This window comes from Heterocephalus glaber, unplaced genomic scaffold (genome assembly GCF_053883595.1).
Source record: "Heterocephalus glaber isolate CG9 unplaced genomic scaffold, H.glaber_assembly_v1.0 deba00001613, whole genome shotgun sequence".
Lineage (NCBI taxonomy): Eukaryota > Metazoa > Chordata > Mammalia > Rodentia > Bathyergidae > Heterocephalus > Heterocephalus glaber.
The window spans coordinates 28,594,643-28,666,731 of NW_028258384.1; the positions used below are offsets into that span (position 1 = coordinate 28,594,643).

A 72,089-nucleotide genomic window follows, 5' to 3' on the forward strand; every position below is an offset into this window, starting at 1 on the left:
ATTCTTCTGTATCAGACTTCTCAGTAACAAAAATTGTATATTTATCTCTCATTTGCCTTCCTTTTTTTTCAGTTTGTTCAGAAGTTGGGTGGTGAATGAGACATTTGGTGCCCTAAACCTCAACTTATACAATATGTTAATTCTTTCTGACTTCAAAAGATTGATCATTACAAATAAAGTTAAAGGCTCTTTCAAATACCAGTCTCAGTCCAGGTCTCTTTCCTTAGAGGTGACACGTACTGTCATTTTTTATAACTTTTCTAAATATAACCTACATACAAGTATATCCAAATGTCCTGAGGATTGTTTGAAATATTAATTTTATCATAGTGAATGTATGATTATGTGGCTTTTTTCTTAAACATATTTCTTAAACATATGTCTTAAACATATTTAAACATATTTCCATATCAGTATGTATTTATCTTATTAGTGCTATGCAGCATAGCCATATTATGCTTGTTTTTCTGGGTACTTCTGAGAAATAGACATTAGAAAATGTGCACTTTTGAAATTAGTAGACACTAGAAATCGCCTTAATGTGGTATTATACCTCTTACATTTGTTCAGTGTATCAGAGTCCTTTGTTCCACATGCATCAGCAGTTCTCTGTGCCTATTTAAACATATCTGCTAGTCTGATACATAAAAATATTTACATTTTACTAATATTGATGAAAATATGTAAGCTCTCTTTACTCACAGATAAAAATTACATCAAAGACATGAATTTCCCCTTGAAGAATAAAAGTCAGTTATTTAATCAGCAAAATGCTCATTAGTAAGATATTGGGGGCTAAGGAAAAGGGTGAGAAAGGCATTTTTTTTCTGAATTTAATATTCATAATTTCTGATATGTAAAGATAATTTAAGAATTCTCATAGTGCTAACAGATTTCAGAATTTACTATTATAAGTTACATGACTTTATATTCTTCTAAGTGATTCAAATATGTTGATATCCCATTCAGGTAATTCATTGATGATTAGTGTGATAAGAAATGAGGATTTAAAATTGCAGTACATGATGTAATTGAACAGTAATATTACTAAGATATTCTTAAGGGAAGACTATATTAAAAACATAAGCAGTTTAGCTAGGTGCGGTGAGGACCTCCAGCATTAGGGAAGCTGAGGCAGGAAGATTGCTATCAGTTTGAGGCCAGCCTGGACTACATAGTGAGTTCAAGCCCAATCTGAATGACACAATGTGTCAAAAAAAAAAAAGAAAGAAAGAAAGAAAAAAGAATGAAAAGCTTAAATTATCTTGGTGATGTTAAAAAAATTTAGTCAATCATCTTCATTTTTAGGATAATTCTGTAGTAAAATGTAATCTATTAGTTTCTTTTCTAAAATATGCTTAACACATTTTTGTTAATGTTTTACTCACAGTTAATGGTATCTTATCCTTACAAACCCAGTTGAGAGCCTACAGTTGTGAGAATAGGCTCTTTAAGAAGGAAATTCCATTTTCTTAGCTAAGACCAGTTTGAATAATTGAAATTTGAAGGTTTTCAGGTACATCCAGACCTGACTAGTGTTAATTTGTTTTAGGGAATTCACTTATACACAAAAGAATAAAGTCATACAGAAATCAATGATCCAGAATAAAAAGTGAGAAAATAGCTGTGAGTGGCTCTGATTAGCTCTCCCAATATTAGAACTCCATTTTGTGGTACTGGAAATTCTAAAATCTGATTGCATTTACCTAAGCAATATATATGTTAAATCAAGAATTCTATACCAATGTCTTTCGTTCTGAAGCAGGGATTTATTTCATTGAGATACCATGGCTAAAGGAACTTCATGTGCTCCAAAGCTCCTTAGATAAGAAATCCTTAAAGATTCAGCCCTCAATAAGCCATAGACCAAACAAAAATAACTTATGGTTCTAGAGCAGGGTGCCTCATCATCCTTCAGTTCCCTAAACAATAATAATTTCTTCTGAGTCAAAATTGGTATAAAAAATATGGTATAAAAAAACTTAAGTGAATGGCATCCTTTTGTGTATAAATCTCAAGTGAATAAGAAGACAAAATGACACCAAAGTTGTGTCTTTTCTATTTTAAACTCTTATTAAAATAACATGATTTTTCTGGTATATCAAAAATAATGATTGGGATTTGAAGGATTTATAAAAGCTCATAAATGTTACTTGGGAAGGTATACAAATTTTAAAGACTTAAAGTAAAACTTTAAAATTTCCAAAGATAGCTTAGATGAATAATTCACTTTTATTATACATATTAACTTGTATTAATTGTACAGATTAATGTGTTTCTCATGACATTTCCCTACATGTGTGTATCTTTCTTTGTTCAAATTCATTCTCCCTAACGCTATCTCATCCTCCCTTCTCTCCTCTCTCTCCCAGGCTTTTTCCCCTTCCTAATTTGCCCCTCTTCTACTTTCAGGTCATTCTTTTTGGTTTTTTAAGTTACCACATATGAGAGAAAACATGTGATACTTGTCTTTTTGTGTCTGGCTTATTTCACTTAACATGATAACCTCTAGTTACATCAGTTTTCCGCAAATGACATGATTTCATTCTTTTTTTTGGCTGAATAATATTCCATTATGTATGTGTGTCAGATTTTCTTTAGCCATTTGCCTATAGCCATAATATAAGGAGAAGTTATAAGCTAGTCCATGTGTGTGTTAGAAATAAGAACCCTTGCACATTATTAGTAGAAATGCAAAATAGTACAACCAGTGTGCAAAACAACTTGGTGGTTTCTCTAGTGTACTATTTTCACTAGAGTGGAAATGAAAAGAGAGTCAATCTGAAAAGCTATCAGTAATTAAACATCAAAAGATAGAGTCATTCTCTGTATTACAAGTACTATAAAATATCTTCCCCATTTGCTAGTAACACACAGATACAGAGAGATTCCATTTTGATTGAAGCAACACACTGATTTTGCTTAAACAGTAAATATGCCCTAAAATCTACTTTTTTAAACTTTTTTTTCTTTTCAGTGGTTTATTTATTAGTACACATTTGCCGTACATAATGATTGCATTAATTGTACAGAGTTGGTACATGAGCATTACATATCTTAATTCTTTCTTTGTCCCCTTCCCCTCCATCCTTGCTTTCTCCAACTCTCGTTTCCCTTCCCATGTGTAAAAACTATTTCCATTTTGTCTTCAATTTTCTTTTTTTTTTCCTTAAATTCTTTTATTGGTACATTTTAGGTATACAATACATTTACGTTTCTCATTGGGAACTTGTACCTTTACATGATGTATCTTACTTCTTACTTTTTCCCCATTCCCTGCCCTCCCTTCACCCCCTCCACCCTTCCCTATTTACAAAGACTTTCCATTTTTTCCATTTCTCATCATTTTTCCTTTCCCTTCTTTCCTTTCCCCTGCCCCTCCCACTTCCCCTACCCCATTTGGACCTTTTCTTCCTATTTCGCATTATCAATTATTCATTTTAATCATTGGTACATTTTAGGTATGCAATATAATGACATTCATGATTGGAAATTTGCACTTTTACATAGTCTCTCTTGGTTCTTACTTTTCCCCCTTTCCTTGCCTTTCCTTCAACCCCTCCATCCCTCCCTATTTACAAAGACTTTGTTTGTATTTTTCTACTTTCTCATATTAATTTTGTCTTCAGTTTTCTCTTTAAAATCCCTTTTCCTTTCCTTCACTCTCACCTCCCTCCACCTCTTGTTCCTGTTCCCATCTGAATATTTTCCTATTATCTAATCTTTTTTGTTCTGGCATCTTTATTCCTAAAACTGAATGTACTAGACTATCCCAAAGTTGCAAGGGTTCAATAAACCAGTGGCATGGGTATCTTGAGAAACTGAAGTCTTTGCTCCTTTATATTAATAATATGGTTTGAAGATTAGTACAGTCAATAACAAGTACTTTCATTTAATACTTCTGAGATCAAAAATATTAGGCTTATTTGATTTGACTTTACAAAGAGAAACATGTTAGAAATAGTATCCTTATGAAAGTAAAAAGACAATTCACAGAATCAGAGAAAATATTGACAAATGATATACACATGATATGAGTCATATATAGAATAAATAACCCTTATCAATCAATAAAAAGATGCATATCACCATCAAAACCTAGGTAAAGTACTTTAATAGGCATTTCTCTAAAAAATATATAGCTGTAACCAAGAAGTGCATGAAAAGATGTTCAACATCATTAATCTTCAGGGAGTAAATAAAAAGCACAATGAGATCACTGCACACCCACTGATAAACACACACACACACACATATTACCAAATATGTGGAAAAATTAGAACCCTTACACATTACTAGTCGGAAGGTAAGATGGTACAACCAATGTGCAAAACAGCTTGGCAGTTCTCAGTATACTATTTTCATTCACTTATTTCTTTTTCTGTTTTTTAGTTTTGTCATTAGTGGTTCCCCTAGGGATTACAGTTAATATCTTAGCTATATAACACTCAAGTTTGAATTATTAATTTAGTTTCAGTTGTTATGCAGGATTCTGCTCCTTTACAACTCAATCCCCTTCTTTATGATGCTATCTTTTTATCACATCTCACAATTTCATTTCTTTTTAAGACCCAATAATATTACATTGTGCCTGTATATGTATACCATATTTTATGTATCCATTTCTTCATGGATGGATATTTCTATTACTATCTTTTAGGTATTGTGAATAATGATGTTAAGAACATTGGTTGTGCAAACATCTGAGTTTCAATTGAGGTATACTTAGAAGTAGAATTATTATATCATATAATAATTCTGAGTATAGTTTAGGAACCATAGATAATTTTCTATAACAGCTGCACTATTTTGTGTTCCTATCAGTAACGCACAAGTCTTCTAATTTCTCCACATTCTTGTCTGCACTTGTTATTTTCTGTGTTTTTGAAAAATTCCCATTCTGATCTGTGTGAAAAGATATCTCATTGTGGTTTTAATTTTCACTTTTCTAATGGTTAGTGGTGCTGAGCAACTTTGCTTGTGCTTATCTTCTTTAGGGAGGTGTTCAAGTCCTCTTTTAAAAAATAGGGCTTTTTTGTAGTTTATCGATTTTTATTATTTATATATTCTTGATATTAGTCTTTTATCATATATATGATTTATAATTATTTCTCCCATTCTGGGTATTGACTTTTTACTCTCTTGATAATGTGGCTTAATACACATTTAAATTTTTTGACGAATTCTAATTCATATATTTTTTCACAGAATTTTAGAGCTTTGGATTTAAATCTTTGATGTGTTTTGAGTTAATTTTTGTATCATGTGTAAGATAAGAATCTCAATTGTTTTTTGCATGTGGACATTTAGTTTTCTCAACACCCCTTTTTCCCACTAATGCTTTTGGTAAATTATTTGAACATGTATTCAAAGGCTTATTTATGGACTTTCCATTGTATTCCATTGTTTTATATATCTGCCTTTATGACAGTACCATATTGTTTAGATTATTGTAGTTATGTAGTTAGCTTTCTAATTAGGAAATGTGACTCCTCCTTTGGTATTTTTTAAAATTTCCTTACAAGATTGTGCATTGTTAGTATATGGAAATAACATAGTTTTATGTGTCAATTCTTTGTACTGCAAATTTTATGAAATTGTTTATTAAATCTCACAAATTTTTTCTGAAATCTTTGGAGTTATTAACTTATATAATAATGTCATCTGCAGATAATTTTATTTCTTCCCTTCCAGTTTAGATGTCTTCTTTTTCTTGCCTAATTTCTCTAAGAATTGCAATACTATGTTGAATAGAAAAAGGAAAAACTGGACACCCTGGTCCTATGCCTGATAATTAGGGAAAAGTTTTTAGTTTTTCATAATTGAGTGTGATATTTGGTATGGGCTTTTCACATGTGGTGTACGTTATACTGAGGAAGTTTCTTTCTATTTCTAGTTTGTTTAATATTTTTTATTTTCATGAAAGGATGCTGAATTTTGTAAAAGGATCTTTTTACATGATAATGTTTTTTCCTTTCATTCTGTTAATGGGATATATTGCATAGTTTGATTTTTGTATTTCTTTTTTCTTTGGTACCGAGGATCAAACTCGGGAACTTGTGCTTGCGAGACTGGTGGCAGAACCACTGAGCTAAATCCCTGGTCCCTAATTTTTGTATTTTGAATCACCCTTACATTCCAAGAATAATTCCCTCTTGGCCATGTAGTATAATTCTTTAAATATCTGCTGAATTTGGTTTGCGAGTATTTTGTAGAACCTATACATTAGCATTCAAGGCTGGGGATTTGATCTCCAAGTTCGATCCCCAGGACCAAAAAAATAAAAAAAAAATTTAAAAAAGCATTCAAAAAGGACATTGGTGTGTAATTTTCTTTTGTTTTAATACCTTGGTCTGACTTTGGTATCACACTAATGCTGACCTGATTAAATGAGTTATAAAGTGCTGCCCCCTCTTCTATTTTTGAAAGATTTTGAGAAGGGCTACTGCTAAAGTTTATATTAAATGCTTGGTATAGTTAACTAGTGAAACAGTCCAGTCCACTATTTTTCTTTCTTGAGAAGTTTTTGGATATGATTTGATATCCTTACTATGTTATAGTTCTATTTACTTTTTCTATTACATCATTATTCAGTCTTGGGAGGTTGTGTGTGATAGGTCTCCCACTACCTCAGCAGCTATTATGTATAGTAGCTGCCCTCTTCCTATGGTGCCTTGCCCCTTCCCCTGTGTGACGTCATGCCAAGATGGTTGCTCCCACCAAAGAACAAACCCTTCTTCCCAGCATGCCCCTGGTCCCACCTAGAGAGTAACCTAATAGTCGCTCACCTCCTACCACCTAGTGACGTCACCAGCTCCTCCACTCCCTAATCACTACCTCACTCAACCCCACCTCAGCCCCTACAAGCCTCACCCCCGTCTGTATAAAAGACTCTCCCTGCCCCGGCATTGCTTTTGTCTCTCCTTTGTTCAGAGACAGCCCAGCAGATCTGTTCCCTAATAAAGGCTTGTTGTGGCCTGGTCTGGTCTTGGTTTTCGGCCCTTTTACCTGACAGTGTGTTTCTATGAATTTGTCTATTTCATCCACATTATCCAGATTGTTATCATGCAGTGGTTTATGGTGCATTCTTAGGATCCTTTTTATTTCTGTGAAACTGGTTGTTATTGTTTCAATGTGAAATATCCCTCAAAGACACATGAATTGAGGGCTGGATCCCAAGTGCAGCAGTGTTAAGAAGTGGAGCCCAGAAAAGTGATTGGATCCTAAATGTGCTGATTAATCCACTGATCAAGTTCAGAGTTAAATAAGGTTATTAGGAAATGAGGCCACATTGGAGGAAGTAGGTCTCCTGGCTCATTTTTACTGCTAATTTTCACTAATTTTTACTGCTGAATAAGATTTCATTTTATAGATGTACCACAATTTATCCATTGACCTACTGAGAGATATTTTGGTTCCTTGTAGGTATTTAGCAGTTATGAATAAAACTGTTACACACATACATGTACTTGTTTGGGGGTATACATAAGTTTTAACTTGCTTTTATAAATACCAAGGAGCGATCTTGCTGGATTTTATGCTAAATGTGTTTAGTTATTTCTAGTTTGTTTTTTTTTTTTTGCTTAAATTCTTTTATTGGTACATTTTAGATATGCAATATGTTTACATTTATCATTGGGTGCTTGTACCCATACATGATGATGATTCTTATTTTTTCCCCATTACCTGTGCACCCTTCACCCCATCCACCCTTCCCTATTTACATAGACATTGTTTCCAGTTTTTCCCTTTCCCTTCCTCCTGTTCCCCTTCCCCTCCCACTTCCCCTACCCCTTTAAACCTTTTCTTCCTATTTCAAATTATCAATTATTCGTTTTAATCCTTATTTACACTTTCAGTTTCTCACACTAAAGGAACTATTCGGTATTTACACGAGTGTCCTATTTATTTCACTTAATAGTATCACCTCAATGTGCATCCCTTTAGCTATAAATGTCTCTAATTTCTCATTTTTTAACAGCATGTCCTATGAACTAGCATGTGGTCTCTTTTGGAGAATGACCCATGTGCAGCTGAAAAGAATGTGTATTCTAATTTTGTGGGGTGGAACACTCTGTAAACATCTATTAAGTCCATTTATTCAATAGCTTGTTTCAGTTCTAGACTTTCATTTTTAATTTTTTGTCCAGATGATCTATTTGTGATAGTGAGGTATTGAGGTCCCCCACTACAATTGAATTGTGCTTATTTTGTTTTTTCATGTCCATTAAAATTTGTTTTGTATACTTGGTGGCATTCATATTTGGTGCATATATATTTAGGATTGTCATCTCTTCCTCTTGGATTGTTCCCTTCACAAGGATGTAGTGACCATCTTTGTCTCTCTTAATTAGTTGTGGTTTGAAATCTTCTTTGTCTGCAAATAAGATTGGTACCCCTGGTTTTTTCTGGGTTGCTTTCACATGGACAACTCTTTTCCATCCTGTTACTTTTAGTCTATGAATTTCTTTTTGAGTTAGGTGTGTTTCTTGTATACAGCATATTGCTGGATTTTGCTTCTTAATCCATTCTGCCAGTCTATTTCCTTTGATTGATGAATTGAGGCCAGTAACATTAATGGTTATAATTGATAGATATTGACTTATCCTTGTCATGATGTTTTACTGTTGTTGGCTCTTTTATTTCTTATTTTTTCCCTCTTTCCCTTTAGTATCTTACCTTGCCCGGTGGCTTCCCTCTGTTGGGCCTCATGGAGTTGTGACCTTCATTGTCTTTTTCTAGGATATTGCTTAGAATTGTTTGGAGTGCTGGTTTGGTGTTCATGAAATTTCTCAGGTGTTCTTTGTTGTGGAAGTATCTAATTTCCCCATCTTCTTGATTCAGCTTTGGTAATTTATATGTATCAAGGAATCTGTCAATTTATTCTGTGTTTTCCATCTTATTAGCATACATGTTCTTTAAGTAGGTATTGATGATCTTCTGGATTTCCACAGGATCCATTGTGATTTCACCTTTTTCATCTCTAATTGTATGAATTTGAGTCTTTTCTATCCTTTTATGATAGTGTTGGCTAAGGGTTTATCAATTTAATTTAATCTTTCAAAGAACTAACTCTTCAATTCATCAATTCTTTGTATTGTTTTCTTTGTATTGTTAGTCTCCATTGTATTAATTTCTGCTCTGATCTTTACAATTTCTTCCTTGAGTTTTGTGCTTGACTTGTTCTTCTTTTTCTAGACATTTGAGGTTCAACATTAGGTTATTTGAGTTGGTTTTTTTTTCCTTATGTGAGAATTCACCACTATAAATTTCCTTTTTAGGACTGCTTTACTTGTATGGTATAAGTTGTGATATGTTGTATTGGCATTGTCATTTCATGGTAGATACTATATAATTTCTTCTTTAATTTCATTTGTGACCCATTGTTCATTCCAGGATGGTGTTATTTAATTTCTATGTGTTTATGGAGTGTTTGCGGTTTCTTTTGCCATTGATTTCCAATTTCATTGCACTATGATCTGGTAATGTGCATGGGATAATTTCATTTCCTTTGCATTTACTTGAGTGTATTCTATGGGCTAGTATGTGGTTCATTTTGGAAAACTTCCGATGTGTAAGTGACAAGAATATGTATTCTAATGTTGTTGGGTGGAACATTCTAGACATCCACTAAGTCCATTTGTTCACAGGTTTGGTTCAGTTCTGGTATTACTTTGTTAATTTTTTTGTCTACTTGATCTATTTAGGATAGTAAGGTATTAAGTTCTGCCATTACAATTGTATTAGTGCTTATTAGATTTTTTATATCTGTTAATATTCATTTTATATAGTTGGGTCACCAGTATTTGGTGCATATACATTTATGATTGTCATTGCTTCTTCTTGGAGTTTTCCCTTTACAAGTATGTAGTGACCTTCTTTGTCTCTTTTGATCAGTCTTGTCTGAAGTTCACATTGTTTCCAAATAGAAATGCTACTTCTGTTTTTGTTCAGGTTCCAATCACATGGAGTATTATTTTCCTCCATTTGACTTTCAGTCTATGAATTTCTTTTTGAGATAAATGTGTTCCTTGTATGTAACTTATTGTAGGATCTTGGTTTTTAATTAATTTTATAGGTACATTTTAGGTATGCAATATGATGACATTCATCATTGGAAATTTGAACCTTTACATAATCTCTCTTGGTTCATAGTTTTTCACTATTCCCCTGCCCTCCCTTCAACCCCTCCATCCCTGCCTATTTACAAAGACTGTCTTTCCATTTCTTCTCATGTTAATTCCATTCCCTTCTTTCTTTCCCCTACCTCTCCCACTTCCCCTTTGCCCCTTTTCTTCCTATTTCACATTATCTATTATACGTTTTAGTCCTCACTTACACTTTCAGTTTCTCACACTAGAGAAGCTATTTGGTATTTACACATGTGTGTCCTATTTATTTCACTTAAGAGTATCACCTCAATGTGCATCCCTTTAGCTATAAAAGTCTCTAATGTCTCATTTTTATGGCTGAGTAGTGCTCCATTTTATTAAAAAAAAAACCCACATTTTCTTTATCCAGTCTCCAGTTGGTGGGCAATTGGGATGCTTCCAAGTTTTAGCTATTACAAATTGTGCTGCTATGAACACAGGTGCATATAAATTACTGTGGTGTGATACTTTTAATTCTTTGGGGAAGATACCCATCAGGGGAATAACTGGGTCACATGGGACTTCCAGTCCTAGTTTGTTGAGGTATCTCCATGCTGATTTCCATGGTGGTTGCACCAGTCTACACTCTCACCAGCAGTGGAGCAGGGTTCCTCTTTCCCCACAGCCCTGTCAGCATTTGTTATTGGTTGATTTCATGAGAGCAGACATTCTTTAAGTGTTGAGGTGAAATCTCAGCATTGTTTTCATTTGCATCTCTAGAATGATCAGTGATGTTGAACATTTTTTCATGTATTTATTTGCTATTTCTACTTCTTTGTCTAAGAAATGTCTGTTCATTTCAGATGCCCATCTTCAGATTTGGGTCTTTAAATGTAGGAGGTCTGATCTTTTTAAGTTCTGTATAGATTTGAGATAGTAGACCTTTGTCTGAGGAAGAGCAGGTGAAGATTTTTTCCCACACTGTGGGTTGTCTCTTCACCCTGCTGCTGGTTTCTCTTGCTGTGCAGAAAATTTTTAATAAGAAGAGATATCACTTGTTGATTGTTTTTGCTAGTTCATGGGTAACTGACGTTTCTGTTCATGAAATCGTTTCCTACACTGAGGTCTTCAAGAGTTCTACCTAACCTCTGTTCCAACTGGTTCAGGTTCTATTTTAATATTTAAATCTTAAATCCATTTTGATTTTAGTTTAGTGCATGGTGAGAGATAAAAGTCTACTTTTAATCTTTGGCAAGTTGAAGCCCAATTTTTCCAGCACCATTTATTAAACAGGCTATCTTTCCTCCAGTGAGAGTGATTGGCACCTTTATTGAAGATGAGATGGCTGAGTGTGTCTGGCACTGTTTCTGCATCTTCTAATCTGTTTCCCTGGTCCTCAGGTCTGTTTCTTTGCCAGTACCATGCTGTTTTTATCACAGTAGCTTTGTAGTAAAGTTGCAGGTTGGGGATTGTGATACCCCCAGCCATGTCTCTGTTCCCTAGAATTGCTTTTGCTATTCTGGGTCTCTTCTTGCTCCAAATGAATTTTTGGATATTTTCCTCAAGGTCTATGAAGTATGCTGCTGAGATCTCAACTGGAATTGCATTAAATCTATATAGCAGTTTTGGAAGTATGGCCATTTTCACTATATTAATCCTTCCTACCCAGGAGCAGGGGATGTTTGTCCATTTTCTGATATCATCTTCAATCTCTCTTTTCAGAGTGCCATAGTTTTCAAAGAGGTCTTTGATTTCTTTCATTAGGTTGATTCTTAGGTATTTTGGTTTTTTGGATGCTATTGTGAAAGGAATTATTTGCCCTATTTCTCTCTCAGTGAGTCTGTCATTCATGTACAGGAAAGCTCTTGATTATTGTGTGTTGACCTTGTAACCAGCTACTTGACTGACTTTGGTTATTAAGCCTAGAAGACTTTTGGTGGAGTTCTTGGGGTCTTCTATATAGAGTATCATGTCATCTGCAAATAACGACAATTTGACTTCTTCATTTCCTATCTTTATTCCTTTTATTTCCTTCTCTTGTCTAATTGCCGTGGCTAATGTTTCCAGAACTATATTGAACAAGAGTGGTGATAGTGGTCATCTTTGTCTTGTTCCTGATTTGAGTGTGAAGGATTTCAGTTTTTGACCATTTAGTATGATATTGGCTGTTGGTTTTTCATAGATGTCTTTTATCATTTTGAGGTAGAGACCATCTATTCCAATTTTTTGTAGGGTTTTTATCATAAATGCATGTTGGATGTTGTCAAATGCTTTTTCTGTCTCTAAGGAAATAACCATATGGTTTTTGTCCTTGGCTCTATTGATATAGTGTATTACATTGATTGATTTTCGTGTATTGAACCATCCCTGCATCCCTGGGATGAATCCCACTTGATCAGGGTTTATGATCTTCTTGATGATCTTTTGCAATCTGTTTGCCAGTCTCTTATTAAGGATTTTTGCATCTATGTTCATTAGTGAGATTGGCCTATAGTTCTCTTTTTCAGTTGGGTCTTTCTCTGCTTTGGGGATAACGGTGATGCTTGCTTCCAGTAATGAATTTGGGAGTATTGCTTCCCTTTCAATTTCATTGAAGAGTTTAAACAGTAGTGGCAGCAGTTCCTCTCTAAATGTCTTGTAGAATTCAGCAGTGAAGCCATCAGGGCCTGGGCTTTTCTTAGTTGATAAGTTTTTAATTACATTTTCAATTTCATTGGTTGATATTGGGTTGTTTAGAATTTTTAGGTCTTCTTCATTCAACTTTGTTAATTCATATGTAGCTAGGAATCTTTCCATTTCTTCTGTGTTGTCCATCTTATTGGCGTATAGGTTCTGGAAGTAGGTCTTGATGATCCTCTGGATTTCTGCTGGGTCTGTTGTAATTTCACCCTTTTCATTTCTAATTGCATGGATTTGGGCCTTTTCTTTCCTTTTTCTGATAAGGTTGGCTAAGGGTTTGTCAATTTTGTTGATTCTGTCGAAGAACCAACTCTTGGCTTCATTGATTTTCTATATCGTTCTCTTAGTCTCCATTGCATTGATTTCTCCTCTGATCTTTATAATTTCCTCCCTCGTATGAGCTCTAGGGTTGTCCTACTCTTCTTTTCCTAGAAGCTTGAGGTTCAGCATCAGGTTGTTTAATTGGGCTCATTCTGTTTTCCTCATATGCGTATTCACTGCTATGAATTTCCCTCATAAGACAGCTTTCATTGTGTCCCATAGATTCTGACATATTGTATTGTCATTGTCATTTAATTGAAGGAACTGTCTGATTTCTTCTTTAATTTCCTCTGTGACCCATTGGTTATTCAGAAGTGTGTTGTACAATTTCCATGTGTTTATGAAATTTTTTGAGTTTCTTTTGCTATGGATCTCCAATTTTATGGCACTATGGTCTGATAATATACAGGGGATAACTGCAATTCCTGTGCACTTACTTAAACATGTTCTATGTGTGAGTATGTGGTCTAGTTTGGAGAATGACCCATGTGCAGCTGAGAAGAATGTGTATTCTGATTTGGTGGGGTGGAAGACTCTGTAAACATCTGTTAAGTTCATTTGTTCAAGAGTTCGATTGAGTTCTAGTATTTCGTTACTTATTTTTAGTCTAGTTGATCTATCTATTTGTGACAGTGGGGTGTTGAGGTCCCCCACTACAATTGTATTAGTGCATATGTGGCTTTTCATGTCCGTTAGTATTTGTTTTATATAGTTGGGTGCACTAGTGTTTGGTGCATAGATATTTATGATTGTCATCTCTTCCTCTTGGATTCTTCCCTTTACAAGGATGTAGTGTCCTTCTTCATCTCTCTTAATTAGTGTTGGTTTGAAATCTACTTGATCTGCCAAGAGGATAGTTACTCCTGCTTTTTTTCAGGTTCCTGTCGCATGCAGTATTGTTTTCCACCCTTTAACTTTCAGTCTATGAGTTTCCTTTTGAATGAAGTGTGTTTCTTGTATGCAGCATATTGTTGGTTTTTGCTTCTTGACCCATTCTGCCAGTCTATTTCTTTTGATTGGTAAATTGAGACCATTAACGTTGATGGTTATAACAGAAATGTATTGACTTGTCATTGCCATAACTTTTTCTTTTTGTTGGGTTCTCCCCCTTTACATTTAATTTCTTGTCATGCCAGATGGGTTCATTCTGCTTTGCTTCCTGGGGTTGTGATCCTCAATGTCCTTTCCTAGGATATTGTGTAAAATTCTTTGGAGTGGTAGTTTGATATTCATGAAGTTCCTAAGGTACTCTTTGCCATGAAAGTATCTTATTTCTCCATCCATTTTGAAAGATAGTTTTGTAGGGTACATCAATCTGGGTTGGAGGCTGTTTTCTTTTAGGGCTTGGAATATGTCACTCCAAGCTCTTCTTGCCTTGATGGTTTGTGTTGAGAAGTCTGCTGTGATTCTGATGGTCTTTCCTTTGTCTGTGATTTGTTTCTTTTCTCTGACTGCTTGGAGAACTTTGTTCCTCTGTTGTGTTTCTGGAATCTTAACAATTATATGTCTATGTGTAGATTTTTTTTTGATCAAGGCTATTTGGATTCCTATATGCCTCACTTATCTGCATGTCAAGCTCTTTTCCCATGCTTGGGAAGTTTTCTGCCATTATTTCTGTGAAGAGATTTTTTATGTCATCTCCACTCTCTCCTGTTTCTTCATTGAGCCCAATCAGTCTTATGTTCTTCTTCTTTGTATCATCTAGCAGCTGCTGGATTGATTTCTCATGTTCCCTTATACTTTTGAAGCAATTTTTCTTTTCCTGGTCACTAATGGCAATCTTATCTTCTATATCTGAAATTCTGTCCTTGCATTGGCTCATTCTGCTGTGTAGACTTTCAATGGAGTTTTTCATGTCTTGCAAATCTATTTGCATCTGTTTTATGGATTCCATTTGTTTCTTATGTTGGGATTCCAGCATGTTCCTGAGCTCCTCTCTAGATTTATTAATCATGTCTTACAGTAGAAGCACAATTTCTCCTGTTATCTGAGAAATTATTTCTGATTTCATTTTTTCCAGACCCCCTTTTGTTGCCAGTTCGGTGGGTCCAGGTGGTTGAGTATCAGAGTGTATCCATCTCATTTCCCTTTGGGGTTGTTGTAGGTGATCTGGAAGTCTGGTTTTGAGACTTATTTACGTGTTTTCTCTTTTCGACTGGGGGGGGGGGCGGCTGTTAGCACCTGCACGGATTACCTCCTCTGAGCTGGCAGAGGTGGGACAGGGGCTGGGAGTAGTGGTTGGGATGGTGACTCAAAAGCACTTTCCTGTGGGCTGAGAGCAGTGGGAGGGATGGTGCCCAACAAGCCCCTTCCTCTGGACCAGTGGCAGTGGGTTGGAGGCTCAGAAGCTCCTACCTCTGGGCCGGGAGCGGTGGGAGGGATGGTGGCCCTGAAACCCCTTCCAAAAATGAATAATTGGCAATGCGAAATAGGAAGAAAAGATCCAAAAGGGTAGGGGAAGAGGGAGCGATAGGGGAAAGTAAAGAAGGAAAGGAAAAAATTATGAGTAATGGAAAAATTGGAAACAAAGTCTTTGTAAATAGGGAAAGGTGGAGGGGGTGAAGGGAGGGCAGGGCATGGGGAAAAAATAAGAACCAAGATACATCATGTAAAGGTACAGGTTCCCCATGAGAAATGTAGATGTATTGTACATCTAAAATGTGCCAATAAAAGAATTTAAGGGAAAACACCCCCCAAAATTTAGAACTCATGAAAGAAAAGCAAACTCTTACCTCTGTTCAATGATCTCCATGGAAGACCTCCAAATCATATAGGACATCAAGTAATCCAAATAAGCAAAAATAATCCAAACAAGGGAAATATTATATCTCCCAACCTGATAGATATTTGAAATGCAAGTTTGTGTTCTCTAAAAATCTAAGAATCAATTCTAGGAACAACAGAGTTTAAGAGTAAGAAATATTACTGAGGCTCAGACAGCTACTGCCTGAGAGTGACAGGTGGGGACATCAGAAAAGTGGGATTACCTGGAGGCCTGTTTTCCAGAGAATTTTTATGGAGCAAAGCGAAAAGTTGTGGTGGGTACAAAGTAGGACAAAACTATAGCCAAGTAACAAGATCCAGTGGGAAATCACAAGATGGGCATAAAGTGGGACAAGACTATGATCAACCAATAAGATTATAAGTAAAGGCACCCAGGTAATATTGATTAAATTGGGATCAAATGGATAAACAAGTCACATAGCCAGCATATAAAGAATGAACAAGGAATTTCCAGAAAGGAAAGGGGTTAGGGAGATTGATGCCTATTTAGAATATCAATCACTGCTATTCATCTGTAGGGGAAGTATGTGAGTATAGAACTTTTTCTCTTCTTATAATGCTGACCTTCAGTGGATGTGTCTGGATTGTCTTTCCTATTGATGCCTGGAGGGTTGCCGCTAACTACCTAGAAGATATCTAGTTAACTTAGTTGTTTACAATAAATGAATTGACAGAAACTTATCCAAAACAATCAGGCTTAAACAGGTAAATATGTCAGCCTTATGTAGAACTATTCCTTTGTCAGTAAATAACCTTGATATGAAGATGCTCGAAGCTTCAAAATTATTAGAGAATTTATGATGGTGTAGTGCTAGACATACCTGTGAAACAGAAGGTTGGTGGCCATAGTGGTGAGAAACAAAACAAATACTTGGTGGCTCAAAATGACAAACATTTATTTCTTTACAGTTCTGAAGGTTGGCAATCTGAAAGGAAATCTCTCACTGCAATAAAGCCAAAGAGTTGGCAGAGCTGTTTTCCTTCCCGGGTTTCTGGGGGAGAATCTGTGTCTTTTCCAGCTTCTGTGGCTCCGAGATTCCCCTCTATCTTCAAAGCCAACAACGGCTTGTCTAGTTTTTCTAAGGCTGCTTCACTGGGACACTGTATCTTTGGCCTCCCTCCACACAGAGATTCTACAGAACCCTTGCAATTACATTGGCAAGGATAATCCAGCATAATTTTATGTTAAATGCAACTGACCAGCGACCTTCATTCCATCTGCAACCTTAATTGTCCTTTGCCAGGTAACATATGTTTTCATGTTCTAGGGGATAGTATGTGGATATCTTTCGAGCCACATTATTCTGACAAACATGATGAGGGAGGCATTTCAATGAGTTTTTGAATGGACAGCAGCTACCGAATCAATTTTGTTGTGCCCCATTTGTCTCATGCAGCAAGCAGAGAAAAGAAGGGCTCAAGAGTAGAAGAATGGGGGGTAAAGGAAAGGATTTAGAAACACTCAGAATTCCGACTTGAGAAAGGGAGTCCTTCACCTGGGAATGACTGGTGAGCCTAGACAGGTGGCTATGGCTGAGATCCAAGCTGCTTCCAGTCTGCCTCACATTTCCACACTGCCAAATGTCATAAAGGCCTGGTCAGAATGGAAAGAGGAAACTTCAAAGAACAGTGGGTTGGGAGCCAGGACTGAGGTCCCACCTGGTGCCTGACACCTGGCCCTTGGGCAGCAAAGGAAGAGGACTGTATGACCCCTGCATGTCCTGACAGAGGAAGGCCTTCTTTCTTGGGTAACTGTGGGGACAGCAAAATGACTAAATGAATTCCCATTTGGAATGGAGAAACGATCAGGATGGCAGAAAAAATGACTCTTGGAGCAGACCAGTGGTTGGTTTCCTAGGGCTAGAGGTCTAGGTCAGCCTTCCTCTGAAAGAGGAGCAGGCACAGGCACGAGGTGCGCCCACTTCAGTTCCCCAAAGAGCAGAAGGGCCTTCCTCACCTTTCTGGAGAGGAGGCTGGAGAAGCAGTGAAAGACAAACATGGAAGAGCCTTCTCCTCTGTGTGTTGCGCAGTTATCGCCTCTCCCCCTCCAGCCCCCGCCAGGCCTGCAGTCCTTGGCAACCCCCCCTCCCACTAGCGCCCAGAATGGAGGGGGTGTGGAGAGGAGGAGCCAAGCACTGGGCAGACTGCAATGCAGCTCACAGAGGGGCGCTTTGGTATCCATCCGCTGCTGCCTCCAGCTCTGCTGCTGTCAACCTGCCGACATTGCTGTCCCCCTCCCCGCGCAGCCCCGCAGCCCAGAGCCGCCCGCCAGTCCCACATGGTGTAGTAGCGTGGGTGGCAGACACCTTAGTGATCGGCACGTTAGGGCGCGCCAGGGACTACTGAGGCAGGCCGGCTCTAAGCCTCGCGTCAGACTGCGGCTGGCCCTGGCCCCGCCCACTTCCCTGTCGGAACTAAGGTGGGCCTGGGAGGGGGCGTGGAGCCCTTGCCCGCAGTATTCCTCCGCCCCCCTTCCCGACACCCTCGGGGCGAAGCGAGTGGTTTTTGCTGCAGCGCATCCTGCGCAGCAAGGGCGGGTTTGGTGCGGAGGTTTGGGAGCGGGACGCTCCTTTGCAATTCTGGTCGCGCGGAAAGCGGAAAGCAGAAAGCAGAAAGCGGAAAGCAGAAAGCAGAAAGCAGAAAGCGGTGGGAGCCGAGTGCGGAGCTGCCAGAGGAGAGGAGAGAACAGGTGAGGAGGGCTAGCCCGACATCCTGCGCTCTGAGCCCATAAAGGCAAGTGGGGGTGTGCTGGGGCGCGGGCTGGCCTTCCACCGTGCACTGGCAGCCCGGCAGGGAGGAGGCGAGCCGGCCGTAGCCGGTCCCGGAGAGAGGTGCGCAATATCTCTGGACCCCTGGCGGTGAGGAGGCGGTGAGCGGCGCGGGTCGGCCCTGGGCAGAGGGAGGCCAGAGAGGCTGTGTGGGGTCGTCCTGAGGCCAGCCGCTGGGACTGCTCTCCGGCCCGCTCCCCAGGCGCCCGCGCCCAGCCCTCCACGGTGTCTGCCTGGAGAGGGCCGTGGCGGGGGGGGGGGGGGCGCTGCGGGAGAAATGGCGGCGCTGCAGATGGGGCCGGGGGCATCCGTGTAGGCCGCCGGGAAGACTTGGGGCTGGCGTGCGAACTCTGTGTCCAGCCCGGAGGGCGGAAGGTGAGTCACCTTTGCTGTCAGGCCCTGATTCCAGAACGGGGCCTGTTGGACCCCCGTGTCCAGGGTACTGTCCCTTCCCACAGGCTCCTGTTGATGTCAGAGACTCCTGTCTGCGCGGTAGGTCTGGTGAATTCAGACAGGCCACGGTGCGCATCTGTAGAGGAGAGGCTTGAGAAAGAGCAGGAGCAGGAGCAGGAAAATGGCCTGGAGCTTTGGAGGTGTGTGGGGTTGGGGGGTGGGCACCAGTCACTGAATGGAGACCCAGATAAGGGTGGGGTGACCGGGACCAGGGCAAATCAGACTTCCGGTGGTGCCTCCTAATCTCATCTTTTCTAACAACGACCCAGGTATTTTCCTCACCTCCCCACACATACCTCGTGTGCCGCAAATTGGGGGCCTGAAAAGATTGGCTTGTGGAGGGGGTTGATGAGGGAACGGTAAATAGAACTTCACAGCTTGCTTTCTGGAATATGCTATGCCCCTCCCCTGTTTTATGCTGCGCAGGGTAAGGGAATGTGGTACACCTAGTGGTGGATCATCAGAATTGGAGGTGGAAGTAAAGGGAAGAGTGATGAAGTCAAGAGAAGGCTTCTTACCTGTGGAACACTGCAACAGGGACCAGATAAAACAAGAATATTAAAGCAGCAGGTCCCCAAATCCTGAAAGAGATAACGTGGAGATTCCTGTCGTTGATGTTGGTCTGCCCACCAAGCTCAGCTGCTATCACTGTTTCCTGACTTGTCTTAACCTTTTCATCTGTTTGCCCATAGGCCTGCTTTAAGGCTGATCAGTTCTTCAGCAAAACAAAAGAGGAGGAGACGGGCTCAAATCTCTGGAGGCTGGTGAGAAGGGGGGCCAATGCAGGGGACAGCTACTGACAAAGAGCTGCGGGTGGCTTTGATCCAAGTGGGCGTAGGACCACATACACTTTTACTTTCTGCTGCATTTTCACATTGCCACAGCATTCCTTGTCCTTTTCCTGCTAGATATAGGAATGTTGAGGTAGGTGTAGGTTGGACTGTGACTGGGAGAAGACCTGACAGCAAGAGATAGGACCCTTTAGAGAGATTAGACCCTTAAACTGAGAAAGAGAGAGATTTTCCTTGGGCCAGGGTACATGGTTATCTCCTAAGCACTCAGACTCCATTCTCTCCTGTATGTTTGTCTGTAGGACCCCTGCAGTTGGCTGTGGGGCTTAACATCACTTGAACAAAGAAAAGAGGTGGAAATTGCACCATACCCGTGCAGGTTTGTATGGGTGAGGGTTCACTTTTGGGTGGAGTAGTGGAGACCAGCCACTTGTGGTGGGGTCCAGGGGTGATTAGGGTCCCATCACGGGGCTTCTCTGCCTCTCCATTGTCAACACACTCCCCGACCATCTCCATACCTGTTTTGTAGCAGGCAAGAGGGACAGAGAGACTTTCTCATAGTTTAATTTTTCCACCTGGCATTCACCACCAATCTGTCCATGTAAGTCTCTGCGTGAGGCAGCACAATTGGATGAGGGACTCAATTCCCCATTTTGTTCTCTCTCCGTAGATCCACCTCCAGTGACAGCTCTGGTGGTGCTGGAGTTGCTGCTGGCCATCACCCTCAACGGGTCTGCACCCAGCAAGGAACCATCCAGCAATCCCCTTCTCACCTTCTTGTATTTCTGCCTTGTGTATGCATAATTGAGTGAGACCATGCTTTAGTAGGAGGCTCAGTGAATGCTGAATTGGTGATCAAGCCTCAGTTTTGCTTTTCAGTTTATAGTCTAAATTTTGAAATGATCAGAGTGTAAGGATACAGTGCTCTGACTGCTCTTTGGCTGCAATTACTCCTGTGGTTTGAGGAGGGGAATATAACTTTTTCTAATTTGTATCATGACTCGTACAGAGTTTGAGCTTTATACCGAGGATAAACATGAAAAGAAGCCTGAGGAAAAGGTTGTTAGTGCAGCTGGGATAGAGAATGAAGTCCCTCTGGTGGTCAGACCTAAGGTTAGGACCCAGGCCCAGATAATGACTGGAGCGAGGCCTAAAACCAAGACCAAGGTTGTTCCTGGAACATGGCCGAAAACTGAAGCAAGAGCAATGGGTAGTGTATATACTAAGTATAAAATTAAAAAGATCCATGAGTCAAGATCCAAAGATGATGCCCAGACCTGGGCCCTGAGTGAATTTGGGCCTGAATCAATATCAAAGATGGAGCAAGAGTCCCAAATCAATGTCATAATCTCTCCAGGGGTCAGTAGTGATTCTGGGTCAGTTGCTAATACTAAATGCCTGTTTATGGATAGAGAATCGATTAATATAGACAATGAAAGCTTTCCTGGAAAGAAGGTTCATTCTCAAGTGGGATTCCCATCTTCATTTGTGTCAGGAAAAGTGACTGATAGTGAGCCCTGGAGTTATCCCAGGCATATATCCAAACAGAAGCCTTCTCAGAATTCTGATTTCAATTGGGTAGACAAATCTGTGAATTCCTGGTTCTGGAGTCAAGAAGAGGTCAATGGAAGATTTCATCCTAGAAACAGGATAAAAGCCAGTACCAGATCCAAGTACATGTCCAAACAAGAGGCAACTAACTATTCTAGGCACAAAAACAAACAGGATCTCTATATTGTGTCTAGTAGTTCTGGTTCTGAGGATGAGTCTCTTAAGACGTCCTGGTTTTGTGGTAAACAGAAGACCAATCCCTTGTCCAAATCCAGGGAAGAGGTTAATAGCAGATCCTGGTTTAGGTCTGAGAAAGAAGTCAATATCGAATTCAGTCCTCGGTCTGAGTATGAAAATGCTATGAAGTCCTGGTTCTGGGATAGAGAAGAGACCAAATATAGTACCTTACCTAGAACCAGGAAAGAGACCAATGAGAGGGCCCGTTACAGTCCCAAGCAAGAAGCTTGCATTGAAACCATGACTGAGTCTACAGATGTAAATCAAAAAGAGTCCTGGTTCTGGCCTGAGGAAAAGGGTAATACATTTTTAAGGTGTAACACCAAAAAAGAGTCCAGGGCCCAAGCAATGGAAAAGGAAGAAGCCAGAACCAGGGACAAACGAGAAGAAAGACCACAGGAAGAGACCTTCATTGAGACCTGGTTCTGGGCTACAGAAGAGTCCAGCCTGATGGATGTTCCCAGCATAAAGTCCAGTCCACAATTAAAGGATGAGTCCATTATTGGTAGTTGGTTCTGGACTGAAGAAGAGGTCAGTATGGAGACCAGGTCCAGCAGCAAATCCAGACTGGAGGTCAAGGAGCTTATTGACAATTCCTGTTTAGGAGATGGGGAGAAAACTAGTATAGAAATGGGGGCTGAGGCCACCTCTCAATCTATACTAGCAGCTAATGATGAAGAGGTCATTGTTGGTTCCTGGTTCTGGGCTGGTGAAGAAGTCAATCCCGAGCCCAAAGAAGAGACGATATTTGGGGCCTGGTTCTGGAGCACTGATGAGGCCAGTGGAGAATCTGATGTTGGGATCAGCTGTGAATCAAGGCCAAGGTCTGCGGAAGAAGTCATAGGTCCCTGGTTATGGGCTGGAGAAGTCAGTATTGGGGCTGGGGTTGGAGAAGAATTTAGCCAAGAATCTGAAGAAGAGACAATGTATTTGTCCTGGTTTTGGTCTGAAAACCAGACTTCTATGGATTCTGCAACGGAAGCTAGCAGTGATGTGCCAGGAGCTGAGGAGGAGGAAGATCCCATGTTTGGGTCCTGGTTCTGGGCCAGAGTAGATGCATGTGAGGAGTCTACAGTCAACAGCAAGTCTAGCCTGGAGGATGAAGAGGCCATTATATCGTCTTCGTTTGTGGCCAGAGAAGAGGCCAATATGAAGTATGGAGCTGGTGCTAGATGCAAATTTATGGCGGAAACTGAAGATACTAATAAGTCTTGCTTCTGGGCAGAAGAGGAACCCTGTATGTATCATGCCAGTAGAAGAAACTGGAAATTTAGAGCAGAGGAGGAAGAGGACATTGCTGATTCAAGGTTCTGGTCTAGAAAATACACACGACCAGAGGCCCTAGTGGGGTCGTGGTTATGGGCTGCTGAAGAGGGCAGTACAGATTATAAGATTAGACAAGAGGCCATGTTACCAACTAAAGAGAAGACTATGACCAAGTCTCAGTTCTGGAAAGAAGATAAAGACACCACTATAGAGGTTACTGATAGAAAGGAGTCCTGGCCAGAAGCTGAAGAGGAGGACATTATTGGTTCTTGGTTCTGGTCTGAGGAAGAGGACAGACTTGAGGCACAAAGAGAGGGTAGAGAAGAGAACAGTTTAGGAGTTGAGGAGGAGGAATCTGTTTTTAGGTCCTGTGGTAAGCAAGAGGCTGTTACAGAGTCTGGGTTTTCCAGCAAATACAGTTCCAAAGCTGATGCAGAGGAAGTCATTGTTGGGTCCTGGTTCTGGGAACAAGAAACTAGTCTGGAGGCAGTTACAGCAGATACCTTTGAGTCCAAAACTGGGACTGAGGAGGAAGAAATCATTGTTGGATCCTGGTTCTGGCCTAAAGAAGCTAACATAGAAGCTGGATCTCAGGCAGTAGAGGAAACCAGGTCAAAAACTGAAGAAAAAACAATTTTGGAGTCCTGCTGTGCTAAAAAAGAAGTCAATATAGAAGCAGGGATGTGCTGTGTATCGAAGCCAGAGTATGATGAAGAAATGATTGTTGAGGCCTGGTTCTGGTCTACAGACAAGACCATTAAGGAAACTGGAACTGTAGCTACCTGTGAGTGCAGGTCACAAGATGATGAAGAAGAAGTTGTTGAGACTTGGTGTAGAGCTACAGATGAGGTGAATAATGGGACTGATGATGGAACCAACTGTGAGTCTAGGATATTAGTTGATGAGGAGGACATAGTGGGGTCCTGGTTCTGGATAGGAGATGAGGCCCATTTTGAATCAAATCCTAGCCCTGTGTTCAGGGCTACTTGTGAGTCTTGGGGCTCAGTTAAGGAGGAACCTGACCTTTCACACAGACCCCAGAGCTGGGAGGAGGTCACTATTCAGTTCAAACCCGGTCCATGGGGTAGAGTTGGCTTCCCATCTCTAAGCTCTTTTATATTTCCAAGAGAAGCGGCCCCTCTGTTCTCTGAACTGTTTGGGGAAAACAGGCATGTGGAGCGTATTGCAGAAGATGAAGAGCAAGAGTCTTTCCTTCATGTTGAACCTGAGTTCTCATTTCAGTATGACCCATCCTACCGGTCAGTCCAAGAAGTTCGAGAGCATCTTAGGGCCAAAGAGAGTGCAGAGTCTGAGAGCTGGTCCTGCAACTGCATACAGTGTGAACTTAGAATTGATTCTGAAGAGTTTGAAGAGCTCCTTTTATTAATGGACAGAATTCAGGATCCTTTTATTCATGAAATATCTAAAATTGCAATGGGTATGAGAAGGGCTTCTCAATTTACCAGAGATTTTATTCGGGAGTCAGGTGTTGTCTCACTTATTGAAACCTTGCTGAATTATCCATCCTCCAGAGATAAGACAAGGTTTTTGAAAGAGATGATTCTTACGGCTCCATCTTATCCAAATCTAAACATGATTCAGACATACGTATGTCAAGTGTGTGAGGAAACCCTTGCTTACAGTGTGGATTCCCCTGAGCAGCTGTCTGGATTAAGGATGATTAGATATCTCACTACTACTACTGACTACCACACACTGGTTGCCAATTATATGTCTGGCTTTCTCACCTTACTAGCTACTGGCAATAACAAAACGAGGTTTCATGTTCTGGAAATGCTGCTGAATTTGTCTGAAAATTTTATCATGATGAAAGAGCTACTCAGTACTGAAGCAGTGTCAGAATTTATGGGCTTGTTTTACAGGGAAGAGACAAATGACAATATTCAAATTGTTCTTGCAATATTTGAGAATATTGGTACCAATATCAGAAAAGATACAGTGTTCATTGATGATGATGATGATGATTTCAGTCTTGAGCCCCTTATTTCTATATATCATGAGGTTGAGAAATTTGCCAAGCAACTGCAAAGCAAAATAGACAATCAGAATGATCCTGAAGCAGACCAAGAAAATTAGTATGATTAGTTGCTTGCGTATGATTGTCATTATGTTCCTGAGTTATGATTGTTGAATAATGCTTTGGTTTTCATAGATAGTTGTGTATTGCAGTGTACCTATTTAATGCTGACGCTTTTTATCCAAATCTTTGTGCAAGCTAGATCATTTTTCTGATGCCAAGTGAATATTATAATTGAAAACACACTTGATATTTGTCTTGCCCAGATTATAATATTTAGTATTTGAGCTTACAGTGAACTGAGGCATCATAAATAAGCTATCCCTCTGATTGTTGTTCTAATGAGTAGGTATCCTATTCTTGTTTGTGTTTCAATAAAGTTCTGTGAAATTTAGCAGAAATCACCTTTTTTTCTTGAACTTAAAATACAAGCTGGGTATGGTGGTGCATGCCTGTAAACCCCATCATTCTGAGAGGCTGAGATAAGAGGATCAAAAGTTTAAGCCTGTCCTGGGCAATTTAGTGATTTAGCGAGACTATTTTAAAAAAAAAGTCTGGGCTTGTAGCTCAGTGTGAAATTGTAGCTCAGTGTGAAGGCTCTGGATTCAATCCCAATACTGCAAAACAAACAAACAAAATGTAAAGATAATGCGAATAGTCAGTGATAATCATATGTGCAATATATTATAAAAGTTTCTCATCTTTAATCTTAAAGGTTACAGTTGACATTTATGCTTCAGAGAAAAGGACTCACTTAATTTGGACTCTAAAGTGTAGGAAAGAACTTGGCAATACAAAGAAAAGCATGGAGTTGGGAAAAGTGTTCTGTGAGAGAGAGGTATCCATCTGCCTGGATTGAGTGGAAGGAGTAATTGAGGGATATAGACGATGGTGTAAATTTTGAAGAGCTGAGAAGTTGGATTTTGCTGTTACCTTACAGGTATTTCCTCAGTGTTACCTAAAAGGATAAGAGTAAGACAGGCAAGCACCAAAAATTCAGTCAGGAAAGTGGTTCAGTCATGTTGATCCTCATTGCAAGTGTTAAGGCAATATCATACAACTATTAAAAGGGATGATGTATAGGTTTTTAAATGAACTAGGATAACTCATGCTTTTCATAATTTTTAAAGAAGGCTGGCATCATACATGGAAAGAGTGGTCCCATTTAAAAAAAGTGGAAGAGATCAGGCAAGTTATATGTTATTTGATTATAGAAAATTCTACAAATATTCAAAAAATGGCGAAGGAATAAAGTACAAAAGACTAATTTGAAAACTAGCTTACCAAATAAAACTACAAGGTTATCTAAAGAAAATATGCTATAAAATTACCCAAGTTTCTGAGTCCATCTCATACAATGTTTCTTACATTCACAACAGTTAATGTGTGTTCAGACAGGAGCAAAAATCAGGGATAGATTTGGTTGGAGAGAGAATCTACTTTAAGAGGAAATACACAAAGATTTTTTTCACTCAGTAAAAGAACCAGACATAGTGACTTATTTTTGGTTTGTCTCAGGGCACAGAGATTTTTTTCCACCTGGTTCTAGTATATAAACAATAGAATTAGGACAAAGTCTCTATACAAAATACAGATGTTATCAGAGATCATTCTGGTTTTGAAAATTGGAATTTGAATGATTTGCTTACTAATAATGTTCAAGACAAATCCTGTGTGTGTGTTCTTTTGTATGTCATACAAGCATTGTACAAAATACTAAAAATTAGTTCATCTCCAAAATCATTAAGAAAAGCTCCTAGCAGGCTGAGTGTGCCGAAAGAGCAAAGCCCAGGCCTAGGGCCAGAAGCTTTGGTTCCTACACTAGCCTTCTTTCAGCTGTCTTCACCAGAGATAGAAGATTCTGCCATCCAAGCTGCAGTGCTGCTGCAGACAAGCTGTGGTCATATAAAGCTGACAGTGTTTCCTGTGACCAGGCTCTTGTTTTAACCAACAGAGAAATATGTCTACTTGTGTGGAGAAAGGACAGTAAGAACATGCATGTGAAGATTAAGACAGATGGTATGAGTGGTAGAATGTTCAAGTGGGTAGGTGTATAGGGAGGTGTTGCCCCATGCTGTGTTAGCTTGAAAACTAATTTCTCAGGTGACCACAATTTCAGCATCTGTTGGTAGAGGAAAGAATCCTTTAAAAATTATGAGTGTCTTAGGCCTATATTTTGTTCACAAGCTCAAGAGGTGGGGAGCCATCCTGAAGGAAGCATTCAGGCAAAGAAACAACTCTTGACTATTGGAGGAGGTGGGCACAAGGCTGGGAAATACGTGTGAGAAATGCCTTGGATCCACCTACTCCATCCTGCCCTCTGAACATCTTTCCTACACCTTTCTTTGTGACTCTTGGTGGGGGGTGGGGATAGCATGTAGACTGAATTGGCTTCAGGAGCCCAGAGTGGAGAAACTAACATTAAAGTGACAATTTGAAAACACCTGTGGCTCTAGATCTGAAAAGGCAGGAGTGGGGATGAGAATCATGGGCTGCAGTAAGTCTCCTCCCATCCTGTCAGAACGGTCTACCATCTGTCTGTCTCACATAGTGACAGCAGTAGAGATGGCTGAGGCCAGCTCAAACATAGGGGTGGTGGTGGTAAGAGGAACACATCTGGCTTTCACTCTGGCTAGAACACACATCTGGAGTAACAGGAGACATACAATACATCATCACAAATATGGTGGACGCTTAAATTTTAAAAAAATTTATTAAATTAAAAAATACCACCATCAATCCCTCTCAGAATACTCCTTCTTGGTTCAAAAAACATCCCATCATTCTTGCCACTTTCTGAAGCAGTTCTGGAAGTCCTTCATGATGACTTTACTAGTGCTGTCATGGTTGCCTTGATGTCCTGAATCAATTGAAAACATTTATCTTTTATTGTTATTTTGAGCCAGAAGTCACATGGTGCCAGATTCGGTGATTAACATGGGTGATTAACCCCACAATGTTGTTTCAAGCCTGCTTTTCTGCTAGAAGGCACTGAGGAGTAGCGTCACCATATTTTTTAATCATACATCATAATGACACTCATGAAAGGAATTCCAGAACTGCTAAAGTAGCAAGAGTGATAGGATAAGATTGTTTGAAGCAAGGGGAGTATTTGAGAAGGATTAATGGCATTCTGTCTTTTACTGTATTTTATAGTTTGGATGTCCTCCAAAGTCTCATGCACTCAGAGGTGGGAGCTTATGGATGGGGTCTAGATTATTGGGATGCTCCAGTTGGCTTTGTGTTGGGACATGGGGTCTGGTTGGAAGAGGTGGGGTTGACTTGGAAGGACGTATCTCCCTCCCCCTCCTCCCTTTGCTCTCTCCTTCTGGCTGCCATGATGTGGGCACTTTTTCCTCTGCTACCATGATGTGGGCACTTTTTCCTCTGCTACCATATGCCCCTCTGCCATGCTACCCTGCCTTGGAGCCAGCAAACTATGGAGTAAAAATGTGAGTCAAAATACACCTCTCCTCCTTTAAGTTGTGGGTATGGGGTATTGTGTCTCAGTGACAAGGAAAGTGACTAAGACACTAATAAATTTTAAAAATTTAAATATTAACTGTATTTCAACCACCACTTGTGGATTCAAGGGGAGGGAACCCAAGTGCTTTGGGCTTTTTACGTAGGATTTTTCAGTGGAGTAGTCTGAAGTTTTCAATACTTAAGAAGATTTCTTGATCTCAGCCACAGGGTCCATCATTCTGAGAGTCTACCTTGGATGTCAGGTTTGGAAAGGGCCCCATCCCACTGTGCTCTCAACAACTTTCCATCGATCTGATGCTCTCTTCCCCTAAAAAAAATAAACTTCTGAGGAGGGTCTTTCTGAAAACCACCTATACAAACTGCTTTGTGGATTGTCTCACAGATTCTCCTTTATGAATGCTTTGATATCATTTGTTTTATGGTCAGTACTTTAGACTTAGTCATTTACACTTAATCTTGGTGGCACTCCCTTGTTTGTGCTAATCACTTAGGGTTTGGCTTTATAAGACAGCCTCAGAGTATCAGTTCTTTGGGACAATATATTTAGGAAAAATAAGTCTTAATACATCAACCTCTCTATTTACTGGCACTTGTAGTTTTGAAATTAAAGAATCCATACAGATCTTTCCAGTTCCTTTTTATAACTGTATAGTATTCCATTGTGTCGCTATCTTAAATGATACTCCTATGCAAAGGAATTTTTTTCTATTATTTTGTTATTGTATACAATTCTAAAGACATAACTTTATGCAAATGTATTTTTGTGTGGCTGCAGGGGTATCTTCATAGATTCCTAGAATTGGAGCTTGTGGGTCAAATGATAAGTCCATGTGTACTATTAGTTATTCTCAAATTTACCTCCAAAGGGGTACTACAGATTTTCATTTACAGAAGCAATATATTGCATTGCCTGTTTCCCCACAGCCTTGACATTCTAGTACTTACCATTCTTATATTTGTTGATTACCTGATCATTTCACCTCTTCTATTTCTTATCTTAATAATTGAGTCTTCTCTCTTTCTTCTTTACATTTCTGGCTGGAGGCTTATCAATTTTATTGACTTTCTCAATGAATTGGGTTTTAGTTTTATAGATTTTATTGTTTTCTGTTTTGTATTTCATTAATTTCTGCTTTGATATTGCTTTTCTTCTACCTATTAGATGTTTAAGTTAGCTTGTTTTTTCTAGTTAAAGTAGGAGTTGAAGCCACTGATTTGAGACCTTTTTTCCTAATATAGGCATTTTAGTACCATAAATTTTCTTAATACATTTGTTAGCTACATCCTACAAATTTTGATATATTGTGTTTTCATTATTCTTCAATTGAAATTACTATTTTATCTTTAGGTTTCTTCTTTGATCTAAGAATTATTAGAAGTGTGTTATGTCATTCCCAAGCATTTGGAGCTTTTCCAGTTTTCTTATTTAATTTCACTGTGGCCAGAAAATGTCCTTTTTTTACTTGAATCCTTTAAGTTTATTGAGATTTTATTTATATTCCAGACTGTGATCGATCTTGATACTTATTCCGTATGCACTTGAAGAGAATGTGTATTGTTCTATTGTTTATCCTGTAAGTGTTAATTAAGTCTAGTTGGTTCATAATATTTTAGGTCTTCTATTGTGTATTTCATTTTGTCAGTACTGGCTATTGAAGTGTGTATTAAAATCTCTGACTAGTGGGTGTGTCTACAGTTGTGGATATGCTTATCTTCCTTGAAGTTATATAATAATATTTTTAATTACTTTTTAACATACTGTTGGGTTTGCCTTGCCAATTTTTCATTCTTTTTCGTTAATATTATTGACATATGATTTTGTATTTTTATCATGTAATTTTCTCATCTTTTTGTGATGTTAGGTACAGTAAATGAGTTTAGGTAGCTTTTGTTCTTTCTGTAGTTAAGGAATAGTTCATCTAAGATAGAGGTTGTCTGTATCTTACTTTAGAATTTATCTCTGAAGTTTTTTTGTATCTAATACTGTTTGGGGCAATATGTACACTATATAACCCTTTACATATAAAAATAGGCTTTACAGAATTATTATTTGTGCCACATCTTATTCATATAGTTCCTTTGTGCATGGAAGAGCCACCATTCTCACTCACTTTGTCCTTACCTATCAGTCATCCCCAGCTTCCTATAATCTCTGTCTGGGAAAGACCTATCCTTCTGTTAGTTATCTGTAGTTGTGACAAAATACCTGAGTTAAACACTTATAAAGAGGAAAATATTTACTGTGGCTCACAGTTTGAGAGGTTTTAATCCATGGCTGCTTAGTCCCATTGCCCTAGGACCTGTGGTGAAGCAGTACTTTGTGGCTGAGTGTGTGTGTGGTGAAGCAAGGCTGCTCACCTCATGGTGGCTGGGAACCAAAGAGAGAAAGAGGTAGAGCCCAAGGTCTCAATATCCTTTTGAAGTATATGCCCCCAGTGACCTAACTTCCTTCCATTAAGCCTTTTCTCCTAAAGATTCCACCACCTCCCAGTAGCACACAGGCTGATGATCAAGCTCTTAACACTTTAGCCTTTGGGAGACAGTTCAAATCCAAACTATATCACCATCCTTCACATGTTTTCTAGAGGGCTGTCTACCCGCTTCATGATGACATTGCTAATCCCTCTGACTGTGAATTCTTCCCTTCTTTTGAGCCCATAGCTGAAACTAATGGTATAATATTGTCACTCCAGTGGATAGCTGTCTTACTTGATTGGACAGGCATTCAGAAATCATGTTCTGGCAAAAACATTTCTGATCATTCCTTTTCTTTTTGTGTATCTTTAGGCCAAGTGTTCAATGCTGGTTCTGGTCACTGGTCATGCTTTGCTGAAGGATCAAGCAGAGATGATGATGACTTCTCCTCCTCCTCCTCTTTTTCCTTGTCCTCGTCCTTTTCCTCCTCCCTTTCTTTCTCCTCTTCCTTTTCCTCATCATTTTCCTCCTCTTCCTCTTCTTTTTTCTCCTCCTCTTCATCTTCCTCATCCTCCTCTTCTTCTTTTCTCATCCTCCTCCTTCACTTTTTTCTCCCTCTCCTCCTTTTCTTCCTCCTCTTCATCTTCATCTTGTTTTCTTCATCATTTTTAATGTCTTTTTTTTGCCATTATCTCCTTCCTCCTCTTCCTCTTCCTCCAGTACTAGAAATTGAACCAAGGGCCTTTGCACTGAGCTACATCTCCCAGCCCTTTTTAATTTTTATTTGAGGCAAAATCTCTCCCCAAGTTGCTAAATTGCCCAGATTGAGCTCTAATTTGCAATTCTGCCTCAACCTCTCAGAGTCCTGGGATTTCAGGCATGCGCCTGAAATTTCTTCCTGTGAGATGGTGCTTCAAGCAGATTTCTTCCTGTGAGATGGTGCTGTGGACTAAATAACTTGTTCTAGAAACGGATGACGAGCTTGGTATGTAGTGTTTTTAATGTGTGTATGACTCCATCAACTTATATTCTTTATTTTTAAGTTATTTACTTATAAATGTGATATTTCATTGTTGTTTTAATATTATTGATGAGGTTAAATCTATTTTCATGTGTTCACAGCAAGTTGAATTTTTTTTTCTTATTTTTATAGATTTTTTTCACTTGACTTTTACAGGTTATTAGTTTAGAGGGTCAAGAAATCTTCATGGACATCTGATTCCATGGATTTCTGTGTGCACATAAGGATTTGAATTGTCCAAAACACTTTGAAAATAAAACAGATACTCAAAAATTTTGTCAACCTATTGTTATTAAAACAGTACAAAACTGATTCAGGAAATTACAAGCAAAACACAAATAGGAAGCCCATGTATAGACATTTATATTAGGAAGACAATTCAAATTTATGGAGAAATGTCAAAAATATCCAGTGACCACTAACAGACTCAATGGTTCAGTAGTAAAACTTCTAAGACTCACAGCTGTAGTTGTTCTCACAGCTGTGATTTATTATATTGAAAGGCTATGAAGCCAAATCAGCAAAGAGAAAAAAATGTATGAAATATAGAAGAAACTAGGCTCAGTATTCCAAGAATCCTTTTCTAGTGTGGAATCCCACAGGATACACTTAATTCTCCTAACAAGGGGTTGTGATAACCTGTGTGAAATGTTTTCTATTAAGGAATCTCATTAAAGAATCAATGTCCAAGATTTTATTGGGGGATTTTAATGTAAGTACCCTCTGCCTGCCAAATTCCAGAATCCAAGGAAGAAAGTAAGAAGGTATTTAGCATACACGTTATGGTTTTCATAAAAAGTTTAGGCTCATTTATCCATTCTAATTAGTTCTAGTAATGATAGGAATGCTCTTTTAATCCAAGTTCCCAGATTTCAGGTAAGGGCCAATCTAGTAAGCAGGACTTTCTACAAAAGCAATTGCAGAGCTATTAATTGCACACTATGACAACTCATTTTTGCACATTCAGTTAATAGTGTTGAAATACTTTTCTCATTTGAAAAATCAAAAATCTCAATACATGTGAGCAAATTCCAGAAAGAGTAGGTGTCTCGATAAATGTTTTTTAAGGGGTGGGAGAAGAAGCACTAATTTACATAGAAAGATTTTTAAGCTTGTGGCCTAAGTTTTCACATAATATAGAATCATGTATTAAATAATCTTCCTCTTCTCCAACAGTTTCTTGTATCTCTTTTGTAACATATGGAGTCATTTTCATATCAATTTCTGAGATTACTGCTCTCTGGTATTAGAAACACCATTTTGCTTACTGTACATTTTAAGCATTGTGAGTGTTCTGAGATATTATCTCAATAACTCACACAAATGATTGGACTCTCCAGTTAATTTTATCATTTTATCTTACCTTTAGTTTCCTATCCATGTAATTGATTGTGAGTGGGGACACCAATATTCTTTTATCACTGTCAGGTAGTTTTCTTTTAGTTTCAAAATAGAAAAAGTTATTGACCTGGCGAGGGTATGTATGGTGTTGCTGGGTCAGATATGTGTCCACAAGATAGTACTCAATACCTTGATGACTTTGAAGGAGTACACGATATCTGGTTCTCAGCCATACTAGCTCAGAATCTCAGTTTCCTCATGAAAAAAAAATAAGATTCATTTGTATGGGGAGAGCTCATATTTAAGGTCACAAGACTCACAGAATCCAGAATATCAATTTATTAATTTTTAAGAGGAAATAGTTACATCAGAGGAACTAAAATACTAACATCCAGTGAATTGTCTCACTGTACACAAACCAAGAGGAAATTAAAATCAGAAGTCCAAGTAATTAATTTAGATTGATTTATACTTTAAGTGCATAACATTTAGTTATAACATTGGAATGTGTGATCAATCTTGAATGATGCTTGTCAAAAGTATTAGTCTGAAATTTAAGAAAAGGAATTATGTCAGAATCTAAATTGTCTATATCAAATTATACATCATGTTCCTAGAAGGGTTTTCTTGGATAAAAGTTGCAGTGAGCTCATCTACATTATGATGAAAGCTTCTTCTGTCTTAGTGGACTGGTGACAATGCCACCTATGGGGGAAAATGTTTGTCTTCAATTTGAGAAAGAACATGACTTTATGGGATAAGTATCTCCATTTGGAAATCCATCATAAAAAAGTACACTGACTTTAGTGATATTCCCAATGTATTAATATGCTTATTAATTGGAATAAAGTGAAAATTTAAATTCAAGAGTTATGAAAATACAGGCTTATTACAGAAACAGTTTGCTTTTTTAAAAAGTGAAAATTTGTAGTAGAGAATGGGATGAAATAGTTCAGGATAACTAGAGGAAATAAGCTCTGATTTCCTCTCAAAACATAAAGCTACTAAAATCAGATGAGATTAACTTATTCATGAATCCTTTTCTCCCTTTGTTAGAAGCATAATTGGTGTTCTTTGTGTAAAAATTTATATAACATTAGCATGGTAAAGACCTTCCTATATATAATAACAAAAGAGAACCTATAAAAGAGACTAAGAGATTTGGTTGCATAAAAGTGTCTGATGACAGTGTGCATGATAAACTACTAATATACTTAAATATATCATAAAATAACTTTCAAATCAGTCAACATCAGTACCTTTAAACATTTTATAGAGGTTTGAAAAGTCATCATACCTGTAAAAATATAATAATGGCCAATAAACCAATTAAAAAAAAATGTTGAAATTGGAATACCTGGTTATTTCTCACCCTTCTATGGAGGCTTTTTAAGGAATTTTCCCTAATCTACCCACCCAGTGAAATGCTAATATCGAAGGTATATTGAGATTATATGCTGGGTCATGTGGTTATTCTATGTTAACTTATTGAGGAAAAGCCAAACTGCTTTCTACAGAGATTATATGTACCATTTTACATTCTCACTAACAATTTCTCCAACACTAACCTTCCTGCTATTGTGTTTTGTTGTTGTCCTAGTGGGTGGGAATAGATATCGCACTGTAGTTTTGATTTTCATTTCCCTAATGACAAATGATGTGCTGGTGTGTTGATCATCTTTTGATATGGTTGCTTGGCCATCAGTACATTTCTTTTATGGAGATTGTGTGTGTGTGTGGGGGGGGGTCTTGTGGAGAAATATTATCTATTCAAGCATTTTTCCACTTTTAATTGGGTTAACTTTGGATTGTATAATTTTCATTCTTGTATTCTGGACACTAGACCTTTATAAAACATATGACTTGAAAATATTTTCTCCCATTCTATGGGTTGTCATTTCACTTTCTTGATTAAGTCCTTTGATGCACAAGTTTTTAATTTTGATGAAGTTCAGTGTGTTTCCTGAACTTCATGCTTTTTTAATCATATCTAAGAAAACATTACCATATCTAAGGTCATGAAGCTTTATCTCTATGATCTCTTCTATGCAGTTTTAAATTTTAATTCTATATTTAAATCATGGATGTATTTTGAGTTAATTTTGTGAATTGTATAAGATGAGGGTCCAAATTCAACCTTTGACATTTGTGTATATTCAGTTGTACCAGCACCATTTTTTGAAGAATATTATTTCCCCTTTGAGTGGTCTTACTAGTATTATTGAAAATGCATTTTCCATAATGTAGTAGTTTGTTTACGGACTCTGAATTGTATTCCATTGGTCCTTCTGTCTGCTCATATGCCACTACAACACTGCTTTAATTGCTATAGTTTTGTAGTAAGTTTTGAAAGTGAAAAGTGTGAGGCCTTCAACTTTGTTTTTTTTTCTTAAAATTCTTTTGGCTATTAGGAAACACTTAAAGTTGCATATGAATTTGAGAATCAACTCTCCCATACCCAAAATGACAGCTGTAATTTTCATAGGGATTGCATTGGATCCATAGATCAACATAGGGGAAATTTCCACATGAAAATATTGTGTTCCAATCATAAACAGAGGAAGTCTCCTTTTTACTTAATTCTTCTTTGATTTCTTTGTTTGCAGTGTTTTCAAGTATAAATTTTAAATTACTTTTATACATAGGATTTCTCTTTTATTTTTCTTTTCAGATTTTTCATTACAAGTATATGGAAATGTGGCTGATTTTTTATATTGACCCTTGTGTTCTGTGATTGCCTGAATTCATTTATTAGGCCTATTAGTTTTCTTTTGGATTATTGGGATACTTCATATATATTATCATGTAATAAACTAATAGTGATAGTTTCACTTATTTCTTTGTAATTTGTATGCATTTTACCCCTTTTCTTGTCTTAATTCTGTTGCTAAAACTTCCTGTACAATTTTGGTTTTGAAAGCTAGCATCTTTGTCTTGTTTCTAATATGATTTTTTTCCCACTTTTATTATTTCATATTAATTGTAGAGATTAATAGGTTTCAATTTGGCATATTTGTGCACGCATATAATACACTTTGATCATTTCCACCACCCACTTGCCTTTCTCTCCCCGTCCCTAATTTCCTTTGTCTTCTGTAATTGCCTGCTGTCTACTTTTATGTAATCACTCATTTATTCTCTAGATTGCATATATGAAAGAAAACATGTGATATTTGTCTTTTTGAGTCTGGTCTATTTTGCGTAACATGGTGAACTCCACTTCCATCCATTTTCAAGCAAATAATATAATTTCATTCTTCTTTGTGGCTGAATAACATTTTATTTATTCATTCTTTAGTTGACAGGCACCTAGATTGTTTAAATAGCTTACTACAGTTCTACTACAGTAAACATAGGTATGCAAGTATCTTTATAGTATGATTACTTTAATACTTTCAAGTATATGCTGAGGAGTGGTGTAATTGGATCAGTCGATCTGTACTTTTAATTTTTGAGGCACCTCCCTACTGACTTCCATGGTGCTTGTACTAATTTACATTTCTACCAACAATGTGTTGAATGTTCATTTTTCCCCTGTATTCTCACAAGGATTTATGTTTTTTGTTTTTTTCATGATAGTCATTTTGACTGGAGTGAAATGGAATCTAAATGTAATTTTTTTTCTAAGTTCTTTTATTGGTACATTTTAGGTATACAATTCATTTACATTTATCATTGGGTGATGTACCTGTACATGATGTATCTTGGTTCTTATTTTTTCCCCATTACCTGTGCACCCTTCACCCCCTCCTCCCTTCCCTATTTACACACACATCATTTCCATTTTTTTTCTTTTCTCATAGTTTTTCCTTTCCCCTTCCCCTCCCTTCACCCCTTCATCTTTGGGCCTTTTTTCCTATCTCAAATTATCAATTATTCATTTTAATCATTTTAACCCTTGTTTACACTATCAGTTTCTCACACTAGTGAAACTATTCGGTATTTACACATGTGTGTCCTATTTATTTTACTTAAGAGTATGGCCTCTATATGCATCCATTTAGCTATAAATGACTCTTTATGGCTGAATAGTACTCCATTTTATAAAAAACACATCTTCTTTATCCAGTTTCCAATTGATGGGCACTTGGGCTGCTTCCAAGCTTTAGCTATTACAAACTGTGCCACTATGAACATGGGTGCACATATATTACTGTGGTATGATTCTTTTAATTCTTTTGGGAAGATACCCAGCAGGGGAAGAGCTGGGTCAAATGGGACCTCCAGTCCTAGTTCTTTGAGGTATCTCCATACTTATTTCCACAGTGGTTGCACCAGTCTACACTCCCACCAGCAATGGAGAAGGGTTCCTTTCTCCCCACACCCTAAATGTAATTTTGATTTGTATTTTCCACAAGGCTATTAATGTTGAACATTTTTCATATACTTACTATTATACCTATCATTTGTACTTCTTCTGAGAAGTATCTGTTCCATTCATTAGCCCATTTATTGATTGAGATATTTGTTTTATTGATGCTGAACTTTTGAGTTCATTATATATTTTCAGTATTAATCCTCTATCACAAGAATAACTGCAAATATTTTCACCCATTCTATAGGTTCTCTCTTTTCTCTACTGTGCAGAAATTTTTTTTAAAATTTGATGTAATCATATTTGTGGGTTCTTTGTATAACCCCCTCCATTATATCCACTCTTCCTAGGGATAACTTGCAGACATTAACATGTTAAGCTTCCTTTTTTATTGACATGTAAAATTTTTTTTGGTATATTGGTACATACATATAACATTTTATTTTCATCCCCCTCTCTTTCTTTCGACCTGGATATCCCTGATCTCCTTTTCTATCTCTAAAAGTCTACATTATAGTTGCCTACATTTCTTTTTTATTGTATTAGTACATTGAGTTTTAGATTCCTCATGTAAGAGAAAATATTTGATATTTCACCTTCTGAGACAGGACGATTTTGCTTCACATGATGGTCTCCAGTTCCATTCATTTTCCTGCAAATGACATGACTTTGTTCTTATGGCTGTAATATATATATGTGTGTGTGTGTGTGTGTGTGTGTGTGTGTGTGTGTGTGTGTGTATTTTTTCTTTTTCTTTTCTTTTCTTTTTTTAAAAATTGAGGTAGGGCCTCGCTATGTAGTTCAGGATGGCCTTGAACTCACTATACAGCCCAGACTGGCTTGGAACAGACTGCCTCACCCTTCCATGTGCTGAGATTACAGACATACCTCACCATTCCTGGCTCTGTCCATTCATTTTTTTTGACAGACATCTACACTATTTCCACAGCTTAGCTGTTGTGAATTGTGCTGCTATAAGCTTGAGTATGCCTGTATCACTATAATGTGCAGTCTTTAAAACTTTCAGGAATATACTAAATAGTGGTATAGCTGGATCAAATGGTATTTCTATTTTGTATATTTTTGAGGAATTGCTCTCAGTTTCCATAGTTGTTGTACTAGTTTACTTTTCAACAGTGTAAGGTTTCTTTCCTCCTGCATCCATGCCAACATTCATTGTTTCTTTTTTCTTCTTTATGATACCATTTCTGTCTGGGATGAGATGGAATCTCAATGTAATATTTTTATTCATGCCTAAAGATATTGAACATTTTTTTAAATACTTATTGGGCATTTGTACTTCTTTTGAAAATTGTCTGTTGAATGTATTCACCTGTTTAGTGATAGAGCTAATGGATATTTTTTGATGTTTAGCTTTCTGAATTCTTTATTTATTCCAGATATCAATCCTCTGTGAAAAGAGTACCTAGCAAAGATTTTCTCCCATTCCCTAAATTATATCTTTACTGTCTTGATTGTTTCATTTACTGTGCAGAAGCTTTTACGTTGATATAGTCTCTTTTGTTGATTCTTTTCTCATATTTTTTCTTTTCCCTTCTTTCCTTTCCCCTACCCCTCCCACTTCCCCTGCTCCTTTAGACCTTTTCTTCCTATTACACAATATCAATTATACATTTTTAAAATTACAATATCAAGATTTGAAGACATTACCATAGATTTTACAGAATTTAAAAGGATGTAGAAAGCATATTACAAAAATCTGTTTTGAAATAAATTTGACAACTTCTAAGAAGTACCTTTGAAGACAAATTAATGAAACTAACTCTGGAGGAAATATAAAATTTGAATAGCACCTATTAAAGAAAGTATATTCCTAGCTTGAAAACCTACCTGTATGACAACAGCAGGCTCATATACATTTTAACTGATGAATTATATCAAACAATTAAAGCAGAAAAAAGAAGGAACACTTCTCCCCTCATTTTAGGAACTCAACATTGTGCTAATCCTAAAACTGGATAAAATTAATAGAAGAAAAAAGTATGAACATAGATAGAAATTTGTTTAACAAAACAAACTATTAGAAGTCAGATCTGGCAGTATGTAGAAAGTGGTTTTGTTATAGGGATGGCAGTGTTGGTTCAGCATTGGAAGATCCACCCCCAAAAGTCATCATTTTAACAGAGGAAAGGAAAAAGCCATATGATCCTGTCACTAGTTGGAGAAAAAGTATTGGACTAAATTCTACAGCTGTTCATGGTAAAAGGTATCAGGAGACTAGAAGTAGAATAGAACCTTCTCAACAGATTAAAGACATGTACTCCATACTTCCAGTGAGAATGCCTTATATGAATGGAGAAGATACAATGCTTTCTCCCTAAGGTGGGGAACAAGGGCAGATATGCCTACTCTTCATCTGTCCATTAAACTTTGAAACCTAGGTCCAAACCAAAATAATCTGGCAATAAAATGACACAATTAGAATAGCATTGGCAAGGTAGAAGTAAAATCTTTATATGTAGATGAAATGATCATCTACAGAGAAAATACTAAGAAATCTCTAGGAGCCCCGAGAACCTGTATTTGCATTTAGCAGGATTAGAAAACACAAGGTATATATAAAAATTCAGGTCTATGTATACTTTCTATAAGTGAAGAATTGGATATTGAAATTTAAAAGTTATGTAGGAGTACAAAGGACCTAGAAAAGTAAAAAAAAAAGTGTTGGAAGACATTTAGTACCTAATTTTAAGATTTCCTCTAAAGCTACAGTAATCAAGACAGTGTTGGTATAAGGAAAGTCATATAGATCATTGGAATAAAACAGAGAATCTAGAAATAGAACCACTCATATACGGTCCACTGAGTTTTGAAAAATTATTTAACATTAACATTTTATAGAACATAAACTCAATTCAAGACCAGAGGAAAAGACAGTATTTCCAGCAAATGGCACTAGAACACCTGGTATCCTTATATAAAAAATTAACCTCAACCCTTTATTTCCATACATAAAAATAACTTCAAAGGATCTATGAACCTAAATATGAAAGACTAAAACTATAAAATTTTAAGAATAAATTATTTTTTCCTTAAATTCTTTTATTGGTACATTTTAGTTATTCAATACATTTACATTTCTTATTGGGAACTTGAACCTTTACATGATGTGTCTTACTTTTTCCCCATTCCCTGCCCTCCCTTCACCCCTCCACCCTTCCCTATTTACAAAGACTTTGTTTCCATTTTTTTAATTTCTCATAATTTTTCCTTTCTCTTTCCTTTCCCCTACCCCTGTGGACCTTTTCTTCCTATGTCACATGATCAATTATTCATTTTAATCACTGGTACATTTTAGGTATACAATATAATGACATTCATCATTGGAAATTTGCACCTTTACATAATATTTCTTGGTTTAAGAAGAAATTATAAGGGAAAATGTTTATGAATTTAGGGTAGGCAAAAATTTCCTAGGATATAAAAACATGATGTATAAAAGAAAAAAACTGATAAATGAGAGTCCATCAAAATTAACTTTAAATGACATCATTGAGAAAATTAAAAGTAGTCCTTAGACAGACCATATTAATAATGCATATAACCTATGACCAGAATATATAAAGAGCTCTTACAGCTCATTAATAGACAACCCAATTAAAAAGTGGACACAAGAAGATGATAACTAGCCAGTACAGCATAAGGAAAGGTGTGCAACACTAGAATCAGAAAAATACTAATCAGTACAATAACAAGATTGAATTATACACTCATTAGGGAGATGTAGTTAAAAGTTTTAAAACAACATATGTCAGCTTAGTTGTGAACCAGTTAGAACTTTCTAATACTGTAATGTGAATGTAAAATGACAAAACCATTTTGGAAAACAATATAGAAATTTCTTGTATTACTTTTAAGAACCAATAGTCCTGTTCTTAAGTTTTTACTTGAGAGGAATGAAAACACATGTTCACAATAGATTTGTATATACAAATTGTCTATCCCTTATCTGAAATTCTTGGGATCAGAGTGTTTCAGATTTTCATTAGAAATCCACTTGATCTGCAAAGAGGATAGCTACTCCTGCTTTTTTTTTTTTTTTTGGATTCCTGTCACATGGAGTATTCTTTTTCACCCTTTAGCTTTCAGACTATGAGTTTCTTTTTGAATTGAATGTGTTTCCTGTATGCAGCATATTGTTAGATCTTGCATCTTGACCCATTCTGCCAGTCTCTTTTGAATGGTGAATTGAGACCATTAACATTGATAGTTATAACTCGTACATATTGATTTATTATTGTCATGAATTTTTCTGTTTGTTGGATTCTCCCCCTTTGCTTTTAATTTCTTGTCATGCCCAATGGATTCATTCTGCTGGGCTTCCTGGGGTTGTGATCCTCATTGTCTTTTCCTAGGATATTGTCTCAATTTTTTTGGAGTGCTGGTTTGGTATTCATGAAGTTCCTAAGGTGCTCTTTGTCATGAAAGTATCTTATTTCTCCATCAATTTTGAAAGATAATTTTGCAGGGTACATCAATCTGGATTGGAGGCTGTTTTCCTTTAGGGCTTGAAATACATCACTCCAAGCTCTTCTTGCCTTGAGGGTTTGCATTGAGAAGTCTGCTGTGATTCTGATGGGCATTCTGATTCAAAGGAAACTTTGTATGTGATTTGTTTCATTTCTCTGCTTGTAAAATTTGTTCTTCTGTTGGGTTTCTGGAATCTTAACTATTATATGCCTATGTGTAGATTTTTTTTTATCACAACTTCTTGGAGTCCTATTGTGAGACCTAACTAACTCCATTTTAAAGTTTGACTCCATCTTGGAATAAGACAGTAAAGTGGCCTTGACATAAATTCCACTTCACTGAAGTCAACTATTCCCCTAGTCTCCTTTGTGCCCATAAAATAATGATAAAATGTCCTTGCTGTGGGACAACAGATAAAAAAAGGACACAGCTCCTAACTCAATCCTCTGTCTGCCCAGAAAACAGATGCTCCCGGGCCCATTATCTATAGAGCATTCTGTCAATGTGCTGATTGTTCCTTTTTCCCATAAAATCTACATGTAGCCACCCCTTAACCCCCCCCAATGTATACCCCATACTTGCTAAATATCAACCAATCATGTAACTGCTAAATGGAAAATCCTCAAACCTTGCTGTAGCCACAATAAAAACCCTGCTGATTTGAAATTCGGGGCTCTCAATCCTGATCCGCTGTGTCGGTGACGGTTGAGTGCCCCTGCTCAAGCTTGAATAAATGACCCTCGTGTGTTTACATCGGAATCGGCTCCTTGGTGGTCTTTGGGGACTTTGCAATCTGGGCACAACATTTGGGGGCTCGTCCAGGATCCCCAAGACCCTCAGGATTCCCGTACTGGAGGGTCGATGCTGGCTGGTGAGTGTTTCTGTGTAAAGTCTGGGGCCCATTTCTGGGAAGGTCAGCAAATGGTCTAGGTGGACGCGCTGCGAGGGCCGCCGACCCAGGATCCTGGAAGACGTTCTGGGATCCTTCTGGAGGGGACGGAGTGCCCCGTGAGTACGAGTCTGTGAGACTCCTAGGGGCACGGTGTGAGTCGCTCCCGCAGTATATCGTGAGGCTGTCATCCCATTTTCTGTACTGTCTCTGATCGGGCGGAGGATGGTTTTGTTTTGCTTTCTGCTTTTCTGCTGTGTTTGTTTGTCTGTTTATTGTGTTGACTTGGACTGAGATGATGGGACAGACTGTGACTACCCCCCTTTCCTCGTTAACAGGTCATTTCAGGGAAATTAGAAAGCGAGCGCATAATTTGAGTTTAGAAGTTAAGAAGGGAAAGTTAATCACCCTTTGCAGATCAGAATGGCCAACCTTTAAGGTAAACTGGCCACCAGAGGGTACATTTGACCTAGAAACAGTCAAAATAGAGAAATTGTTTTCCGTCCCCGAACAGGACACCCTGACCAGGAACCATACATCGTTACCTGGGAAGACCTGGTGCAGAACCCTCCCTCTTGAATCAAGCCCTTTTTGCCTCCACAGAAGCAGCCACCTGCGGCAGTCCTAGAGGTGCACAAGAGAACCACCAGAGGAGACTACCGGAGAGGACAAACTGAAACCAAAGCCACGGCGCTGCTTTACCCAGTTCAAGGAGAAACTGATGAAGAGCTCCTCTTTCCCCCTCCCTACCACCCAGACCCTGCTCCTCCACTCCTTCTGCCCCCTTGGGGGCCAAGGGAAGAGCCCCAGTGGCAGCCAGGGAGGAAGTGCCTGCCCCAGCGGGTGTTGCTAGAGGGGATGGCCCCGCCGAAAACACCCATAACCACCGCTCGGCCTCACCGGTGGCGGGGCCGGCAGATTCCACCATCCTCCCGTTGAGGGTGGCTGGACCCCCTGATGAGCATGGCAATCAGCCTCTCCAGTATTGGCCCTTTGCCACTAGTGACCTTTATAATTGGCACACACAACACGCCAAGTTTTCCGACAATCCCAGGGAACTGATCCAACTGTTGGAAAATGTTTTGTTCACCCACCAGCCCACTCGGGATGACTGTCAACAGTCACGACTGTTCACGATGGAGGAGCATGAAAGGATTCAGAATGAGGCCAGGAAATTGGTTCCTGGCGACAATAACCAACCCACTACCAACTTCGATACTATTAACCTTTCCTTCCCATTGCCCCAGCCCGACTGGGGCTTCAACACTGCAGAAGGTAAGGAGAGACTCTGGGTCTATCACCAGACTCTGTTGGGAGGTGTCAAGGTGGCTCCTTGTAAGCGCACCAATTTGGCCAAGGTAGGGGATGTACAACAGGAAGGAGTACAGGGGGCCAATTAGGAGGGGTGAGCGGGAGCAAAAGAGGAAATAAGTGGAATAAATATGTGCCATGTACTGGAACCTAATAACCTAAATGAATGTAAAGATTATATGCATTTTGTCAACCAGGTGGTGCCAGATATTAAGAGAAAGTTACAGAAAGTAGACTGGGAGAGAAGAGTATTCAGGACATAGTGGCAGAAACAGAGAGACTGCAGAGGAAAGACAGACAAAGGCTGATGATCGGCAAACTAGGAACCTAGCTCAGATCCTTCTTGCCACCACTACGGGAGAACCAAAGGAACGTGAACGTCGACTGAAAAATATTGCAGCAAAAGGACAAGGTAAGGGGGAAAGTAGGGATTGCCCCCGATTGGGAAAGAACCAGTGTGCTTATTGCAAAGAAGAAGGCTACTGGGCCAGAGAATGCCCTAAGAAGCCAGAAAGCTGCCTCCAAAGCCCCCAGTTGACTCTGTTACAATATGTAGATGATCTCCTTATAGCAGCTGAGACGCAAGAGGACTGCCTAGATGGAACCAAGAAACTCTTAACGGTTATAGGGGAACTGGGATACCGGGCATCTGCCAAAAAGGCCCAAATCTGCAAATCTGAGGTAAGCTACCTGGGGTACATACTTAAAAAGGGGCAAAGATGGCTATTGGATGCTAGAAAAGAGACAGTTCTTAAGATACCTACACCAGACTCCCCTCGAAAAGTTAGAGAATTCCTAGGATCGGCTGGCTTCTGCCACTTATGGATACCGGGGTTAGCGGAACTTGCGAGGCCCCTTTATGAGATAACTAAAAACAATCAGGCCTTTCGATGGACAGAAAAACTACAAAAGTCCTTTGATCAAATTAAGGCTGCTTTGTTGTCAGTGCCAACCTTAGGCTTGCCTAATGTCACTAAGCCCTTCTACCTTTACATTGATAAAAATAAAGGAGTCGCCAAGGGCATCCTAGTCCAATATCTGGGCCCACGGCACCGACCAGTAGCATACCTGTCCAAGAAACTTGATCCTGTTGCAGCTGGATGGCTCCCATGCCTGAGGATGATTGCTGCCGTAGCCTTGATGGTCAAAGATGCTGATAAGTTGACCTTGGGCCAGGAACTACATGTGACCACCCCCCATGCCATTGAAGGGGGTCTAAAACAGCCTCCAGATAGATGGCTCAACAATGCCCACCTAACCCACTATCAGGGCCTGCTCTTAAACCCAACCTGAGTTGTCTTTCAGATCCCGGCTGCTCTAAACCCAGCTATGCTACTGCCTGATCTGGACTTGGGAGCCCCGCTGCATGACTGTGCTGACATCCTGGCTCAGGTACACGGGACATGAGAAGATCTGAGAGATAAGCCGTGGCCAAATGCTGAAGATACCTGGTGCACTGATGGGAGCAGTTTCATTCAGGATGACCAAAAGTATGCTGGGGCGGCTGTAGTCAGTGAGACTGAGGTTGTTTGGACTAAACCCCTGCCCACCGGAACTTCAGCACAGGGAGCAGAGCTTATAACATTAACCAAGGTACTGACTCTGGGAAAGGGCCGAAAGCTAAATATTTACAGAGACAGCAGGTATGCTTTTGCCTCCGCTCACATACATGGGGCCATTTACAGAGAAAGAGGACTGTTAACAGCTAAAGGAAAGACTATTAAAAACAAAGAAAAAAAATTCTTGCCCTATTGACGGCCCTATGGCTGCCAAAGAAATTGGCTATTATCCACTGTTCCGGGCACCAAAAGAGTGATACCCCAATTGCCCAAGAAAACAATTTGGCTGACCAGACAGCTCAAAAAATAGCCCTGGAGACTGATCTGACACTAACCACTCAGCTGCCAGATCCAAAAAGTGCTGCCTTACCAGAAAAACCCCAGTATACTGAAGAAGACTTAAGATAGATAAAACAATTACCCATGCCCCAGTGCCTCAACAGGTGATGAAAATCCTCTGATTATAAAGTCATCCTGCCTGAAACACTGGGAGAGCAAGTTCTCTCCAAAATACACTGAGCCACCCACATAGGCACCCGAAAGATGCAGGGCCTCCTGAGACATGCAGAGATAAAGACTCGAGAAGCTAATTCCAAGATTGAGCGTATTGTTGCCACCTGCAAAGCCTGCCAACTGACCAATGCTACCTCAAATAAGGCTAACCCTGGCAGAAGATTGAGAAGAGACTGACCTGGTGTATACTGGGAACTAGACTTTACTGAGGCAAGACCTGGAAGATATAGTTACAGATACCTGCTAGTCTTTGTAGATACTTTTTCAGGATGGACAGAAGCTCTTCCTACCAAACATGAGACAGCATGGATTGTGGCCAAAAAGATGCTAGAAGACATCTTGCCAAGGTATGGTTTCCCCATAATGTTAGGGTCAGACAATGGACCCGCCTTCGTTTCCAAGGTGAGTCAAAGTTTAGCACAGGTACTGGGGGAAAACTAGAAATTACATTGTGCATACAGACCCCAGAGTTCAGGACAGATAAAAAAATAAACAGGACCTTAAAGGAGACCTTAACTAAATTAGCCTTAGAGACTGGCGATGGCTGGGTGACTTTCCTTCCCTATGCCCTCTATAGGGTATGCAATTCACCTTATAAGATGGGGCTAACCCCTTTTGAGATCATGTTTGGGATACCTCCTCCCATTATCCCTAACCTTCAATCTGTGGTACTTGCCGAATTTGATGATCAAACTTGGGTCCTTGTGCTTGCGCAGCAGGTGATGAAACCACTGAGTTAAATCCCCGACCCTAACATTTATAATATTTTCAGTTTGATACAGGGCAAATCATGTTTCCATCATTTACAATTAACAATTCAGAATTTAAGTCAAGATTACTTTATTGCCATTGTGTTTGTAAAAATTGTTACCATGTAATGATGAGACAGACAGTAACAAAGATAAAGCCCTACGTTTAAATTATAAAATATATAAGATTATAGAATTCTTTAATGTTAGACTTTCGTCTTTGAAGATTATTTAAATACATGTCCTTGTTCTTTTGTATTTTGCTAGTAATTTAAAAATCTTGGAAACATGCTAAATTTAAAACGTTTTATTTTCAACTTTAAATGTCTAGAGTACCAAGATAGCTACGTATGAAAGATGTTTGTAATACAACAGCTAATACCAAGAGGTGCCTTTTGAAGCTAATGCTTGAAATAATTTTTAGTATTTTGATTCTACAGAGGTAATACATGATTGTGCCAAAGGTTAAAAGCTCTGCTAAAATTACAAATCATGTATTGTTGACATTTTGTAAAAAAAAAAATGCACAAAGTTTGCATTATTGAATTAATATACGTTACTGCAGCTGACAGTTTGATTCATACCAAAACAGGATCTTTTACTAATTTAAATCCTGAGTCCTGGTTTTCGAAATCATAGTCACATGACAGACCTGGGTGGCTTCCCGGTCTTGTCTAGAGACAAGTAAATCTAAGGGCCAATTAAAAATTGTTTCCCATCTTGGGACTGTGTGAATAACAATTTATGCAGAAATTAAAAATACATAAAAAAAACAAAACCTGGTTTAGTTCCGGCTTAAAATTAGACATTTATTACACTTTCTCTTTTGACATTAAAAAAACATATTGTCCTTTAAAGATACTGCTTTAAGACTACAGTTTTGGTCAAATTTACTATAAATGCTGATTTTTCAGTTTATGCATTTAAAAGATCAAAGGAGATTGTATAAGTCTTTTATAGATTCAGAAAACATAGATTATTCTATTGTAAAAAACTAAAGGTGCCTGATATGGTGGTACACTTCTGTGATCCTGGCAGTCTGGGAGGCTAAGGCAGGAGGATCACGAATTAAAACCCAGCTGGGCAACATAGTGACTTGGCAAGACCCTGTCTCAAAAACTGGAGGGGACAGCCAGGCTAACCCTACAATCTGTGACTGGACATAGAATTTGTGTTGGCAATGTCCTGGCCACTCACCAGCACCTTTACAACTGAACCTATCAGTCTAGTCCAGAAAAGTACCTTGTACCCCCTTCTGATGGATGATGGGCTTGCTCCACTGGGCTCACCCCTTGTGCACATGAAAAAGTACTCAACCAGACTGGAGACTTTTGTGTACTAGTACAATTGGTTCCTAGACTATTATACCATTCAAAAAAAAATTTTTAGTCACTTGATTAGGACCCCAGCTAGGGTCAAATGAAAACCTGTAACAGCCGTCAGTTTAACAGTTCTCCTAGGTTTAGGATTAGCTGGGGCAGAAACAGGAGTCTCATCGTTAGTGTTGCAAAACAAACATTACAATGATTTGGGAACAGCCATAGATATAGACATCGAGAGACTAGAAAGCTCCATCTCCCACCTGCAAGAGTCACTAACCTCCCTGGTGGAAATAGTTCTCCAGAACCAAAGAGGCCTAGATTTAATCTTCCTACAACAAGGGGGGCTCTGTGCTGCCTTAGGTAAAAAATACTGCTTTTATGTAGACCACTCAAGAGTGGTCAAAGAATCTATGGCCAAAGTCAGAAAAGGTCTCGCTAAGCAAAAACGAGGATGAGAACAAAATCAAGGTTGGTTTGAATCTTGGTTCAATTCCTCCCCATAGTTGACCACTCTGATCTCTACCCTGCTGGGACCGTTACTCATTTTGTTACTCCTGTTAACATTTGGACCTTACATACTTAACAGGCTGGTATCCTTCATCAGAGAACACATTAACACAGTACACCTGATGGTACTTAGGCCCCAGTACCAACCAGTTTCTGAAGACCTAATAAAGTTGGCCCCCAGAGGCCCATGATTGGTCCTCTATAGCTTCATGAGAAGGGGGGAATGTGAGACCTAACTAACTCCATTTTAAAGTTTGACTCCATCTTGGAATAAGACAGTAAAGTGGCCTTGACATAAATTCCACTTCACTGAAGTCAACTATTCACCTAGTCTCCTTTGTGCCCATAAAATAATGATAAAATGTCCTTGCTGTGGGACAACAGGTAAAAAAAGGACACAGCTCCTAACTCAATCCTCTGTCTGCCCAGAAAACAGATGCTCCCGGGCCCATTATCTATAGAACATTCTGCCAATGTGCTGATTGTTCCTTTTTCCCATAAAATCTACATGTAGCCACCCCTCAAACCCCCCCATGTACACCCTATACTTGCTAAATATCAACCAATCATGTAACTGCTAAATGGAAAATCCTCAAACCTTGCTGTAGCCACAATAAAAACCCTGCTGATTTGAAATTCGGGGCTCTCAATCCTGATCCGCTGTGTCGGTGACGGTTGAGTGCCCCTGCTCAAGCTTGAATAAACGACCCTCGTGTGTTTACATCTGAATCGGCTCCTTGGTGGTCTTTGGGGACTTCGCCATCTGGGCACAACACTATATGCCTCACTTATCTGTATGTCAAGTTTTTTTCTCCTGCTTGAGAAATTTTCTGTCATCACTTCTGTGAACAGTTTTTTTTTAATCATATATAAGTAGGGATAATTTTATTACCCCCATTCCTATTTATGTCTCCTTTATTTCTTTCTCTTGCCTAATTACTCTGGATAAAGTTTTAGGTACTGTATTGAACACGAGTGTTGAGAGTTGATATGCTTATTATTTTCCATTAAGAATGCTTTGTTTTTCCCCATTTACTATTATATTGGTAGTGGGTTTGTCATAAATGGCTTTTATCAGTTTGAGATTAGGACCTTCTATAATTATTTCCATCAGGATTATTTCTCTATCATGAATTGATGTTGAATTTTGTCAAGCTTTTTCTAGATCTTTTGAGATGTTCATGTGATTTTTGTTCTTGCTTCTGTTTATGTGATATATTACATTTATTGATTTACTTATATTCAAACATTCTTGCATCCTGGGATAGAGCCAACATGGTCATGATTTGTTAGATTCTATTCGCGAGTAAGTTGTTGAGAGTTTTTGCATCTATGTTCATTAAGGAGATTGTCCTGTAGCTTTCTTTGTTAAATCCTTGTCTGGTACATGTTAAGGTCATGCTAGCTTCTAGGAATGAGTTTGGCAGTGTTCCTTCATTTTCAATTTTATGGCATAGTTTGAGGACTATTGGTGTTAGATCTTCCCTGAAGTTCTGGTAGAATTATGCAGTGAATCCATGTTGTGGTTTATATTTTTATGTCCTCATAAAGCCTCAGGGGATCATAAGTAGATCCCCTTTGGAAGGTTATTCAATTATGGAGTGATTATAGGTGAGTTGCTGTTAGGTGGCAGGGCCTGAGTGGAAGAGGCAGGTCACTGTGGACTCAACCTAGAGGTTATATATCCTCTCCTGGCTTCTCCATTGACTTTCTCTCCTTCCTATCTGTTATGCCATGAGCAACTACCCTCTGCCATGCCCCTCTGCCACGCTGTCGTACTGGGGAGCCAGCTGATTTTGGACTTAAACATGAGCCAAAATAAACATCTACTCCCTTAAGTTGTTGTTGTCAGGTATTGTGTGTCTCCGCAGTAATAAGAGTGACTAAGACAATCCATCAGTTCCTTGGGTGTCTTAATTATATAGTTTTATTATTGCCTCTGTTTCATTGCCTGTTATTGGTCTATTCAGAATTTTAAATGTCCCTGGTTCAATTTTGGTAATTCATATGTGTCTAGTAATTTCTTCTAAGTTCTTAAATTTATCAGGATATAAATTTTTGAAATAGATTTCATTTAATCCTCTGGATTTCTGCAGTATCTCTTGTAAATTCACCTTTTTATTTTTTAATTTTTTATTTGTATTTTTTTTTTTGGTACCGGAGATTGAACTGGGGTCCTTGTGCTTGTGCAGCAGGTGGCAAAACCACTGAGCTAAATCCCTGGCCCTCACCTTTTTATTATTTATTTATTTATTTATTTGTTTATTTATTGGTGCTGGGGATTGAACTTGGGTCCTTGTGTGTGCACAGCAGGCTCACCTTTTTATTTTTAATTGCACTGATATACATTTTTTTCTTTCCTTCTTTTCATAAGTTTAGTTAAGTGTTTATCAAACTTGTTCTTCCTTTCAAAGAAACAATATGGTTCATTAACCTTTTATATTGCCTTTGTTAGTCTCAATTTCATTAATTTCCACTCTGATCTTTATAATTTCTTTCCTTCTCCTAGTTTCAGATTTGGATTCTTTTTGTTTTTCTAGGATTTTGGGCTGCTTAATTAGATTATTTATTTGGTATCACTCTATTCTTTTAATGTATACATTCACATTTGTAAATTTCCCTCTTAGAACTGCTGTCATTGAGTTTCGTAGGTTTTAGCATGTTGCGCTTCCATTGTCACTTGATTCTAGAAACTTTTAAATTTCTTTCCTGATTTTTTCTGTGATCCATTGATTATTCATTACCATATTATTTATTCTCTGTGTATTTTCGTAGTTTAGTTTTCTTTGCTGTTCATTTCTAGTTTCATTCCATTATGATTCAATAGTATGCCGGGCATTATTTAAATTCTATTTATGTAAGCATTCATTTTGTTCTATGATGTGATCTATTTTGGAAAATGTTCTATGCTGCTGAAAAAAAAATCTATTCTGTTGTTGGGTAAAACATTATTGATATCATTTAAATACATCTGTTCAGTGGTGTGGTTTAATTCTGATATTTCTTTGTTGATTTTATGTATAGTTAACTTGTCTATATGTGAGAGTAGGATATGGAAGTCCCTTAACTCTTGTTGTATGGTGTCTGTATGTCTTTTCATGTTCAGTAGTTTTTATTTTATGAAGTTGGGTATGCCAACATTCAGTGCATATATACTTGTAATTATCTCTTCCTGTTGAATTGTTCCCTTTATCAGTATGCAGCAAACCATCTTTGTCTGTTTTCATCAGTTTTTGCTTGTAGTCTGCTGTGTCTGAAAATGAGGTAGTTAGTCCTGCTTGCTTTTGGGTTCTAGTTACATGTATCATTTTCTGTCCTTTCATTTTCAATCTGTGCACATACTTTTGGATGAATTGTGTTGGTTGTAGGAAATAATTGGTTGGACTTGGGTTTTTTATCATTCATATATATATATATATATATATATATATGATTTTGATTGATTTTCTTTGTCACAGAAAGTCTTTTCTTCTCCATCAATTTAGAAGGCTAATTGTGCAGTATGTACAACTCTAGGTTTGTAATTGTTCTCTTGTAGGGCTTGCAAAACTGCTCCAAGCTCTCCTAGCCTTAAGAGATTATGCAGAGAAATCTGATATTGTTGTGGTAGGCTTGCATTTATAGGTTACTTGCTGTTTTTCTCTAGTGGCTTTTACTTTAAAATTTTTTGTTTGTTTCTTTAAGACAGGGTCTCACTATGTAGTCCAGGCTGAACTCCAACTCATGATAAACTTCTTATCTCAGCCTCCTGGGTGCTGGAATTACAGATGTGTGCCATCACATCTAGGTTTCTAACTACTTTTAGTATTCTATTGTTGTTGTTGTTGAATTTCTGGAATTTTGACTTTGATGTATCATGGAGAAGTTCTTTTTTGGTTTTGGCTATTTCAGGTTCTTTATGTCTCTGTTACTTAAATGTTGAATTCTTTTCCTACATTTGCAAAAATTTTTGCCAAAGTTTCAAGAAACAAGTTTTTTTATGACTTTTGAGTCATTTTCTATTTTTTTCCTTTATTCCTATAATTCTGATATTGGTTTGTTTGAGACATTGAGCAGTTTGATCCAGCTTCCATGATGTCTTCTTTTTATGGTGTTGGTGAGTACATGATCTACTACATCAATGTTTTTATTTTTTCTTTTTTAAATTAATTTTATTGGTAGATTTTAGGTATACAATATAGTGACATTCATGATTGGAAATTTGCACCTTTACATAATCACTTGCTTCGTATTTTTTCCCCATTTCCCTGGCCTCCCTTCAACCCCTCCATCCCTCCCTATTTACAAAGACTTTGTTTCCATTTTTCCATTTTCTTATATTAATTCCATTCTCTTCTTTCCTTTCTCCTACCCATCCCACTTCCCCTTTCCCTTCATCCCTTTCCTTCCTATTTCACATTATCTGTTAAACATTTTAGTCCTTATTTACACTTTCAGTTTCTCACATTAGAGAAACTATTCAGTACTTACACATATGTGTCCTATTTATTTCACTTAAGAGTACCACCTCAATGTGCATCCATTTAGCTATAAATGTCTCTAATTTCTCATTTTTATGGCTGGGTAGTACAGCACTTTATTAAGAAAACCACATTTTCTTTATCCAGTCTCCAGGTGACGGGCAGTTGGTCTGCTTCCAAGTTTTAGCTATTACAAATTGTGCTGCTATGAACATGGGTGCACATAGATCACTGTAGTATGATTCTTTTAATTCTTTGGGGAAGATACCCAGCAGGGGAATAGCTGGGTCAAATGGGACTTCCAGTCCTAGTTCTTTGAAATATCTCCATAATGATTTCCACAGTGATTGAACCAGTCTACACTCCCACCAGCAGTGGAGCAGTGTTCCTCTTTCCCCACAGCCCCACCAGCATCTGTTATTGGTTGATTTCATGATAGCAGCCATTATTTCTGGGGTGAGGTGGAATCTCAGCATTGTTTTCATTTGCATCTCTCAAATGACCAGTGATGTTGAACATTTTTTCATATGTTTGCTATTTTGGTTTCTTTGAGAAATGTCTGTACATTTCAGGTGCCTATTTTTGGGATGGGTCTTTAAATTTGGAAGGTCTGATTTTTTAATTCTTTATAGATTCTAGATAGTAGAGCTTTGTCTGAGGAACAGCAGGTGAAAATTTTTTCCCACATTGTGGGTTGTGTCTTTACACTGTTGGTGGCTTCTTTTGCTGTGCAAAAGCATTGTAATAAGAAGAGATCCCAATTGTTGATTCTCTGTGCTAGTTCATGGTCAACTGAGGTTTTGTTCATAAAATCTTTTCCTACTCCAGTGTCTTCAAGAGTTCTACCTAAAGTCTGTTCCAGCCAGTTCAGCATTTCTGTTTTAGTATTTAGATCTTTAATCCATTTTGATTTTAGTTTAGTGCATGGTGAGAGATATAGGTCTAATTTTAATCTTTGGAAGTTTGAAACCCAATTTTTTCCAACACCATATATTAAGGAGGCTATCTTTCCTCCAGTGAGGGTGTTTGGCTCCTTTGTCAAAAATGAGGTGGCTGTGTGCCTGGAGTAGTTTCTACATCTTCTAATCTGTTCCACTTGTCCTCAGGTCTGTTTCTTTGCCAGTACCATGCTGTTTTATCACAGTAGCTTTGTAGTAAAGTTGCAGGTTGAGGATTGTGATACCCCCAGCCATGTCTCTGTTCCCTAGAATTGCTTTTGCTATCTTAGGTTTCTTCTTGTTCCAAATGAATTTTTGGATTGTTTTCTCAAGGTCAGTGAAGTATGCTGCTGGAATTTCCATTGAGATTGAATTGAATCGATATTGCAGTTTTGGAAGTATGACAATTTTCACTATGTTGATTCTTTCTACCCAGGAGCAAGGTATGTCTTTCCATTTTCTGATATCATCTTCAATCTCTCTTTTCAGAGTGCTATAGTTTTCAGAGTAGAGGTCTTTTATTTCTGTTAGGTTGATTCCTAGGTATTTCAGTTTTTGGATGCTATCATGAAAGGAATTGTAAGCCCTATCTGTCTCTCAATGAGTCAGTTGTTTGTGTAGAGGAAAGCTATTGATTTTTGTGTGTTGACTTTGTATCCAGCTACTTTACTGAATTTGATTAAGTCTAGAAGACTTTTGGTGGTATTCTTGGTGTCTTCTATATAGAGTATCATGTCATCTGCAAATAATGACAATTTGACTTCTTCTTTTCCTAACTTTCTTCCATTTATTTCTTTCTCTTGTCTAATTGCCATGGCTAATGTTTCCAAAACTGTATTGAACAAGAGTGGTGATAGTGGACATCCTTGCCTTGCTCCTGATTTTAATGTGAAGGATTTCAGTTTTTGATCACTTAGTATGATGTAGGCTGTTGGTTTTTCATAAATGGCTTTTATCAGACTGAGGTAGAGACTGTATTTTGCAATTTTTTGTAGAGTTTTTATCATAAATGGATGTTAGATTATGTCAAATGCTTTTTCTGCATCTTGTGGGATGATCATACGGTTTTTCTCCTTGGCTCTATTGATATAGTGTATTACATTGATTGATTTGTGTATGTTGAGCCATCTCTTCATCCCTGGGATGAATCCTACTTGGTCAGTGTGTATGATCTTCTTGATTATCTTCTGCATTCTATTTGCCAGTATCTTATTAAGCATTTTTGCATCTATGTTAATTGGTGAGGTTGACCTATAGTTCTCTTTTTCAGTTTGGGTTTTTCTCTGCTTTAGAGATCAAGGTGATACTTGCTTCCATGAATGAATTTGGGAGTATTGCTTCCCTTTCAATTTCATTGAAGAGTTTAAATAGTAGTGGCAGTAGTTCCTCTCTAAATGTCTTGTAGAATTTGGCAGTGTAGCCATCAGGACCTGGCCTTTTCTTATTTGGTAACTATTTCCTTATATTTTTAATTTCATTGATTGACATTGGGTTGTTTAGAATTTTTAGGTCTTCTTTGTTCAACTTTGGTAATTCATATGTATCTAGGAATCTGTCAATTTCTTCTGTGTTTTCCATCTTATTGGCATCTAGGTTCTTGAAGTAGGTATAATTGATCCTCTGGGTTTTTTCTGCATCTGTTGTAATTTCACCCTTTTCATTCCTAATTGCAAGGATTTGGGCCTTTTCTTTTTTTACATAAATTTGGCTAAGGGTTTGTCAATTTTGTTTATTCTTTCAAAGTACCAACTCTTGGCTTCATTGATTTTTTTTTTTTTATCATTCTCTAAGTCTTCATCGAATTGATTTCTGCTCTGATTTTTATAATTTCCTCCCTTGTATGAGCTTTGGGTTTTTCCTGCTCTTCTTTTTCTAGAAGCTTGAGTTTCAGCATCAGGTTGTTTCTTTGGGCTTGCTCTGTTTTCCTAATATGAGTATTCACTGCTATGAATTTCCCTCATAATAGTGCTTTCATTGTGTCCCGTAGATTTCAATATGTTGCATTGTCATTTTCATTTAATTGTAGGAAATGTATGATTTCTTCTTTAATTTCCTCTGGAGCCATTGGTCATTCAGAGGTGTTTTGTTCAATTTCCATGTGTTTATGAAATTCTGGTAGTTTCTTTTGCTATGATCTTGAATTTCTTTGCACTATGGTCTGATAATATACAGGGGATAACTTCAATTCCTTTGCACTTACTTAAACATGTTTGATGAGCTAGTATGTGGTCTATTTTGGAGAACAACCCATGTGCAGCTGAAAAGAATGTGTATTCTGATTTTGTTGTATGGAACACTCTGTAGACATCTGTTAAGTTCATTTGTTCAAGAGTTTGATTGTTTTCTAGTGTTTTATTGCTTATTTTTTGTCTAGTTGATCTATGTAGTTTTGACAGTGGTGTATTGAGTTCCCCCACTACAACTGTATTAGTGCTTATTTGATTTTTCATGTCTGTTAGTATTTGTTTTGCATAGTTGGGCATACTAATGTTTGGTGCATATATATTAATGATTGTCATCTCTTCCTCTTGGATTGTTCCCTTTATAAGGATGTAGTGTCCTTTTTTGTCTCTCTTAATCAGTGTTGGTTTGAAATCCCCTTGATCTGCAAAGAGGATAGCTACTCCTGCTTTTTGGGGGGAGTTCCTGTCGTATGGAGTATTGTTTTCCATTCTTTAACTGAGTTTATGGGTTTCTTTTCAAATTAAGTGTGCTTCTTGTATGTAGCATATTGTTAGATCTTGCTTCTTGACCCATTCTACCAGTCTATTTCTTTGGATTGGTGAATTGAGACCATTAACATTGATGGTAATAACTGATACATATTGACTTATCATTGTCATGTCATTTTCTTTTTGTTGGATTCTCCCCCTTTGCGTTTCATTTCTTGTCATGCCCAATAGATTCATTCTGCTGGGCTTCCTGGGGTTGTGATCCTCATTGTCTTTTCCTAGGATATTGTTTAAAATTTTTGGAGTGCTGGTTTGGTATTCATTAAGTTCCTCAGGTGCTCTTTGTCATGAAAGCATATTATTTCTCCATGAACTTTGAATGATAGTTTTGCAGGGCAAATCAATCTGGGTTGGAGGTTGTTTTCTCTGAGGGCTTGAAATAAATCACTCCAAGCTCTTCTTGCCTTGAGCGTTTGTGTTGAGGTGTTTGCTGTGATTCTGATGGGCTTTCCTTTGTATGTAATTTGTTTCTTTTCTCTGCTTGTAGAATTTTGTTCTTCTGTTGGGTTTCTGGAATCTTAACTATTACATTCCTATGTGTAGATTTTTTTTTAAATCATGGCTAGCTGGAGTCCTATTTGCCTCACTTATCTGTATGTCAAGTTCTTTTTCCCTCCTTCAGAAGTTTTGTGCTATCACTTCTGTGAACAGTTTTTTTTATGTCATCTGCACTCTCTCATATTTCTTCATTGACTCCCATCAGACTTATGTTATTGTCCTTTGCATCATCTAGCAGCTGCTGGATTGCTTTCTCATGGTCCCTTACTATTTTAAGGAAATTATTCTTTTCATGGTTACTATTTGCAATCTTATCTTCTGTATCTGAAATTCTGTTCTCACATTGCCTCATTCTGCTGTGTAAACTATCAATCTCCTGGACTTCTATTTGTAACCATTTTATGGATTCCATTTGTTTCCTGTGTTGGGATTTCATCATGTTCCTCAGCTCCACTCTAGATTTATTAATCATGTCTTGCACTATGGGCACAATCTCTTCTGTTATCTGAGAAATTGTTTCTGATTTCATTTTTTCCAGATCTTCTTTTCTTTCCAGTTCAGGGCATTCAGATGGTTGAGTATCAGATTGTTTCATCTCATTTCCCTTTAAGTGATCTGGAAGTCTGGCTTTGAGACTTGTTTATGTCTTCTTGTTTCCACATGGTGGTGGTGGTGGTGGGGTGCTGCTGGTTCCCGTGTGGCTCAGCTCCTCGGTGCTGTGGGGGGCTCTGCTCCTCTGTGTTGTGGGTGGTGGTATAGCAACCCAAAAGGCTCAGCTCCTCAGCACTGGGGGAGGCTCTGCTACTCTGCACTGGGGGCAGTGGTAGGATGGCCTAAAATGCTCACCTTCTTGGCCCTGCAGTGGCTCTTATTCTCAGCACTAGGGGCAGTGGTACAGTGGCCCAAAAGATTCACCTCCTCTGTGCTGGTGAGGCCCTGCTTCTCGGCACTCAGGGAAGTGGTACGGTTGCCCAGAACACTCCTACATCAATGTTATCTTCAAATTCTGACACTCTTATCTTTGTATTGGTCAAGTCTACTACCCATAATTTTCATTGAATGTTTAATATCCTGTATTTCTGCTTGATTTTTCAGAAATTCTAACATTTTACCAAAATACTCACATCTTGTATTGCCTTATTAACTCAGTTTATTATTTCTCTTTAAGTTCTCTGAATATTTTATTAAGTAAGTCATTTATCTGCATATTTATATCCTATTCAAGCTCACTAGACATCTTATAAGTTTGTTTTTATGTTTCTTCTTTGATGCCTTGAAACATTTTGACCATTCATTTTGCATTTTATTTCCAGTAAACTTTCTCTATGTCAGTGCCTGAGCTTTGATTTTTGAGGATATCCTCGCTTGATATAGTAATCTATGTTGACACTTAGTTTCTTTCAGAGCTTCAAATACATCATTCACCCTCCTTATAGTTTCTGTGGTGAAATCTGCTGTTATTCTGATGGGTTTGACATTATAAGTGATTTGTTTCTCTCTACCAGCTGTTAATATTCTTTCTTCTTTATTTTTGGCTATTTGATTATGATATATCTTGGAAATGTTCTTTTCTGGTTATGACTATGTAAGGTTCTAAATGCCTCTAGTACATGGATATTCATATCATTTCCCAGATTTTAGAAACTTTCTTCTGTAATTTTAATGCATACATTTTCTATGCCATCAGCCTATACTTCCTCACTTTAGCCTATACTTTACTCATTTAAGACCAGTGTCTGAAATTTGTTATTTGAGAGTTGTCCAAGCACCCTTATATATGGTATTCTGTTAGTTAATTCATATTCTTTTTCATTATTACTGTCTGAATGTTCTAGTACATGGACCTTTATCTTCAAACCCTGATATTCTTCCTTCTGATTTATCTAGATTATTGTTGTGACTATCAATTAAGATTTTTATGTAACTACTTGAAGTTTTAATTTCCAGTATTTTAGAACCTCTATCTCTCTATCTCTTAACTGATGTGGTTTTCATATTCTGTGTTGTCTTGTTTAATTTATTCAGGTTCTTATTTATATCTTCTTTGTGATAATTGATCATTAAAACAATTGATTCATTTAGCTGTTTATATATTTTTATCTACTTAATTTTAACTATCAGCTTTTCAAATTTTTTTTCTGGAATTTCACTCATTTTAATATCTGTTGCGTCTGTTTTGGAGGTATCTTGTTTTCTCCTTTTTTCATAAATCTTGTGTTTTTTGTGTTGAAACGTTCAGATAGTTGGAATGGTTATTTGTACCACTATTGTGTGGAGGTTTTTTAGTAAGTAGCTTTCTCTTTGTGGTGTGCCCTAGCCTGTTGATGTGTTTCAAAGTGAAAGCACCCACTCAATCTATTCAAAGTATGAGATTCAGTTCCTTAGCATTGCTTTGGAAGATGAGAATAACTACCACTAATACCAACCTCTAAAAAACTAGCCATATACAACATATAATTTAAATTTTTTAAAGTTATATACCATTTCACTATCCCAGAGAATCCAAGGGAGAGTTATAATGTGGGAAAGGATAGGTAATAAACAGAAATAAAACAAAAACAAAAAGAAAGGGCCGGGGATTTAGTTCAGTGGTTTTGCCGCCTGCTGCGCAAGCGCAAGAACCCAAGTTCAATTCCTGGTACCAAAAAAAAAAAAAAAAAAGAAAAAGAAAAATGTCTTTGGGAAAAATATTTATATTCATGAAAAGAAAGTGGGAGGGAGGAGAAATTTGCAAGGGATTGAGAACAGAAGGAAATAAGAGAAGAGAAGGGAATATAAGTGGAATGTGAAAGAAGAGATAGAAACATTGAATCCAATTAATGAACTAACAGAAACAGAATGTTAGAAAACTGTGTGAGAAAAGCTATGATATGGGAAAACATAACAAAATAAGGTAGGACACTATAGAAGTAAAAGCATTAACTAACACATATACACATATGCACCGGCACCAAAAAAAAACCAGTCCAGTATTTTTTCATGTATGGTATTTGTACTGGAGACAATTATCTCCCCTGAACTTCTATTCTTTTTTTTTAAAGTTCTGAGCTCTCCTTAACATCTGTTCAAGTACTAGTGACCATTTATGGCCATTTGAAGGATGAGGCCCACCTCCTCATGATTATAGATAAGTACTTACCAAAGCTATCAGTGACAAGAGTGGAACACATATGGTATCTCAGTATTTTCCATACTTAGGGTTGAAGGCACAGAAAGAATTTGATCTGTTCACCAACCTTCCCAATAACTAAGTCTGTGGGCAGCTCAATTGTCTGCTAGTTTCAGAAATCACAAGACCTTAATCTTGATGGCCTGCCTGGCTAGTGTCTACGGGCTACTCTAGTTTTTTTCCAAATGGCTCTGAACAGGGCAGAGGTGGTTGTGTCCAAATGTTCTGTACTGAGATGTAAAGTTGTAAACATCCAGACTTCAGCTGTTTCTGCCACTATGCCCCCAGAGTCCTAACAGTTTCAGCATTGCTGAAAGTCCAAATCCCAAGTCTCCTCTGAGATTTAAGGAAAAGTCTTAGGTGTGAGCCCCTGTACAAATGAAAAGAAAGTTAAACACTTCCAACATACAATGGCACAAGATAAACATTACCATTCCAAAAGTCCGAAACAGAGGGATAGCAAGGAATGGGAACAAACAAAATCAAAATCCAATAGGGCAAACATTAAATCTCACAGTTCCACTTCCAACATCCCCGAGACTCTGTGGCAAGTTGTGAACTGTGGCTCCAACCCTACAGCACTGCTGGTTATATAGCTCTCATGGCTTCTCTCTGGTGCTGGCTGTGCTCCTTCCTTGCAGTTTTCTCAGACAATCCACATTCCTCATTTCCCTAAACTTCTGGGGTCTTCATTGCACCTTCAGATTCACACTCACAGCTTAACACACTGTCCTATCAGGGGCAAACTGTCAGGCCTCCCAGGCCTTCTTCTGAAACCTGGGTGGAAGCCTTCCTGACCCCACAACTCTTCCATTCTGCATGTACCTAAAACCAGCACCATGGAGATGATACCAGCTACAGCAGTAGCCAGGGCTCCCTACTCTCTTGGCTGTAGGGGTCAAGTGCCTGGAACCCTGAGCACTCAGAACCCAATCCTCAGGAACAAATTCTCTAGACCACTGCCATTCTAGAACATGGTGCTCTGGGGCTCTTCTCAAAACAAAGTCTTTCACCTTTGCAACTCTGATGCAAAGGCTGCAGTCTTGCTGGTTCTTGTGATGTTCACAGGCCATCTTTTCTATTGTCTTCTTCTGAAATACTTGACTTTTTCTAACTAGTCTTTTCAGAGACCAATTTCTCCTCTGTTCCATCTTTGCAGGCCGCAACTTTACTGGAGGTTCCTTTCTGGATAAACTCACAATGATGTGAATCATTCTGTTGGGCTCTTTGCTCTTGATTCTCAACATAAATCTGGCTAAAAGTTCCCATCAGTAGCCATGCCTCTGCCTCAACATTAGACTGCCTTGATGTTTCTTTTGCCAGATTAGTTAGTCTGCCATACTTAATCTCAGTCTCAGGCAAAGTTTCTAGACATGAGCAAAATACAGACAAACTTTATGCCAAGTCATAACACACATTGTCTGAATCCAGCAACCAATGCAGTCCTTCCCAGCAGAAACCTCCTGAGCCTGGTCTTTACTGGCTCTCTGGTCTACTGAGCTCAGACTGGAATCTCTCATACAGTACAGCCTAAGGTGTTCCAGCTTATTTTTTCAGCCAGCATCTCTGAGCTTTTCCTAACTCTTCCCTTTCCCACAAGGCAGCTCCAATTGTTCCCAAACCACATGGTCAGGTACAGTCAGAGAAACAACCCCACTTCTCTGGTACCAAATTCTGTCTTAGTTACTTTTCTTACTGCTGAGACAAAATACTTGACATCCAAAGGTAAAAGGGGAAAGGTTTATCTAGATCACAGTTTGTTGAGATTTCAGTCCATAATAAACTGGCTCCAAGGCAGGGTGGCACATGGCAGAGGGGCAGTAGTTCATGGTGGACCAAAGGTAGCAAAGCAACAAGAGAACCAACAAACATCTTTCTGCCCCTTTTATCTTATACATACTACAGAGATTATACCAATTAGTAAAGTGCCATAGTAATCATACACCCTTAATCTCAACAACACACACTCTAGATTCAGCCACCTATGACCGCATGGGGCTTTGGGGAGACATCTAGACACAAGCAATAACAAAGGACCATACCTGAATTTGATAAAAGCTATATATGACAAACCAACAACCAACATCACATTAAATGGGGAAAATCTAAAAGCATTCCCCCTAAAATCAGGAACAAGACAAGGATGCCCACTACTACCTCTTCTATTCAACATACTACTTGTAATTATCCAGAGTAACTAGACAAGAGATAGAAGCAAAAGGGATACATAAGAAAGGAAGAACTTAAAGTATAATTCTTTGCTGGTGGCATGATATTCTACATGGAAGACCAAAAAACTCCACCAATGATCTCTTAGAATTAATAACTAATTTTAGTAATGTACAAGATCTGTATAAGATCAAGACATAGTAGTCATTAACCTTTGTGTACACCAATAACTCTACGAGAAGGAAATTAGCTTCAGGAAAAATGAAACACCATGGAATTAAGTGAATCAAGGAAGTCAATTACCTCTACAATATAAACTATGGTACTCTTGAAAAGGAGATGGAAGAGGTTGTTAGAAGATGGAAAGCTGTCCCCTACTTCTGGATAAGCAGAACCAAAATTATCAAAATGGCCATACTCCCAAAACTGTTATACAGATTCAATGGAGTCTCAATAAAAAATACCAATAAAATGCTTTACAGATCTAGAGAAACAATCCTAAAATACATGTGGAAGTAGGAGAGACCCAGAATAGCAAAAGCAATTTTTGGTTTCAGGAGGCATTACAATACTGATGTCAAGCTGTACTACAAAGCAGTAGTGATAAAACAGCATGTACTGGAATAAATACAGATAATTGGACCAGTGGAACAGAATAGAGGATACAGCAACATCTTCAGACACATTCACCTATTTGATCTTCGACAAAGGCACCAAAAGCATTTGTTGGAGAAGAGATAGTCTATTCAACAAGTGGTGCTGGGAAAACTGGTTATTTGTTTTCAGAAGTTTGAAACTGGACATATCTCTTACTGTGCTAAACTAAAACTTAAAATGGATTAAAATACGAGCATTAAAACAGAAACATTGAACATAGCAGAAGATAAAATAGGTAAAACACTTGAACACAGAAATGTAGGAAAGAATTTTCTAAATAGAATTGCAATTGCCCAAGAAATAACAGGAAGACTCAACAAATGGATTTCATCAAACTTAAAAGCTTTTTTACAGCAAGGCAGTCAATAAGTAGAGAGAAGAGACATCCTAGAAAATGGGGAAAAAGCTTTGCCAGCTCTTCCTCAGACAGAGGACAAATATCTAGAATATCTAGAACTCAAAAAAATTAGACCACCTGTAATAGAAGACCCAATCAAGAAATGGGCAAGTGAAATGAACACACTTCACAGAGGAAGAGGTACAAATGGCCAACAAATGCATGAAAAATTGTTCAAAATCTCTGACCATTAGAGTAATGAAAATTAAAACAACACTATGATCCCATCTTACTCTAGAAGGAACGAAAATCATCAAGAAATTAAAAAATTAGAAATGCTGGAAAGGCTGTGATGAAAAGAGAAACCTAGTACATTGTTAGTGGGAATGTAAATTAGTACCACCATTATGGAAAGTAGTATGGATATTTCTCAAAGAACTAAAAGAAATTCCACATGACCCAGCTATATCCCTTTTAGGTATCTTGCCCAAAAAGCTTAAACATACTATAGTGATACATACATACCAATGTTTATAGCAGCACAATTCATAACTAAATCCTGCAAGTAGCCTATATACTAAAGATGATTGGATAAAAAATGCAATATATATATATATATGTGAATAATATGCAGGTATAAAGAAGGAGAAATTTGAGACATTTGTAAGAAAACAGATGCACCTGGAAAATATAATGTTGACTGAAATAAACTGAACGCTCTGGCTTAAATATCATATGGTATCTCTCATTTGAGTAAGGCAAAGTACAGACAAAGAGATCAATAGTGGATTGATAGGAGGCAAGTAGACAGATCTCTTGCAAATGAGAAGGGGTACAAGAGAACAAGGGCAAAGAGTGAGGTGGGGTGGAAAGTGAAATGAGTAGAATAAAGATGTGCGATGTACAGCAACCTAATAACCTCAATGAATGTAAACATTATAGGCCATAAACATGAGCTAACAATAATATCATTAAGAATGAAAATGAGAAAGGGGAATTAGAGGAGGTTGGAGGGAACAGGAGAGATGGAGAAATGGATTTTTTAAGAGGAAGCAAGCTGTGTTATTGTTATGGCATGAATCTAGATGTTCCCCCAAACCTCATGCATTCATAGCTGGGGCTTTTAGGGCGTGGGCTGGATCTAGAGTGTGTAATACTGAGATTAAGGTTGTGTGATTACTAAATGGATTTAACATAGTTCTGGGTGTGGATAATGGAAGCATCATCTTGGGTGTGAATTGCACCAATCAATAGGTTTCAAGGCAGCATAGAATGTCAAGGGAAAGAGGGAAACCAGATCTGCTGCTACTACTTGATGGTTGTTGCCCTCTGTCTGCTACAACATGAATTGATTCTGTGATTCCTCTCTGCTGTGGCACTCTGCCTTGGAGCCAGCTGACTATGGACACCTGTACAAACTGAGCCAAATAAACCTTTACTCCTCAACTTTGGGTGTTGGGTATTTTGTCTCAGCAAAGAGAAAATAACAAAGACAATTATGTACTTGTACCTATTTCCAAGGTAATTGTACAATGCATGTTTTGCAAATATATGCTAATAAAAAATAGAAAAAAAGGGACAGTGTGTCCACCTAATATGTCTCCTAATCAAACATTAGACAATCAGTGGCTTTCCTCCTGTCTGTAATTTTCTAAGTATCATGACAACTGCTTCACATTCTCTAAACCTAGAATTACTTCAAAATAGAAGGGAAAGGGTTAGTTTCTTCACAGGCTGCTGTCCTTAAAATGAATAGAAGGCAAAGCGATCAATAAGGAAGATTTCTCAGAGCCTGTACCCTTTCAATCAGCTTAATCCAGGATTTCTAACCTATGCATGAAGAGCTACTATCTGATAGAAAAAGGCCAGGAGCCCTTATATTCTATTAAGTAGTAACTATGTGATCATCATCACGCTAGAGTCTGGCTCAGTGATGTAATGGACAGATACAACAGTGATCATGGAAACAACAAAGGTAGTAAGGAGTAGTGTCTTTTATTTCACCCTTGTAGTGTAGCAGTACATTAAGGCATTATAGAGAGAAGGTGAGCCAGTCCCACCACCCAGAAGGAGGCTCCCCCAGCACCATTCCACGCTCCTAGGGCAGAGAAGGTGAGCCAGTCCCAGCACCTGGAAGGAGGCTCCCCAGCCGCCATCCCATGATCCTAAGGCAGAGAAGGTGAGCCAGTCCCAGCACCTGGAAGGAGGCACCCCCACTGCCATTCCATGCTTCTAGGGCAGAGAAAGTGAGCCAGTCTTAGAACCCAGAAGGAGGCACCCCCACCACCATTCCACGCTCTTAGGAAAGAGAAGGTGAGCCGCGTGGACACCAGAAGCACCTCCCCTCTGTGGAAATGAGAAGACACATAAACAAGCCTCAAAAACAGATTTCCAAATTGCCTACAGCAACCCCAAAGGGAAACGAGCTGAAACAATCTGATATTCAGCCACGTGGACTCGCTGAACTGGCAACAAAAGAGGATCTGGAAAAAATGAAATCAGAAATAATTACTCAGATAACAGCAAAGATTGTGCTCATACTGCAAGACATGATTAATAAATCTAGAGAAGACACAGATAAAAAAATAGAGGAGCTGAGGAACATGATGGAATCCCAACATAGGAAATAAATGGAATCCATAAAGCAGATGCAAACAGATTTCCAGGAGATTAAAAACTCCATCGAAAGTCTGTGCACCAGAATGAACCAATGTGAGGATAGAATTTCAGATATAGAAGGTAAGATTGCAATTAGTGACCAGGAAAAGAAAAATTGCTTTAAAATTGTAAGGGAACATGAGAAATCAATCCAACAGCTGCTAGACAATGCAAAGAAGAAAAACATAAGACTGATTGGAGTCAATGAAGAAAGAGGAGAGACTGCAGATGAGATAAAAAAAAACTCTTCACAGAAGTGATGGCAGAAAACATCCCAAGGAGGGGAAAAGAACTTGACATACAGATAAGTGAGGCATACAGGACTCCAGCTAGCCTTGATCTAAAAAAATCTACACATAGGCATATAATAGTTAGGATTCCAGAAACCCAACAGAAGAACAAAATTCTACAAGCAGTGAGAGAAAAGAAACAAATCACATACAAAGGAAAGCCCATCAGAATCACAGCAGACTTCTCAATGCAAATCCTCAAGGCAAGGAAAGCTTGGAGTGATGTATTTCAAGCCCTAAAGGAAAACAGCCTCCAACCCAGATTGATGTACTCTGCAAAACTATCTTTCAAAATTGATGGAGAAATAAGATACTTTCATGATAAAGAGAGCCTCAGGAACTTCATGAATACAAAACCAGCATTTCAAAAAAATTTTGGACAATATCCTAGGAAAAGTCAATGAGGATCACAACCCCAGGAAGCCCAGAAGAATGAATCCATTGGGCATGACAAATTAAAAGCAAAGGGGGAGAATCCATCAAAAAGAAAAAGTCATAACAAGGCTTTTAAAACTTTTAACTGCATCTCACTAATGAGTGTATAATTCAATCTTGTTATTGTACTGATTAGTATTTTTCTGATTCTAGAGTTGCACACCTTTCCTTGTGTTGTACTGGCTATTTATCATCTTCTTATGTCTACTTTTTCATTGGGTTGTCTATTAATGAGCTGTAAGAGTTCTTTATATATTCTGGTCATAGGTTATATGCATTGTAAATATGGTCTGTTTAAGGACTACTTTTCATTTTAATGATGTCATTTAAAGTTCTAAATTTTGATGAAATCTCATTTATCAATTTTTTTCTTTTATACATCATGTTTTTTGTATCCTAGGAAGTTCTTTTTTTTTGGGTACTGGGGATCGAACTTGGGTCCTTGCGCTTGCGCAGCAGGCAGCGAAACCACTGAGCTAAATCACCGGCCCCTTTAGGAAGTTCTTGCCTACACTAAATTCATAAACATTTTCCCTTATAATTTCTTCTTAAAGTTTTATACTTTTAGGCTTTCATATTTAGGTTCATAGATCCCTTCAAGTTATTTTTATGTATGGAGATAAAGGGTTGAGATTAATTTTTTATATATGAATACCAAGTGTTCTAGTGCCATTTGCTGAAAACACTATCTTTTCCTCAGCTCTTGAATTGAGTTTATATTCTATAAAATGTTAACGTTAAATAACCTTTCAAAACTCAGTGGACCATATATGTGTGGTTCTATTTCTAGATTCTCTGTTTTATTCAAATGATCTATATGTCTTTCCTTACACCAACACTGCCTTGATTACTGTAGCTTTAGAAGAAGTCTTAAAATTAGGTACTAAACGTCTTCCAACACTGTTTTGTTGTTTGTTTTTTTTTACCTTTCTAGGTCCTTTGTACTCCTACATAACTTTTAAATTTTAATATCCAATTCTTTATTTATAGCAAGTACGTGTAGACCTGAATTTTTATATATACCTTGTGTTTTTGTAATCCTGCTAAATTCATATACAAGTTCTAGGGGCTCCTAGAGATTTCTTAGTATTTTCTCTGTAGATGATCATTTCATCTACATATAAAGATTTTGCTTCTACCTTGCCAATCCTATCCTAATTGTGTCATTTTATTGCCAGACTATTTTGATTTGGGCCTAGGTTTCAAAGTTTAATGGACAGATGAAGAGTAAGCATATCTGCCCTTGATCCCCACCTTAAGGAGAAAGCATTGTATTTTCTCCATTCATATTAGGTGTTTTTGCTGGATGTATGGAGTACATGTCTTTAATCTTTTGAGAAGGTTCTGTTTTACTTCTAGTCTCCTGATAGCTTTTACCATGAACAGCTGTGGAATTCAGTCCAATACTTTTTCTCCAACTAGTGACAGGATCATATGGCTTTTTCCTTTCCTCTGTTAAAATGATGACTCTTGGGGGTGGATCTTCCAGTGCTGAACCAACACTGCCATCCCTATAACAAAACCACTTTCTACATACTGCCAGATCTGACTTCTAAGAGTTTGTTTTGTTAAACAAATTTCTATCTATGTTCATACTTTTTTCTTCTATTAACTTTATCCAGTTTTAGGATTAGCACAATATTAATTTCCTAAAATGAGGGGAGAAGTGTTCCTTTTTTTTCTCCTTTAAATGTTTGATATAATTTATCAGTTAAAATGTATACAAGCCTGTTGTTGTCATATAGGTAGGTTTTCAAACTAGGAATATACTTTCTTTAATAGGTGCTGTTCAAATTTTATATTTCCTCCAGAGTTAGTTTCATCAATTTGTCTTCAAAGGTACTTCTTAGAAGTTGTCAAATTTATTTCAAAACAGATTTTTGAAATATGCTTTCTATATCTTTTTAAATTCTATAAAATCTGTGGTAATGTCTCCTAGATCTTGATATTTTAATTTTAAAAATGTATAATTGATATTGTGGAATAGGAAATAAAGGTCTAAAGGAGCAGGGGAAGTTGGAGGGGTATGGGAAAGTAAAGAAGGGAAAAGAAAAAATATGAGAAAAGGAAAAAAATGGAAACAAAATCTTTGCAAATAGGGAAGGGTGGAGGGAGTGAAGGGAGGGCAGGGGCAGGGAAAGAAAATAAGAACCAAGATACTCATGTAATAGTACAGGATCCCAATGATGTATGTAACTGTATTTTATACCTAAAATGTACCAATAAAATTAATGGGGAAAAATGTATGGCATTATATTTTAACTGCAATTTTTTTCATGAAGCTGTATTAATTACCTAATTTATGATTTAAATATATAATTGCACAGACTAGAGTACAGAAATTGCATAAAATAGAGAGATTGAATATGTATGCTCGTGATGTCAGGACAACCTTGTGGACAAAGATGGAAATGTTAAGAATCAAGCTCTCCTCTTAGGTAACAATTGTACTGCTAGAAACTGAAATGACTATTTTGGAACTCTAGATTCTACTTAAACTGTCAGATTTTAGGGGGAAATGTGTCTGATAAATTTTGGTTAATATTAATCCATTTTAACTTTTATTACAATAAGAGCTACTTATCTGAACCCCAAAAGCCAAGGCAGTGTGAATATAACAATCTGTTTCCAACATGGCTTGTTGGCATGGGGATGTACATTAAGAATATTGCCCTCCAAATATCATGGGATTGTATTCTGATTAGTGGTAGCTGTTTCTTTTCACTGAGATCCAAGCATATAAGCTGGCCACTGATGTTTCACCCTCACCAACTGAAGTGACTTCTAGATTATTAAAAGGTATTGTGTGTGTGTGTTGACATTCAGAAACAACTGCATATATGAATTAATTTAGGAAGGCACTGTGCATGCTGTAAGAAAAGCTCCAAAAACATGCCTTCACCTAAAACTGGGTTCTCGCACAGAGAATTGTAGAAGAGAAACAGTAAACTTTTGCAAAACAGTTATGGAATTTGATTTCCAGAGTTACCACATTATAACATCCAAATGTTCACTTTTCAATAAAACATCAAAAGGCATACAAATGAACAAATCTATATACCATTAGAAGAAGCAAAAGTAAATGGCCAAAAAATATTCCTGAGGAAGCATAGTTTAACTTACTAGACAAAACCATTAGTGCTCCTGTATTAGTTACTTTCCTCCTGCTTGGACAAAATACCTGACACCCAAGGTTAGAGGGGAAAGGGTTTATTTGGCTTACAGTTCATAGAAGTTTCAGTCCATAATTGGTTGGCTCCAAGGCAGAGTGGCACATGGCAGAGGGGAAACAGTTCAGGGTGGTAGAAGTGGTGGAAGCAACAAGGTAAACAGTTTATGGCAGCCAGTAGGTAAGAAAAGCAACAAAGGGACCTTAATAGCATCTTTTTGCCCCCTTTATCCCATCCAGACTTCTGGGATAAGGGAGCTGCTGGACCAATCACTCTTATATAGTGGTTTAGTAGTCACATTCGCTTAATCCCAGCATCACACAATCCAGATTCAGCAACTTCTGAAAAAGACTGCATGAGGCTTCAGAAGGACATCTACACATAGTCCATAACAGCTCCTAAATATGCTTGAAAAGCTAAGGGAAAATATGCATAAAGACAGAAAAAAATGATGTATGTACATAAATAGCAATATCAAAGACATAGAAAAGGAACCAAAAAGAAATTGTAGAGTTGAAAGATTCAATAATGGAAGAAAAAAATACACTACAAGAGTGAAGAAGCATTTGAGCAAATAGAAGAAAGAATCAGAGAACTAGAGGACAAGACTATTGAAATTATTGGATCTGAGGAACAGAAAGGAAAAACAAAACCAAAAAAGTGAACACAGCCTGAGTCCTCTCGAAAACCATCAAACAGACCAACTGATATATGAACTTTACAAGAGAGAGAAAGGGTCAGAGAGATTAAAGAAATAATGGCAGAAAATTTTCCAGATATTGAGAAATAAACAAAAGTGAAAATCCAAGAAGCTCAATGGACTGGAAAAAGAAACTATAACAAAACAAAACAAAAAAAGGGACACACACTAGGACACATTATAGTCAAAAATATTTAAAGCCAAAGAAAATACAGAATCTAAAAGCAGAAAGATAAATGATTCATTATATACAATGAATACTAAAGATTATCAGCCTATTTCTCATCAAAAACATGGAAGCCAAAATGTATTGGGTTTATAGAATCTAATTGAAAGAAAAATGTCAATTGAGAATTCTCTTTCTGGCAAAATTGTCTTTTAAAAATTGGGGAGAAATAAGATTTTCCCAGATAAAAAAATGAAGAGGTTCATTCCATTGTATATTCTTTGCAAGAAATGCTAAAAGAAGTCAGGTAGATTGAATTTTAAGTGAAGCTAGTGTGTAACTCCTATCTGTGTGAGGAAATAAAGGTCCCTAGAAAAATTAAATCAGGGGTAATGACAAAAGTTATTATTGATATTTTGTACTGTAAGTATACCTATTAATTCCCACTTTTTAATTTTTACATAATCTAAAAAGCAAGTGCGTGCAAGTGGCATCATTAGTCTGCATTTTAGGGCATATGATACATATAAAGATATAATCTGTGACAATAAGAAAAAGGGAAAATGCAGCTGACTAAAGATAAAAAAATCTCAATCATGGAGTAATGCCAGCAAGATGGCAGACTAGAGAGATCTGTTTAACTCTAGAAAAAGTTTAAGAAGAGTACTGTGGTCAATATAATACCTAGAAAGGATTCTAGCAAAATGGGTGGGGAAATCCATGATGTTTTGCACGCTCATCTGTGTCCTCCCTACACAGCATACTGTGGCAGTACAAAGGAAAACCTACCATAAGAGGCTCCCACTGTCAGA

The 72,089-nt window shown here is 37.9% G+C and overlaps 2 protein-coding genes across 8 annotated transcripts; both read left to right on the forward strand.

Moving 5' to 3' along the window:
- The first annotated feature begins 17,849 nt into the window (after positions 1-17,849).
- LOC101698781 (uncharacterized) lies at positions 17,850-49,386 on the forward strand. 7 transcript variants are annotated; one of them, XR_015445591.1, is made up of 6 exons: positions 17,850-18,564; positions 19,102-19,236; positions 19,789-19,860; positions 20,190-20,266; positions 43,541-44,212; positions 44,446-49,386. XR_015445591.1 is itself a non-coding variant. In XM_087196684.1 (5 exons), the coding sequence occupies exons 1-4, from the start codon at positions 17,873-17,875 to the stop codon at positions 20,215-20,217; spliced, it is 927 nt and encodes a 308-aa protein (XP_087052810.1). In that variant the 5' UTR covers positions 17,850-17,872; the 3' UTR covers positions 20,218-20,266; positions 43,541-49,386. The 7 variants fall into 7 exon arrangements, 6 of the variants coding, with proteins under 6 accessions (XP_087052810.1, XP_087052809.1, XP_087052814.1 ...); XM_087196684.1 differs by having other exon boundaries at positions 43,541-49,386; XM_087196683.1 differs by lacking the exons at positions 43,541-44,212; positions 44,446-49,386 and adding an exon at positions 20,558-25,380.
- Gprasp1 (G protein-coupled receptor associated sorting protein 1) lies at positions 20,884-25,380 on the forward strand. Its single transcript, XM_087196682.1, has one exon. The coding sequence runs from the start codon at positions 20,884-20,886 to the stop codon at positions 25,036-25,038; it is 4,155 nt and encodes a 1,384-aa protein (XP_087052808.1). The 3' UTR covers positions 25,039-25,380.
- Positions 49,387-72,089: the final 22,703 nt, after the last annotated feature.

Bases quoted from the DNA above. Each gene is read 5' to 3' on its own strand.
- Gprasp1 (XM_087196682.1), top strand. From the start codon at position 20,884: ATGACTCGTACAGAGTTTGAGCTTTATACCGAGGATAAACATGAAAAG.
- LOC101698781 (XM_087196684.1), top strand. From the start codon at position 17,873: ATGGAAGAGCCTTCTCCTCTGTGTGTTGCGCAGTTATCGCCTCTCCCC. The intron at 19,237-19,788 runs GTGTGTGGGGTT...GTTTGCCCATAG, and splicing joins AATGGCCTGGAGCTTTGGAG to GCCTGCTTTAAGGCTGATCA. The intron at 19,861-20,189 runs GTGAGAAGGGGG...GTTTGTCTGTAG, and splicing joins GCTCAAATCTCTGGAGGCTG to GACCCCTGCAGTTGGCTGTG.